The following is a 62,597-nucleotide window of genomic DNA, read 5'->3' as shown; positions in this document are numbered from 1 at the left end:
TAAATCGAGGTACACTTATTTATGATAAACTTTCCTTCCATTTTTGTTCCTTTAATGGGTCTAGTATTTCCGACAATTGCAATGGCTTTTTATTTCTTCATGTTCAAAACAAGTAAAATTCTGGGGTTTTTTATTCCACAATTATTATTCTTAAAGAGAAAAAGAGGGGCTAATGAATATTTAAAAAAAAAGATCAAAAGAACTACTGATCTATTATATAACAGAGTCTCGAAAAATAAGCAATATCTTTTCAGCCTTTATCATTTTTTTAGGTTCATTGGGGTTATTGTTGGTTGCAATTTCCAGTTATCTCGGTATGGGTCTTTTCCTTTTTTTCTCAAGAAATTAGTAATTTTCCATTTATTCCACAAGGGGCCGCGATGGCTTTTTATGGAATTGGGGGTCTCTTTATTAGTTTTTATTTGTGGTGGATTATTTTGTGGGATATTGGCAATGGTTTTAATATCTTCGATAAAAAAAAGAAAGAAGAAGTATGTTTTCTTTGTTGGGATTTCTTGGAAAAAATCGTCGTATTATTCTCAAAATACCTATGAACGAGATTAAATCTATCAGAATAATAACATGAGTTCAAGAACGAAGTGTTTTGACTTGTACTCTTACTTATGAGAGTATTGTTTATATGGAAACAATAGAACAAGGGTTTATTCCCTTGACTCGTATTAAAGATAAATTGATTCCACCAGAATTGCAAATAGAGCTGGTGAATTAGCTTCTTTTTAGGTGTACCGCTTCTGTATTGATGAAAATTGGACTTAACTAGAAATAAAATTGCACAAAAAGTTTCAGAATTGTCCTATTTATTTAGTGTACCGATTGAAATATTGTGAAAAAAAAAACTGTTTTTCAAAATATTTCAATTTTTATTTTTATAGATGGGACATTTTTTAATTTTGAAATTTGAATATTATAGTCATAACTTGAAGTGCTCCTTGGTGTATTTATAAAAAGAATCATTTTTTCTTTGAATCTTAGCAATTAATATCCTTTCGAAATAATATTTTTTTCTTCTTTGGATTGGAATTGACTGTGAATTCTTTCGATTTCTTATTTGATTTATGTATTCTTTTTTCCAAATTAAAGAAGGCAAAGACCAACTCCCGAAGTTTAAGTAAAAAAAATGATAAAATACAATCTAGATTTATCTAATGAAGCTTATACTTGATAGAAAATTTATTATCATATAGAGTTGACGAAAGAGATGAAGTTAAGTTCATTAAAGACGAAAAATGAAAAAAAAAGCATTTCCCTTCTATATTTTACATCTATAGTCTTTTGCCTTGGTGTATCTCTTTCACATTTAAGAAAAGTTTGGAATCTTGGTTTATTAATTGGTGAAATAGTACTCAATCCGAAATTTTCTTGAACGATATTAAAGAAAAGAGTATTCTAAACAAATTCATAGAATTAGAGGAACTATTTTTCATAGATGACATGTTAAAGGAATGTCCGAAAACATATATACAAAACCTTTGTACTAAAATTTATAAAGAAACAATCCAATTAATCAAAACGCACAATGAAGATTGTATGAATACGATTTTGCATTTCTCCACAAATATAATTTGTTTCGTTATTATAAGCGATTATTCTATTCTTGGTAATCAAGAACTTGTTCTTATTAACTCTTTGGTTCGAGAATTTATATATAATTTAAGTAACACAATAAAAGATTTTTCTATTCTTTTATTAACTAATTTATGTATATGATTCCATTCAACCCATGGGTGGGAACTAATTTTTGGCTTCGTTTATAAAGATTTTGGATTTGCTCAAATTATATCCGGTCTTGTGTTCACTTTTCTAGTCATTTTAGATACAATTTTAAAATATTGGATTTTCCTTTATTTAAATCGCATATCTCCATCACTTGTAGTGATTTATCATTCAATGAATGATTGACAGAAAAATCGATTTACTTCAATGAATTTCAAGTTTTTATCTAAAAAAGATAATTTTTATTTTTCCCCTCTTTAAAAAAAGTTAAATAAAAAAAAGGGGTTCCCACCTTGGATAGGGAACTATGCAAGTGACCTACCTAATCTTATTGTAGAAATTTTTAGCATCAATGATTAGACCATGCAAACTAGAAATGTTTTTTCTTGTATAAAGGAAGGGATTACCCGATCCATTTCTATATCGGTCATGATATATATAATAATTCAAGCACCCTTTTCAAATGCATATCCAATTTTTGCACAACAGGGTTATGAAAATCCCCGAGAAGAAATCGGTCGTATTGTCTGTGGCAATTGCCATTTAGATAATAAACTCGTGGATATTGAGGTTCCATAAGCAGTACTTCCTGATAATGTATTTGAAGTAGTTGTTTGAATTCCTTATGATAGGCAAGTGAAACAAGTTCTAGCTAATGATAAAAAGGGAACTTTGAATATGGGGGTTGTTCTTATTTTACCGGAAGGTTTTGAATTGGCACCCATCGATCCTATTTCGCCCGAGATTAAAGAGAAGATATGCAATCCGTCTTTTCAAAACTATCGCCCTACAAAAAAAAATATTCTTGTAGTAAGCCCTGTTCTGGTTAGAAATATAATGAAATCATGTTTCCTATTGTTTCCCCGAATCTCGCTAGTAAAATAGATATTCATTTCTTAAAATATCCTATATATGTGAAAAATGGAGTCTTTTACATGTGGGTTAGGTCGGTGTTGTCTAATGTGAAAAATGGTGTAGTTACCACCACTACACTATTGTGAGGTCTAAGCTACTTCCAATGTCTACCGTCCACTGTTATTATGGTTCCTTTTTTATGTGTTTGCTTCTTCTTTTTTTTTGCATTTCTTTGTGTTTTTTGCATTTATTTTAATCTTTTTCTTTTTTTACTACTAATTTTTCTCGTGTCTTCCTTTTTTACGCTTGCCTTTTTTATGTAACACCCGTCCGGATATTATGAATTTAAATAATAAAATAAAGAAGTAATAAATAAACCTCATTTATTGAAATGACATTTCCCAAAAACGCGGAAAAATTTAAAACTTTATTACATCATTCTAAAAATACCGCAATTCCATAATTATAAACTTCATTAAAATTCTCAAAGTCTAGTAATGTAAAATATTACAATTTATTTAAAATCGTAAAACATAAAAACTCTGATAAAAAGTCTCCTTCCAAGACTAGTTTCGCTCTGACTCTATGCCTTACTAGATCCACCTATAACATCATCTGCTCCCGTGTACCACGTACACGATCATCGCCAAACACGAGTAGATAATGTGAGCTAACAATTAAACATTTATATATAAAAACAAACACACACACACACACACACACACACACACACATATATATATATATAATACAATTACACCAAAGGAATTTCATCCTTTGATTTCATGTCACATGGTCACAACCATGTTACCCGTATTCTACATTTTTTTATGAGTACTTCAAAATGTCTTGCTACCACACCTACCAGCAACAATTGGTAGAGCACGTGTAGGAAACCTTGCTACGGACCACACACCGTAACGCCAAGTGGAATGCCACGTGCTTAACCCCTATCCCGAGCCACAACTCAAGAGATACGTTTTGAGCCACAACTCAAGGAACCCTAACAAGCCAACCTTTGAAGTATCACTGAAAACTTGTAGACCACGCACATCCAAAGGAAGCAAAGCACCTTTGCTTCACAATATCGCCTGGCATAGCCTACGAGGCGCTAGGCGCAACAGGCTTCCAAACCACCTGGCGGGGGACGCGTACCGCTAGGCGCCAAGCGCCTCAAAACACAAACACTACAGACATCACCTGGCGGGACTACCTTCACCGCCAGGCGCAAACATTGCAGGAGCCCTCTGGTTTGGCAACTATCGCTTGGGGGATCTGGTTTTGCTACCAATCGCTACATTAGTACCCTGTGAAGTTTTGGTTTTTCTGCACTTCATTTTAATGCTCCTCTCAGTCCCGTAATTGCACACCTTCAGAGTATCGAATCTACCAAGGGTTGTCTTATTACTAAGGATAATGATACTTTAACCCACTTTTTTTGACCCACATTTAACCCACCACTCTCATCACCCTTAGATCATCACATCACATCACTACAAAAAATTAAAATAGATAATCTAAGGGTGATGAGAGTGGTGGTTTAAAAGTGGGTCAAAAAAAATAGGTTAAAATATCATTTTCCTATTACTAATGTCCCTACACCCATATGGGTTCCCAATTCCATTATACCGTGAGTTAATTTACATAAGATCAATAGAACCACCAACCTTTCATTATCTTTAGATTATCCCAATTTCTCTAGTTCATACACTCATTCTTATTAATTACCACTAACCAGCTTCATACCATTTGTTCATTATTTAGTTATCTTTGCAATTCATGCCACGTTATTCAACCCTTAGACAAGTTGGTTACACTCTTGACTAATTAGGCACCTAATATTAATTCCAAATGCCTAAATCTTCCTTTTTAGTTCTTTTCTAGCCAATCTCATTCATTGATCCTAATTAGGCACTAGTTGTAAAGTACAAGAATCCCAATTCTCCCTATTCCATTTCATCGTCAAATTAATTCATTTCCAATTCTCCTTATAAAATTCTCCGAATCTAGTTTTCATTCGACAACTAAACGCTAGAATAACCAAAAATCAGAACTACACCTAACAGCTACGCAAAATCACTACCTCTACGGTGGCGCCTGGCGGCAGGCCCTGTGCCGCCAAGCAGTGCATGTATTCCTGGGCAATTTCCCTAAATTTTAGCACCTATGAAGAACCTCTTACACTTTCACGATGCTTGCCTCAACCTATCTTAGTTGTTTCTCATAAGAACATGATAGTAGTAACACAATTAATCGCGAATGAGTATTTTCCGTTGCAATTATAGTGTAGTTAACAACCATTACTCAGTTCATCAAAAACCCCCAATTCTTCCAACCCTACAAGGTGTTCATAGCGATTCTCTCAAATGAACTCCAATTGACAACGAAATTTCCCAATTTCTATAGGCCAATGTTCAATTTAAACATTAAGGATCCCTTCCCTTTCGTTTAGAATCCACTTAGAATACTCAAAACACCAAAAGGAACCAAAATTGGTTCGCATCGCCTGGCGGGTGTTTATCACCGCCAAGCCATACAACTAGAACCCAAATATCTGAAGAAAAAAAACATGTGTCGCCAGGCGGTTCCCCCTTCAGAAACCCATAAATTAACATAACAGCATGAGTCGCCTGGCGGCTATGCATAGCTTGTTAGGCGATTTCTGGAAATTTTCCAGAAACGCGAATCTCATGAATGGATAGGTTATATATATAATTTTCACAATGTAATAAGAGTAGAAGTGATGATGAAGTGAAGTTTAGATGTCCTTGTGTTAATTACTTGAATGAGAGAAAGTTGAATTCAACCGAAATTGGGAACATCTTATTTACGATGGTTTCCTTCGAAGTTATACAATATGGACATGATACGACGAATTAATAGACTTCTCAAATGTCTTCCAAACTAAACATGTTGTCGACTCCACCATTAAGATCGACTAGAAGAAGATAAATTAGAGAACATGATCCGCGATGTTGGTGTTGAAGCTTTGGCCCAAGTGCATGTGTGTGAGACTATGTCTATTGATGTGGACACTATTGTATGTCAGTTCAACTAAGTTCACAAGGTTGTCAATGATGTTAAGACTTATGAATTTGAAGGCGACCAATGGGTGGACGGATACGTGTTTCATAGAATTGTTGGTGTTGTTGAATGAAATGCTTTTAGATGGAAATACACTACCCACTTGTAATTATGATGCCAAGAAAATAAGTTTGATGACATCCAAGCATATGTCACCAAATGCTTTGAATGAGGGAAGGAAATATATTTTGTCCTCTATGATGTGGTGTAAGTGTAGTTTTTTGACTTGTAATTATAATAATAAAGTTATTTTTAATTCAAGTATCATTGGCAACTACTTGTGGTTTCCTTGAAGGACAATATTGTTATGTGATTTTCCTCTTTACACAAGTCTCCCTCCAAGCATCTTAGACAAGTAAAGATTGGTAAGAACCTCAATGTTATGAACTTTCTTTGTTCTATAAATGTATCCTAAAACATTTCCTTTTTCATAGTTCAATTGATGAACATAGCATGTTGTTAGGAAAATCAACTACTAAGGAAAAAACTCTTGCATGGTTGTTGATGAGCCATTGTTTTCTCCTATTTTCTAACCTTTTAGTACACGTCTTAATGGATGTCTAGTGCTTAATTTTCTACTGTTAGTGCAATTTCATATATTGGGCTTCACTAAGCCAGTAATTCAAACTTGTACTAATTTGTATTTTCTTGGTCTAATTTTGTTTCTTAATTAATTTAATGTTTTGGGCTTGCACACTTCATTTTAGGTTGAAGAGAAGAGTCCCATGTCAGGGCAACATATGCGCCAAATCAACTTGTTTTCCCATGTTAGTATTAGTAATGGGCCAACTCCTATTTTAGCCCAATGGCAGTTTTGTAATTTTGATTATGAGAATGAAATTTTTGTAATTAATTTGGTGCGGAGAGATGTGACCACATTTTCTTAGGGTTTTAGGGTGTTTTTGGAAAGCATTCTTCCATATTTTGCACTATCTCTCACATTAGAACAACACCCACTCTTGGGTTTTCAGGTTTTCTACTTCATTATACACATTGGAGTATAGGATTTTCATTTTTCTGCACTTTGCATACTGGCTCAGTTCCTTCTCTTCACTATGGTGATGAATTTTTGTTTACCTGCTTTGAAATTTTAATTCCATGGCTTGTTAATTCAGTGTATTGACTTCTTAAAAGAAATGCAATGAAGCTTTGAGGTTCTATTTGATATTTTTGTTTTTGTTCTCTCCTCATCTTGATTTTGTGTTGAATGGATAATCTTGTTCTACTTATGCTTAATTTACAAGTTTGGTATATGTGTGTTCTTGGTTGAGTTTCGTTCATGCTTAATGAATGTAGCTTGACTATCAAAGATTAATGGATGTATGCACTGCTTAATTGTGTATTGAAACAAGTTGTTAATCTTTGCTTAGTGGGTTTTGAATTAATGGATTGAGAGAGAGCAGAAACATATTTTCGTAACCCATGAAAAGTGGAATTGCATTCGAATTCAAGGAGTCAATACCGTTTTTACTGTTATTTCTTTTAACCTTTTGAACTGTGTTTTTGAATTCCCCCATACCCCCTATGTTGCATCTATGACCTTTCATTGAAAACATTGGTCACTAGGAGACAACCTTAGGATCACTTCCTAAGTACTATCTTTAAATTGTTTTATTTGGTTGAGTACGACCTCAATCAATTGTCCCTCCTGGTTTTGTATTTTGGTCTACAATATTATAATTGTTTGATTCATTTTCTTCCTCAATTATTTATAATTATGCTGATATATTGTAGTGTCATAAACAAACAAACTTATATGAGTGTGGTTACTATGTAATGCAATGGATGAAGTCTACATTGATGGAGGAAAGGGGATTTGATGATATTCATGTTGATCAAGGCTGGAACGTGTGCTCTCCACATAGTTACATAATTTAGAAAGTGTATTTTAAGTTTGTAATTCATGTTGTAGATCTGTAGCATTAACTATATGTATTTGGTCTTAGGTGGGCCTTTTAATCTGTTGAATGATTTTTCAACAAGTTAAAATGTCTCTTTTAATCTGCTGAATGATTTTTTAACAGGTTAAAAGGTTGGATGCAGTAGTCTTAAACTGCAACAAATTCAATAAGTTGATTTAGTTTTTAATCGACTGATTGCACTTAAGTCAAGTGAAATCAACCGATTGATTTGGAAATCAACCTGTTGAATTTCGTAATAGTTTGACTATAAAAGCTGTGATTTTTGAAAGAGAGGTCTATTGATTAGTTTTGAACGTGAAATTGCTCTGGAAACTTGTGGAAACTCTTTCCTTCTTGATCATACAACTTGCAGTAGTTGAAGATTGATCTTAGATCAATTCTTGGAGCTTTTGGCTTGGTTTGAGGCTTGGAGAAAGTGGTTTGTGGTAGGCTCGGTTGTGCTACCATTGAGGTTTGATCTTTCTCAAGCTTTGTGTGTGTGCCTGGTGGTTTTCCAGGTCTGTAAGAGGGTTCTTGCTGTGCTAGTTTGATTCTTATGTGATTCAAAAGTCTTTTGTGGTGTTTTTGCATATTTTGAAATTGTAAGGGTGGATACTTTGTAAATGTTTTGAAATAGTGCAAAGTCAAGCTCAGGTTGCCTTGACAAACTGGATGTAGCTCGGGTTTGAGTGAACCAGTATAAAAATCTCGTGGTCTCCCCTCTTCTCTAACCTTTCTCTCTTGCATTTTCATTTTAAAGTTTCATGTTCTTGCATGTTTTCATGACATTTGCAGTATTGAGCATGTTTGTATAATCATTTAGAACTGGTCTTGATCATTCTTGTGCATTGTTCCTCGTTTAAAACTCGAATTTGCATTTCTGCATTTTTCCCAGTATTTCAGTCAACTGTTTTTCTGTTTCAATCGATTGATTACACCAAAACAGAATTTGTTTAGTAAAATCAATTTGTTAACTCTGTTTTTGATCAACTGAAAGTATAATGTCCAACATCTTTTGCATCCTAACTTGGTGATCTAATTGATTCAATTAAAGGTGGCTTTTAGCTTGCAAAGATAAAATAAATTTTTAACTAGCCAATTCAACCCCCCCCCCCTCTTTCTTGGCTTTTCAACCATTTCAAAACTAACAAATTCTGGTTAAGCATTCTTCCCAACAGGTTTTTTATTTAAAAACATTCTTCAATGTTAATTAAATCTCAAAATAACAAGTAAAAATAGGATTAAACTTATACATAGTTTGAAGCCATAAGCACTAAACGGGCATTCAGTGTCAGCTTGCATCAAGTGTGGGTTACAAAGATTAAAGCCTAAGCTTTAGTAGCGCGTCTCTACGCATTTTGGGCCATGAACACCAGTGCATGTCTGCAGCAAATGGAAGCCTAACCTTTCTTAGCGTGAATACATCTAATAGTCAACACATTCACACAAGCCTAAAATGTGAACCAACCAGAAGGATGATTAACATCAAAAAGGCCATTAGTTCTTCTCTCAAAACGTGTATCCTAGTAAGACATCCTGCAACTAGGGTTTTGCTATAATTATCAAAATGGGCCACCCAGCTCGGTCCAACCCAACCTATCGCAAGTTGGCCACTTAGTGAGCCAACCCAACCCGACTCATTTATTTGCAAGCCAAGAAAATGCCAACCCGACCCAGCCCACCACAGGTTGGTGGGTTAAACGTGTTGGCTCACTCATTTAAAAAAAAATTATTATTTTTTTTAGTCCTAAAAAAATATAATTCTAATTAAAATGTAAACAAAGTTAAGGTATTGAGTGACTTTAAGTTACAAAATTAAAAAAAAAAACTAAAACACCACCACTGTACAAAAAAAATGCCATCAAACTTTATGATTCAAATGCAATTGCCGTAGATAAGTGAATTCAATTCAATCCAATGTAATATTCACGTAATTCCAGATTTGTCATCCAAACTTGAATACACCAATAATTTAATAAAATTATCCATTGTCATCTAAACCTGAATACACCATTAATTTGACAAAATTATCCATTATTATCCAAACCTTAATACACATTTTATCTAACAAAATAATCCACAACATTACGTGATGATGCACATCCAAAAATATACATACAACACACGAGTCACATCCAAATATAATCCAAAATACTATCCAACTATAACATTAGAGTCTTAAATGGATAAATCCACAACATTTTTATCTCTTGATGCATCTTCTTTGTCTCCATCTACAATAAAAAAGCATGTTAACTAACAATATTGAAATACTAAGTGATAAATAATTAAATTAATATCACAATAATAACAATAATGTTACCTGTAAGTTCAAAATCATGCAACCAATTTTGAGGTAAAATGAGTGCCTTAACATTCTCGGGAAGAATGAAAGAACGATATTTGGTTAGCACATCAGAAGCCATCTTAAACAACTTTGGATATCAATCTCAACGATCCTTCCAATAGCTCAATACATCCAACTTATCAAAAAACTTTGGATCAAGATTCCCTTTATTTAAATAAAGATCCAATTCAAACCTTCCAGTATCATTAACATGTTGGTTCAAATAATCAACATATTCCTAAGGCAGTATTGAAAAAAAAATGTTAATGTCATTCATAAATAAGAATTAAAATATAGATAAATTTGAAAATTAAAAACTTACATCAAATGCATCCATCATTGGCTCATCATTTAAAAAAGAAGCAAGTTGTGTTGAAGGGGAAACTAGAGAACTTGAAGTATTTGACTCATTTGAATTCAATTTGACATATTCTTCAAACAACTTATACATGTTATGCTCTAAAACACTAATCTTTTCTACACAGGTAGAAGGATTATTCTTTGAATAAGAAAATCAAATTTCTTCAAAGTTTATACGTGGATCAAGAATAGCCCCAATAGCAAGAATGTCACAATAGTGATCCAAATACTTACTAAACTTGTTCATCATACTCAATGACATATCTTTAATCGTCGAATCATCATTTTTTGCATTTTCCTATAACAAATGTAAGACCCGGGAAAATTAAATAAAATAAATATTTATTTAATATAAATATAATTGAAGGGATCTTTATAGTAATTAATGCGGAAAGTTATGGTAAGGAATAGTATTAGCTTAAAGGGTTAAAAGTACTTATTGGTGTGGAGAGGACTTGGATTCGAATCCTATATATGACATTAGGGTTACATTTAAATTATTTTTTTTTGTGCATGCATGAACACATGACATGGTATCATAATTATAAAGGTGCATAAAATCTCAATAAATATGAAATGGCTTGTTGGTTGTGTGCATGCTTGGTAAATGGGTGGATAAAGGTTTGAACCTTGGCTAGCGCGATATAGTCCTTTTCTAGTTTACCATTTTCTTGCTACAATGGAGAAACCCTAGCAGCCGTCAAGGAAAGCCAGAGATGTAAGGGTTGAGACGTTACATGGTATGAAACCACAAGTTAGTGTCCTTTAATGATAATTTTCGTTTTTAGTAATCAATGGAGTTAATTCTTAGGTTAAGAATCAATTAAAGAGAGTGCGTGTGTGGTTTGTGAGTTACAATTTGTAGGGACTACTGGGGAGGGTTTTCATAGAACACAAATGTGATAGAAGGAGACTTCTACAAAGGCGAGGAAGGGTCTTGAAGTTAGAGCAACTTTTGGTGCAAGAAAGAATCCTTAGATTGCCTTGGATCGGGATTTCCAAGTGAGGGGAGCTAAACCTAAATGTTTATTTATTACAAACTATCTTTTGTGACATGGATAAGCCTAGATGCATGTTTCTCCCTTCAATTGTCATTGTTTTTCGCGTTTTTTTTAGTCCCTGCCCATAAACCACTTGGCGGTGTCCATAGCCTGCCAAGCGACTCATACAACACAGGTCAAGTTTTTGGATTTTGCCAAAAACTGCCTTGGCATAATCAAGTCCTGCCAAGTGGCGTGGGCTCTATTTTTCTTTTCTATTATGTTCGTTTGGCATGATAGATATTGTAATTTGCGGGAATCCATGGGATGCATTGAGGGGTTGTTGTTGTTACAGTAAAGCCATGCTTGTGTTGCTATAGCCTTTCGCTTTATTTTAATTGTTAACCTTGTACCTTTTGGATGGGGCACCTGTGTTTTATGGGGGTTTTGGGGTGTAAGACTTCACATGGTTTCTACTATTGCATCAAGTTGGGTTCCGCATGAAACACTCATCTAAGATTTTGTCTCGCGGGTCGCTTTATGGTTCACGTAGGGAAGGTATCATGAGTTGAGTGGAGGAGGAGTGTTTTGTTTTGGTTTCTCTCTTTTTCCTCCTATTTTACGTTGCAATGCAGAGACATCCTCGAGGCAATAGCCTTTCCTTTTAATGTTAAAGTACTTATAGCATTGATAGGACGTTGTATTGTATTAGGCCGTTTTGTTTTATTGTATTTCAATTAGAAAACCAATGGCGTCTTTGGGCGCGATAGAGGAAAATTTTTCATTTTTCACGTTGTTGAAGCTTTGGTGTTTAAGGGTCATCGTGATTTGTATTGATTTTCTAAATATTGTTTGGCAATATTATAACATTAAATAATATTATTTGATTTTTAATAATTTAATTGAGTATTTATTAGTTAAAGAAATTAGTTAAACTTATTTTTATTTTATATATATATATATTTAACATTTACTTTTTTGTCTGATAAAATATAAAATTTAGGTCACTAGTATGAAAGTGGTTTTGATATTTAGGGTTAGTGTTTTAGTCAATTTATTATGTGTTAGCAGATGGAAAAGTTACAAGGGTGTGTTGTATTATGTATTGGTCGCATAAGTGATTGGGTATTTAGGTTGTTTTTTTCCTTCTTATGATTTGAAAGTGGAATAATTAATATATTTAATATAGGTATATATAAGAAAAATAAAATAATATAATTGGTAATTAGAAGTATTACCTTTTTATATAAAGTAGGATTCACGTAATTGGATAATTAAATATACTTTAAATTAAAATAAGATTCAGGCATAAGAATTAGGGTAGTCTTTAAATCCATCATGGTAGGAATATTATATTAAGGATAATACAATAATTTTTTACCTGTACGAACTCTCAGAAAAATTTTAAGAGGATCGTTTACGTACTATTGGAATATTATATTAGATATAATATAATATTAAATAATAGAAGTGTTATTTTAAAGTGTAAGATAATTTGAACTATTAAAATAATCATTGGATATTGGGAAATGCCTGACGGTGCAGAGTGAACCGCCAGGTGATAGCTACAAACAAGGAGTCTCTAGAGCGTGTGGCGCCTGACGGTGGGGGATGACCCCCAAGCGATCTGCAACACGATTTCGCTTGGTGACACTTAGGCTACGACAGGTGATAGTATGGTGGTAAGGAGCGTTTGTGATGCGTTTGGCATGGCTTAGCGTGTTGGTTCTGGTCTGGGTATATTTGATTGTGTCACGAGCGGGTAGGTTCGTGATTGGTGATGGAACGCGTGATTAATGAGTGAGGAGGTTCATATTAATGATACTCTCGTGTGATGATACAAATGGGGATGTTTGTATGTTCCGTGCTCACACTTTAGAGTTGGTGCGAGCGGGGAGGTTTGTAACTAGATAAATCACGCCTGTTGGACTATGACGGGGAGGTCCGTAGAGTTGGACTACGACGGGGAGGTTCGTAGAGTTGGACCACGAGCAAGCAGGTTTGTGGAAGCATTGGAATCCCTAAGACTAGGTTGAGTGGGTACTGATCTTGTATAGGTCAGGTTTATGAGATTGAGAGTTCTACCCGACTTGGGATGATGACTTTGAGTATGAAACTTGCTGAGACATTCCTTGAGTTGTGGCTTAGAATGACATTCCTTGAATTGTGGATTAGAATGGAGGCTAAACACGTGGCGATCCTGGATTGTGGCCCGGTGATATTTGGTAACCGTTGTGAGTATGCGAGTTATGGCTCGTATGGATGGTCTCCAATTGATTAGGCAATCACAGGCTATGGTCAATTATGTTACTAATCTTGTGTCGAGAGTATGAATTGTGGTTCGTATTGGAAACTCCACCTGGCATTACAGGATAATTTTGCACGTGTATCCACGAATTGTGGCTTGTAGAGGTGGAACCACGAGTTATGGCTCGTGTCAGCAAATGTTATCTCAAGGTCATTGTCAAAGTGTGTAGAAGTTGGATGAATATGGTGGAAGGTCATGATTTCTAGTGCATAATGAAAGGTTCTTAGAAGAGGGTTTGGGATAAATTATTATGCATTGACCGAGAGTTTTATATTATTTATGCATGTTTAATTATTTCTTCTCCTTATTTTATTTTATTTAAACGTGTAATATTCGGCATGAATGTTGCAACAAACATTCAATTATCCAAACTTGCATAAAGTAACGATTAGAAGTTGGATAAGAAGAACCTTAAATCAAATTAGTCATTACATAAAATGCCTTCAAGAACTCATACATTTTGTCATCCCTTTTCCACTCATCATTTGATGGACAATGAACATAATTTTTGTCACGGATAGCCAAACATCCAAAGACACGTCAATATCTAATTGCACTCTCAAGCATAAGATTGGTAGAATTCCATCTAGTAGCAACATCCATTCTCAACCCTACTTTGGTATTAATTCCCCTCACTTGAATAACACTTTCTTTAAATGCAATTTTTCTTGTCTCAGATCCTCTCACATACTTGATACTCTCTTTAATCTTATGCAAAGCATTAGAAGCCACCCTTAGTCCCTCTTGCACAATAATATTCAACACATGTGCACTGCACCTTACATGAAAGTAATCCCATTACATATCAAACTATTTTTCAATTTCAATTGCTCACTGATGAGTCATTATTTTCTTCTATTCTACTAGCCTTTGTGCACCCATTAGACAGTTGATTAGTGCTTAATTGTTCATCATTAGAGTGTTTTTCATCTGTTGGGCTTTATTGGGCCACTGTTCCGAATTTGGACTAATTTCACATTATTTGGCCTAATTTTTGTTTTTAATTATTTAGGTATTTGGGTGAAGCAATTTTGGAGCTTGGACATTAATATTTAGTTGAAGAAACTTTCCACATCATTGCCACATCATTTCCATGTCATTTCCACGTCAGCAAAGTCAATGGGTCAACATTTGAGGCCCAGAGTGGCATTTTTGTAATTCTGCGGCTCATAATGGCAGTTTTGTAATTCTGAGTGGCATGGGTGATATGACCACGAATTAGGTCTGCATGAGGAAGAGGCAGTCGCTCCATCATCTTCAACCTCTCTTCAAAACCTCCATTTTCGTTCTCCAAGCTTCCATGGACGTCCCCCTTGCGGTTTTTCACGTTTTTGGCTCATTTTTACCGTTTTCATGCATATTTGACAGCACCCATTGAGGGTTTTACGTTTGGAATTCATTTTCTCGCTTGGGCAGTTCGTTTTGTGGGTTTTATTGACTTGGAACAATACCCATTCATGGGGTTTTCGCATTTATATATGATAACACCGTTTTGCATTCCATTTAAGCTTTGAAATCTCAATTTTTGCTCTTAAATTGCGTTTTCAGATTTGATAAGTTAGGGTTCTTGGTTCTGATTTTTGTGATTTCAGTTTTGAAGTGTTTAATTACTCATTTCCATGTCTAGCTAAATTCGTGTATTGACTCCTTGATGAAAAATGCAATGAAGCTTTGAGGTTGTGCTTGTTTTGTGAAATCTGCCATGTTTTTGTTCTGAATTCGTGGAATGCATGTGGTGAATCTGTCAATGCCTAATTTACAGAGTACTTGCATGTGTTTTGTTTAAGATACGTTCATGCTTAATGTATGTAGCTTGGCTGTCACGAATTTAAGGATGTGTGCATTGCTTAATTGCATAATGAAGCTAGATTGTAATTTTCGCTTAGTGAATTATTATCTAGTGGATTGAGACAAGGCAGGGTTGGTGTTAATTTGGTGGCCTATGATAAGTGAAATTGCGTTTGAATCAGGGATGTCAATACGGTTTTAGTCACTGTAGCATTTAAATTAATCTATTGATTAGCATTCTGAATCTGTCTGCCAACCCCCCCTGTGTTTTATTGTTGTGTTGATCTGGAAAATTCGCTTTGAATGAAAATATTGGTCGTTGGGAGACGACTTGGTTCACTTTCATGTACTGCATTTAATATGTTTTAATTTGGTGGGGTACGACCTCTATCACTCACTCAAATTTTTGTGCAACACCTCATTGGTACTAGAATTGTCTGATGTGATAGAAAAAGTCTTCCTATCTATTCCGCAACCAAGCAACAAAGCAAAAAAAAAATTGCCAAATCATGACCAGTATATGGACATTCCATTTTACAAAAGGCAATAATCTTACTATTCAATCTGTAAGTTTTGAAATGGTTGAAATGCTAAGAAGGGGGGTTGAATTGGCTAGTTGAAAAATAGGATGAATTTTAAAAGCCTAAAACTGTTTTTAATTGAATCAAATCAACCACCAAGTATGGATGCAAACACTCATGGACTGGACATTTTCAATCGATCAAAAATAGAGTTAGTCAATTGATTTACTAAACAGATACAGTACTGATATAATCAATCAATTGAATCACAAAAACAGTCGACTAAAATACTGGGAAAAATGCAAAAATTGCAAATTTGTGATTTGAAGCAAGAACAGTATGAAAGATCAGTCAAGATAGATTCAAATGAGTTATACCAACATGAACAATGCTACAGATAATGCCAGATCACACAAGAATATCAAAAAGATGGTTCAACTCAAGATTCTTTAAACTTTAAAATGTAAAACAAGAAGAAGGGTTAGAGAAAAGAGCACTGCACAAGATTTTTATACTGGTTTACTAAAAACTAAGCTACAACCAGTTTTTCAAGGCAACCCAAGTATGACTTTGCACTATTTAAAAAGATTTACAAAGTTCACACCCTTACATTTTCAAAATATGAAAAAACACAAGAATCAAACCAGCACAACAAGATACCTCTTGCAGACTTGGAAAACCACTAGGCACAACCAAAAAGCTTGAGAAAGATCAAATCTCAGTGTTAGCACAGCCCTGCCTACCACAACAACCTTCTCCAAGCTTTAAACACCAAGCAAAATGCTCCAAGAATGATCCTAGATCAATCTTCACCAACTATAATCTGTATGATCACAAAAAAGAGAGAATTCCATAGTTTTCAGAATGATTTTGGGCTCAAAAATGATCTTGCTACCTGATGTGACCCCACCAAGCCCAATTGCACCTTCAAGCCCAAGCCCAAGCCCAAGCCCAAGCCCAAGCCATTAAAAGGCCCAATTACAAGATCAATGATGAAAAAGATTCAAAAGGGCCTCCCATTAGATGATCACAAAATCAATGGGCTTCTCACATTCTTTACATGGGCCAAAGAGATCACAAAGACTTGAAGAAGTGCATGTAAATCTAGTAGTGTAGATTTAAATTGGGCCATTGTTTGGGCTTTGCTTTCCAATAATACATAAGACATGAAAGGAACATAGGATGGGTTAAAATTGGGCTCGGCCCAATTCTCTTCATACATGGCCAAGATTTTCAAGACAAGGAGGCTCCTTTGCTTCATAGTTTGACTAAAGTTGGTCATCACATCTAAAGGCTAAGAATCCTTCTTGTTCTTCAAGCCAAGATCCAAGGGGCATGATCTTATCTCCTTCTCCTAGCTTGATCTAAGGGCCAAGATCAAGGCCCACTCCATCCAATGGCTCTCCTTTCTCATGTGTAAATGGCTTCATATAAAAGCCAAAATTTCACTCATTTGTAGACACTCTTGAAATTTTATGCAATAGATGCAACTTGAGTTGAGAGCACTCCTTCCTCTATTGCCTTTGAGAGTCACCACTTTCTAGAGATTTCCTCTCTCTACCTCTAGCCACCTTCCTTAGGCTAGCACAGATTAGGAAATCCTATCACCTCTTTCACCTTCCATTGCTTGCAAGTGCCTTCCAACTTGCCTCCATTCCTTCATCCATTTCCGCTGCCCATGGAGCTCTTCATGCACCTTTGGAGCTCCACCATAATGGTATCAAGAGCCATCAAACCATGGTCTCTCAAGGTTTGGTAAGGTTCTTTCCTAGTCTTGTGTTTCCTTCATTTTCCGTCTTGTTTTCATCATCATCTTCTTCTTTTTTGTTTTTCTTTCACTTCTACCGTTCAATGTCTATTATATTGTGTTTCTCCATTGATTCCATGCAACTATGAGACTACAAGAGTGTTCTACACTCTATTTGTAGATTTCCTTGCTTGCTATGGTTCACATCATTTACTAGCTTTCCTTTACATTTCAGCACCATTTTATTGCTTCCATTGTGTTTCTTGTCATTTTTATTCGGTGATTCTTTTTTCTTTTAAATTTCCACCATTCAAGTTGTGTTCTATGTCTTGTTCATGCTTTCTTTTCCATGTTTCTTCAATTTTCCACCGTTTACATTCATTTTCTGCACTTGCTTGAGTGAAACCGTGCCAAACTCCACTCCAAAACGCAATGAAGCTTCATGCTATGCGTGTGGTTGTTTGAGTCAGCTTTCCTCACTGTTTTAATGCCATTTCACCGATTGGTTTGTGCCTTATAGTGTCCTAAGATGTTCATCTTTATCTATGCTTGATTCTAGATCATAATCAAGCTCCAAATCGAATTGATTTGTCTATTGAACATCTTCCCCTTTCACTCTGCTTTTGCTTCTGTTTTCAACTTTTTTCCACTGCACACCTTCTGTTTGAGAAGTGTCACGAGTGACTCAGTGCACCAAATTTTAAGTTGATTGTTGCTTCGAAAAGCTAAGTCATAGACGAAAATTCTCCAACAAGAATCATTCAATTATGTTGAGAATTGAATTCTATACAAATTTTTGAAGTAGAGGCAACTTTCTGCGTTTTTTAGTGCCAGTTTGCTGCTGTTTTCACTTGTGTCCTGACGCACACTTTTCTTGTGTGATTTAACTGTAACGATTCATAGCACCGAATCCCTTTCTTATTTTTGCATAATTTTCTTAACATCTAGACGAAAAAGTATCAAAAAGAATCATTCAAATATGTCCAGTACAAAAAATATGAAAAATCTTCAAAATTAAGGCATCTGTCAGCGTTTTCTGGTGCTGTGTTTTCGGGAAAATCACTGTTTAGTGCGTTTTTGGTGTGTTTTGCTTCAAAATTTCAGTGCTCTTACTCTATACATTTGCTTGTTTATGTGTGTATTCCATATTGCCATCCATTGCTTTCATTTGGAGTGGATTACTTCCCTCACATTGGCATACATGCAATGAATACCATAAGCATTTTATGAGCACTGCAGTTTCTGTTTTTGGTTTTTACTCTATTCTAGTTCCATTCTAGGATTCCTTTTGTTGTGCTTTCCTTTATTTCAAGCCTTAATTTCTTGCTTGTCATTGTTTTTGGCTATTCAATTCAGTCTTGTCAAATCATTTCAATGTGGTTTAACTTTCTTAATTAGCTTTTCTTGTGTTATACATTTCAATTGGCAAGTAATGTTGGCTTCAATGCTCTTGATTGTGAATATTTTGTTTTCCAAATTGGTTGCTAGTCTAAGGTAGCATTTTAGGTGGTGGTTGAGAAGTAAAACTCTAGAGAGTGTGCTTGAATTCTTCCTCTCACCTTCACCATATTTTGGAAAGTTTTGAGCCATCAATTTCTTGCTTGAGTGAGAGCTAACCAATGCCTTTGGCATAGTTTGTTTGCTGTTTTTGTTCATTATTTTGGCCAGGTTTTGTTGCTGTTTGGTGTTGCATTTTGCATCCACAAGGGGTCCAAATATTCCTCCAATTGGTGTATACTTCAAAGCCATCAACTAAGGCTTCATTTGGCACCAAAGTGCTCTTGGGAGTGCATCACTTTGCTGTCCAAAATTGTGGTGTTCAAGTTGGCCTTGGGAGTAGCTTCCAACACCAATTTCAAGCATTTTTGTTGGCCATTGTGGCTTGTAATTGTTGCATCTTTTAGTTTACTAGTTTTTCTACAATTTGGTCACTTCTTTTGGTCAATTTGGAGCATCCTTTGTGCCTTATTTTCTACTCAAAGTTCTCTAAAAGTTTGGTGCTCTTGGGTTGCTCCTCTTTGCCTAAATTTTGTGTACCAATTTTAACTCTCTTTGAACTTGTATTTTGGCCTACTTAGGTGTCTTGGGGAACCACAAGGTGTTCAATCCCATCTCCTAAGTAGAACCTTTCTCCTCCATTAGTAATTCGCTTTTAGTTGTAAGTGTGTTGAAAGTTCTAAGTGCTTTCTCACCTTACATTAGGCCGCATAGCTTATATTCAAGTTTTCACGTTGTTTAGTGGCTTAAAATTTTGAGACCAAAGTCTCTACATATTTTTGGCCAATTAGGGGTCCGTCTTTAGTGTTTTATAGATTTATTTGTTCTTTGTTCTTTGTTCTTTGTTGACAACTAGTGTCTAGTGATTCTCATCATTTAGCACTTAGCCATTGTGTGAAATTCTTTCAAACTTGCCCAAGTGTGCCTTGGCTAGGATTGACTTTGGTTATTAAGTGGTCTTTTTCGACTCACCTCGCCTACCTGGAGGTTCATTTGTGTTCTTAAAACTTTTATTCACACTTTGTCTCAAGTGCTAGATCGTGTCAATCATGAGCACTAGAAGGGTTACACGTGCAAGGGTGCAAACCCAACAAAATTCACCACAACCAACACAACATAACACTAGTGCGGATGATGAGGGTGATGTTTCCCCTCGTATGCTTCACAAACTCACCAAAGAGGTGAGTGACATCAAGGCTCAAATGGCTGCCATGCAAGCCAATTTGCACTTCATATCTGAGCAATTAAGGAATCCTCCACACACTCACCGTGCTTCTCCTAGATCTTCTCGCCCCCCATCAAGACATCATCATGATCTTAGTGGCGAGGAGGAGGATTTACAACGCCCCTTTCCAAGGCAATCTCCTCACACTAGGAGACAAAGGCGTGTTCCTCCTCACCCCAAAGAAACTAGAATAGATTTGCCTCCTTTCCATGGAAAAGACAATGTTGAGGCATATCTAGATTGGGTGGCAAAAGTTGAACAACTGTTTGACAGCCACATGGTTGAGGAAGAGAGACGTGTCTCTCTTGCTTTCCTCAGCTTCCAAGGTCATGCCTTAAATTGGTGGACAGCCCTTGTCCTCCAAAAGCGAAAAAAAGGCCTTCCCGAGATTGAATATTGGTTTGATCTCAAAGAGGCACTCCATGCTCGTCATGTTCCTTCATACTACAAAAGAGGGCTTATGGATAAACTCCAAAGGCTCCAACAACGAACCATGTCTGTGGAGGAATATAGGCAAAAGATGGAGTTATACATCTTGAGGGCTGGGATAGATGAGGAAGAAGATCTAACCATTGCTAGGTTCTTGAGTGGTCTAAACTACAACATAAGAGATAGAGTTGAGTTGCTCCCATATCAAAATTTAAATGAACTTGTTCAAATGTGCATCAAAGTGGAGAAACAACTCTTGAGGAAACCTATTCGCAAGGATTCTTCACTCTCTTTTTCAAAATCTGATTTTCAAAAAAAAGATTTTTCTCATGTCAAGGAGACCGCTCATAGACACCCAGCAAAAGGTCAAGATAAGGGTGAGGCCTCTAAGCGAGGTATTGAGATCAAGTGCTTTAAGTGTTTAGGTAGAGGTCATGTGGCATCACAGTGTCCTACCAAGCGCACCATTGTGCTAAAGGGCCAAGACCTCTACAGCAGTCAAGAGGAGTCTTCTGAGGAATCTTTCTCTTCTAGTGACTCCCACAGTGACAAGTCCTCCAAAGATAAACATCATTCTTACCCTCAAGAAGGGTCTCTCTTAATGATTAGGAGGCTTCTCAATAACCAACCAACCCTTCCTCTCAATGATCAAAGAGAAAACATTTTTCACACTCGCTGTGACGTTTTAAACAATACTTGTTCTTTAATCATTGATAGTGGGTCTTGTTACAACTGTTGTAGCACAAGAATGGTTGAGAAGTTGAACTTGACTTTGTTACCCCATCCCAAACCTTACAAACTTCATTGGCTTAATGAAGCTGGGGATCTCGAAGTCAAGCATCAATTGTTGGTTAAGTTCTCTATTGGAAAGTACAAAGACAAAGTTTTATGTGATGTAATTCCAATGGAAGCTTGCCATATTCTCTTAGGTAGGCCGTGGCAATTTGACCGCAAAACCACCCACCATGGCCATACCAATGAGATCACCCTCCAACATCATTCGAAAACTTTTGTGTTACATCCCCTCACTCCTACTCAAGTTGCTAGTGACCAAGCTCAAATGAAAGCTAGGAGGGAGGAAGAGAGTTCCACCAACTCTACTAAATTATCCAAGGCTTCTAAGAAAAAGGTAGAGGAAGTCTCTCCTTCTAAGGATGTTCATCATGAAGTGCTTCTCACTCATAAAACTCTTTTACAAACTCTTCATGTTGAACACCCTTCCTACCTTTTGCTGTGTCATGCTGTCCTTACAAGTCTCCAACATCCTTCACTTAAGGACCTACCTCCTTCTGTCCGTGCTCTTCTCCATGAATTTGCGGATCTTTTCCCTAAGGATGGTCCCCAAGGCCTCCCACCTTTTAGAGGAATAGAGCACAAAATTGATTTTATCCCAGGGGCCAGTCTACCTAATAGACCAGCCTATAGGACAAATCCAATTGAGACTAAAGAGATAGAGACTCAAGTGATCGAGTTGTTAGATAAAGGATGGGTCCAAAAGAGTCTTAGTCCTTGTGCTGTTCCCGTGTTGTTGGTGCCCAAAAAAGATGGCAAATGGCGCATATGTTGTGATTGTAGGGCCATCAACAACATTACCATAAAGTATAGGCACCCCATCCCTAGACTAGATGATATGTTGGATGAATTGCATGGGGCCAAAATGTTTTCAAAAATAGACCTTAAAAGTGGTTATCACCAAATTCGAATTGCCAAAGGTGATGAGTGGAAAACCGCTTTCAAAACTAAATTTGGTCTATATGAATGGTTAGTCATGCCTTTTGGCCTAACCAATGCTCCTAGCACATTCATGCGACTAATGAATCATGTCCTACGGGATTGTTTGGGGAAGTTTGTGGTTGTTTATTTTGATGACATTTTAATTTATAGCCACAGCTTCAAAGTTCATCTAGGACACCTTAGGGTAGTCCTGTCTCTCCTTCGAGACCATCAACTCTATGCCAACATAGACAAGTGCACTTTCTGTGTAGAGAGTGTCATCTTTCTTGGGTTTGTGGTCAATAAAAGTGGGGTACATGTTGACCCCGACAAAATCAAAGCCATCCAAGAATGGCCTGTGCCAAAGAATGTAGGGGACATCCATAGCTTTCATGGGCTAGCTAGCTTCTATAGACGATTTGTACCCCACTTTTCCACAATTGCCTCACCCCTCAATGAACTTGTCAAGAAAGACACACCTTTTGTGTGGGGTGATAAGCAACAACAAGCCTTTGAGGATATTAAGGCTAAACTCACCCAAGCACCAGTTCTAGCTCTTCCAAACTTTGAGAAAACTTTTGAGCTAGAATGTGATGCTTCTGGGGTTGGAGTAGGTGCGGTTTTATTACAAGAAGGCCATCCAATTGCTTATTTCAGTGAAAAACTCAATGGCCCTTCTCGTAATTACCCCACCTATGACAAAGAGTTGTATGCTCTTGTGCGAGCTCTTCATACTTGGGAACACTATCTTGTGTCTAAAGAGTTTATAATTCACACTGATCATGAAACTCTCAAGTATTTGAAAAGCCAGCACAAGCTTAACAAGAGGCATGCAAAGTGGGTTGTGGCTGATCCAATACAAGAGGGAAATCCAATGTTGTGGCTGATGCACTTTCTAGAAGATATACTCTTTTAGCCAAACTTGGATCTCAAATTCTTGGATTTGACAATATATGTGAATTGTATAGTCAAGATCCCTTCTTTGCCCCTATTTATTCTAATTGTTTAAATAAGTCCCAAGGCGGCTTCTATGTCTCAAATGGATATCTTTTCAAAGAAGCCCGCCTATGTGTTCCATGTGGTTCTCATCGTAAACTTTTAATCATTGAGATGCATGAGGGGGGACTTATGGGACATTTTGGGGTCGCCAAAATGTTGGTCATGCTTAAAGAAAAATTCTTTTGGCCTCACATGAAACGTGATATTCAAAAACATTGCGCTAGTTGTTTGACTTGTTCGCATGCTAAGTCTAGCGCAATGCCTGCTGGGATGTATACTCCTTTGCCTGTGGCTTCCACCCCTTGGGAGGACATTAGCATGGACTTTGTCCTAGGGCTTCCAAGGACTTCTAGGGGTGTTGATTCGATTTTTGTGGTTGTGGACCGGTTTTCGAAAATGGCACATTTTATTCCATGCCACAAAGTCGATGATGCAAGCCACATTGCAAAGTTGTTCTTTAGAGAAGTGGTTCGTCTTCATGGCTTACCCAAAACAATTGTGTCTGATAGGGATACTAAGTTTCTTAGCCACTTTTGGAGGACCTTGTGGTCTAGGCTTGGAACTAAACTTTCTTTTTCTACTTCCTATCACCCTCAAACTGATGGGCAAACAGAGGTAGTCAATAGATCCCTCTCCACATTACTTAGGGTTGTGCTTAAGGGGAACCATAAATCTTGGGATGAGTATCTTCCCCACATTGAGTTTGCCTACAATAGAGTGGTCCATAGCACCACCAAACTCTCACCTTTTGAGGTTGTCTATGGCTTTAACCCTCTCACTCCTCTAGACTTGCTACCTCTTCCATCTTCTTTTGACTTTGTTCATAAAGAAGGGGTTTCTAAGTCTCAATTTATCAAAGATTTTCATGAGAAGGTTAAAAGTCAAATTCAAGCTCAAATGGAAAAGATTGCCAACTCTAAAAACAAGGGTAAGAGAGTTCGGTCATTCAATGAGGGTGACTTAGTTTGGCCTCATCTAAGGAAGGAAAGATTTCCTCAATTACGAAAATCCAAACTTAGTCTCCGTGGTGATGGTCCATTCCAAATCATAAAGAAGATCAACAATAATGCTTATCAATTAGATCTTCCGGCTGAATATGGTGTGCATCCTACTTTTAATATCACTGACTTAGTTCCTTTTACAGGTACTGTAGCTGATGAGGATGACAACCACGATTTGAGGGCAAATCCTCTTCAAGGGGGAGGGGATGATGTGACCCCACCAAGCCCAATTGCACCTTCAAGCCCAAGCCTAAGCCCATTAAAAGGCCCAATTACAAGATCAATGATGAAAAAGATTCAAAAGGGCCTCCCATTAGATGATCACAAAATCAATGGGCTTCTCACATTCTTTACATGGGCCAAAGAGATCACAAAGACTTGAAGAAGTGCATGTAAATCTAGTAGTGTAGATTTAAATTGGGCCATTGTTTGGGCTTTGCTTTCCAATAATACATAAGACATGAAAGGAACATAGGATGGGTTAAAATTGGGCTCGGCCCAATTCTCTTCATACATGGCCAAGATTTTCAAGACAAGGAGGCTCCTTTGCTTCATAGTTTGACTAAAGTTGGTCATCACATCTAAAGGCTAAGAATCCTTCTTGTTCTTCAAGCCAAGATCCAAGGGGCATGATCTTATCTCCTTCTCCTAGCTTGATCTAAGGGCCAAGATCAAGGCCCACTCCATCCAATGGCTCTCCTTTCTCATGTGTAAATGGCTTCATATAAAAGCCAAAATTTCACTCATTTGTAGACACTCTTGAAATTTTATGCAATAGATGCAACTTGAGTTGAGAGCACTCCTCCCTCTATTGCCTTTGAGAGTCACCACTTTCTAGAGATTTCCTCTCTCTACCTCTAGCCACCTTCCTTAGGCTAGCATAGATTAGGAAATCCTATCACCTCTTTCACCTTCCATTGCTTGCAAGTGCCTTCCAACTTGCCTCCATTCCTTCATCCATTTCCGCTGCCCATGGAGCTCTTCATGCACCTTTGGAGCTCCACCACTACCTCTCTTTCGAAAAATACAACTCTTATAGTCAAACTGTTACAAAATTCAACAAGTTGATTTTTCAAATCAATCGATTACAAAATAAATCAACTGATTGAATAAGTCCTAGTTAAGACTACTGCAGCAAACCTTTTAATCTATTAAAAATTCGTTCAACATATTAAAAGACACCATTTAACCTATTCAAAAAAATTTCAACAGATTAAAAGGCACAACTATGACTTTATACATCTAATTAATGCAAAATGGTCTATAATATGAATTATAATTTTCAAGCTTGTTTTCCATATGACTGATCCAGATAGAAGGCATGCATATAAGGCTAGATCAACATGAGTAACATTAAATCTCCATATCTTCATCAATGTAAGCATGGTTCTAAGGAAATGGCTTCAAGTACCTTCATCAAAGTTTCATCAAATCTTTAAGTACCAAATCATCTAAGCTACTTATGTCAACACAACCTCCAACTAGCATAAAAAAAATGAGCAGTCCAACAAATAAACCCTTCTTGATTTATAGAAGTCCAACAATCAGATGTCAAACAAATTCGGCTATAAGATTTACGCATTGCAACTTTCTCCCTTTCTTTATGTTCATGAAATTTCTTTGAAATGTTAGACACAATTGTATTCCTACTTAGAACTCTTACTACTGGATTTAGATATGCAAGTAATTCTTTAATCCACTTATATTCAACAAAATTATATGGAAGCCTATGTTGAATAATAGCCATTGAAATAAGATCATCTACAACTTTTTGGTCAATTTCCCTAGATCTTAATTTCCGAGCATGATCAATTATCATTTTCCCTACGTTATTGTCTTTTAATTTCTTTAGGACCGGACACTTTGACAAATGACGCAAAATTGTTGAGGTCCCTATTTTTGTACCATAAGCAACATATTTTGCACCACACCAATTGTATTTTGCCTTTTCTTTACCCTCTTTTATACCATTTTTTTTTGTAAAATGATCCCAAATTTTAGAAGTACCTACCCTAGGTCTCTTACTTTCTCTATCACAATACTTATCCTTATTCCCAATCTCTTCTACACTTGGTGGCAAACAATCATTCAAATTATCATGAACACATTAATCATCTACAATTTCTGAATTCATTTTGTTCTGAAATAATTGCACGTTATAATATCATCAAGCATTCATTCAAATCTAAAAGAATTGACTAATATATTATGAATTATGAACTAATATAGTAATATTTAACAAAGAAAAAACTCACTGTGATAAGTAACAACAACTCTTGAATGCACTTCTTGTATCAATAACTCTTCAACAACAATTTGCACTCTACAGGTGTCAATTTTGAGAAATGGTTGTCTCAGTCAAAAGCAATACATATTTGGAATTTTTACAAGCTAGGCAGTGATGGCAGCGAGAAAAGAATGTGATAGGATAGGTACATAGTTTCAATAAATAGGGAACTAAGTAAGGAAGAAGTGACAGATTTGACTCATAGTGGAGCCAACCTGGATTGGACGTCTTCCAATTATTTCTAAGTTTCCTAAACAATCTAAATGGAACAATTTTAGTATTATCATGTGTCAATACCTAAATAGTAACCAAAGATTAAGAATTCTTATATTGTTTGGTTTATCCCAAAGGCAAAAGGGCATCCCTGTTTTCATATTATCAATGGGTGATGATTCGGCATCATCAAACCACTACTTTATTGGACTTGAAATATACTAAATACTTCATTGGATTGGGCAAGTGAACAACATATACTAAATACTCCACAAAAGTCTTCTAAGATAGAGAAAGAGTTAAGTGTAACACCTTATAATCCCTTTGAAAACAACTTCAGTATAACTTGCACTTGAAATATATATTTTCTCAAGATTTTTCGATAACCTAATTGATGAGCATTCCTTTTATAAGTTCATATTTTGCCTCTTGAAAAATTACTACAGTTTAAACACTTATAAAAAACTCAAAGCTTGCCAACAAAAGTGTGAAGGTATGGGCAAGGAAATCAAGCAAAATTGGCCACGATGGCTTATTCACAATTCATAAAACAGTGTTTTTTAGCACGATATATGTCAAAGAAAGTCTTCAAAAATGATCTGGATATACGTCCACAAAACAACGTGCCAAGCTAATTAATTTAGCTTTGGACACATATAGAATGATATATTTATGTCACAAATTCAAAGAAAATTAAAGTGAACTATATGATTATGCAATTATTATTTTGGCCACTAAGAAAGGATAAATTCCATATCAAACAAACACATCCTAACTTGCACTTTTACTTTTACAGGAAACCAGTTCTATGCAAGCACATTTAAGAACAAACACTAGTGCAAAAAACACATTTTATGACAGGTAAAAAAGACTTACTATGACAAGTATTCTAGCATCATAGTTGCGGGAGTCATAAAAAGTGCGTTATTTCTATGATACCACAAAGACATGTCATAGTAACTCTGACTTACAAAATATTACAAGTCAACTTACTACTAAATACCTATCATAATAAGTGATTTTTTTAAAATTTTTTTAATTCTTTCAATTTTTCTCCATTCATATTAGTATTACCTGAATATAACAATATATAATTCTAAAATAAAAATTTTCATTGACTTACTTTATCCAATAAACATTATCCAAAAGAGACTTACTCTATCAAATTTTATATATATATATATATATATATATATATATATATATATATATATATATAAAGAATCCTAAAAAAAGACTAAACATTCTACACATCTCACTATGAGCAGACCATCCAAGGACATTCCAATATCTTCCCTATGTCATATGCCAATAGGAACAAGAAAATCACAACAACCAAAGGCTTTTATCCCAAGTTCTTTCTAGTGTCTAAAGTCCACTGCTATAATAATCTCAAAACGGTAACAAAAGTATAATGAGAAATTTCATTAAAAGTGTTTCATTTGATTGATAAAACTAAAAGATAATAACATCTTAAACAAATAATTATTATGCAACATATCATTTCAAAGCAAGCTTCCAGAAAGAATTTTCTTCCACCAAATTTGTCAAATTAACTTTCTCTTAAGTTAACTTTCCCCCTCCCAAATTTAAAAACTAGTTATAATTCCAAGTCGAGACGCACAATAAAGATTTCAAGGCAAAATTAGTGGTCCAGCATTCATTGTTGCTACTTAAGACATGTTAAACTATGTGTGTTCATAAATTAAATAAAAGGAATGGATACATATCGGGAGAATAATCAAACTTTCGCTTTAGGTGTCAATGTGCAAAACAATATGTGAAACACAACCAAAAAGGAGATGAAAATATTCAGCTGGAAGATTCCATCAGTTGAAATTAAACTAACCATACCCTGCACATCAACATAAATTTTTAATATCTTTTTAATTTATAGTTTTTAATTAGTAATATATTAAAGATTATGTTATCACTTGCATTTGACTTGCTATATGTGTTTGATGACCACTCATATGACTAAACTAGAATAATTATTGTATAATTTATTAGGCCCAACCGTCATTCCAAGACAATCATACCTTTATATCCTACAATTGCATTACTAAATTTCAACTCTAGTTATTGACTTGCATTTCTTGGACAAATATTTTTTTATCAGTGAAGCCACCAATCCATACAAACTCCAAGAAATTGGATTTCCCCAACTGTACCACCTCCACCATACTGGGATCCTCTATTACACCATGCCAAAAAGGAATAATATAATAAATTTGCTACCTTCTATGCTTACAATGCACTAAATTTGAAAGGAGGAAGAAACTTACTTTGTGTGGAACTATGAATCCTGAGAAGATATTCCAAACCAAATAAAAGCCATTAGAAATTATAGTGGAGATGTGGTTTGGGGTCATTGACACTGCCATCATTCCAGAGTAGGCGAAGTACAGGAAGGAAAAGTACATGAAGAATAGGCACCACCAAATTTTAGCCACACTCCACTAATAATCAATCATTGCATAAATTATAATTACTACAACCTACAATAAAAATATACATTAGAAGGAAGGAACTAATGCATAGGTAAATTACTCACACTTAATTAAGCAAAAAGAAGTAGTAATTTCAAATCCTAGCAATAATCACCTCAATTACCAAGTAAAGTATCTCTTAGTACTATGAATGATTTTGAGATCACTTATTTATTTTTTATTTACTTTCTATATCAAGTGTTGGGAATATTGTGATTTAGGATGATATTTATATTTATTTATGTCTATAGCAATACAAAAATAAAAGAGATGTATTTAAAAGGTGGAATTGCTTACTTGAGCAAAAGCATATGGAAAAGCTAAATACCTTTTAGCTGCTTTTTACCTATAAAAGATTGTCTACTAAACAACAACTACTGGTTATGCTAAATTAGAATTTTTAACACCAAGGAGAACAACAACATACATGGACCCCCATTGAATTGAAAAGATCTTGCTACCTTTCACTACAATAATTGATAGGGAAATTTCATGCTTAATTAAACAACAACAAAACAAATTAGTACTGTGAAGGAAAATAAAGTCTTTCGAACCAAGAGTTGGCGTACTCCATTCTTTAACGAGTGCTATAGTTCTACTGAGGCAAATGCCAAAGACCATATATTAGTAACCACTCTACTTCTTAACTCAAAATAGTTCTAATAATAAACAAAAAAAATTCAACTTTTAGACCTTAAGTGCTTTCTATCATATTACTTTCATAACATTTCTACTTTTACCTCAAAGGAACGATTTAAAATGGAAGAACGAAATCCAAGTGACCTCACATATATCTCTTGCCCTCCTTGCTTCATCAACAAAAGCTGCAATTTGTTGTGACAAAAAGGTTAGAAACATGGTTATCGAAGAGAGCAAAGTAAATTTTCTACATTGGTTTTTCTTTTCACCTTATCAAATGATTCATATATGACCATCAACACTTGGCAATCTGATTATTGCATGCCTTAATGGTTTCAATTCCACGATTTCCAAGACTACCTCAATGAACATCTGCAACCATTAATCAGTGCTAAACATCGAACATCCATTGTCAACAGCGGTCGCGACAAACTCTCCAATGGTCCAAACGAGAGGTTGAGTTTGGGAGAGCGGTATCGACAACCGAGAAGGCTAAATCACTCATCCAAACAAAATAAGCTCAAGCAACTAATCTAAAAAATTCTCAAGCAACTAAGTGGAGTAAAGAGAGAAAACATGATTGCCCAAATGGTAACAGAGTCACCAGTGCAACAATGGTAGGGCTTCGATCAAATGTGTTCTCACGGCAAAGGCTCCAATGGTCCAAAAGTGAGACTGAGTTTGGGAGAGGCTGGTGATGGCATGTTGAAGGCAGAGGTTGAAGACGACAACCGAAAAGGGAGACAACAACGTGTGGAGTCGACAGCATGTGGGAGGTGGAAGACGAGAAAGAGAAATGAGTGATTGTGTGGACTGATTGAGGAATGGAAGATCAGAGATCGTGCGTGGAATGCTTCTAAAATGGAAAAATGGTAAAATTAGGGATTTAGAAATATTATGATAGGTCTTTTTAAATATGTTATGTTTTTAACATAATTTTATTTTTGCTACCGCGTTCATTTATTATGTCATAATAAGTCTTTCTTTTTTATTCATTATGACAGATTCTCTTTCATCAGTCATAATAATGATTACTTTTATTATAAAAATGTCACCGGTCAATTTATTATGATAGGTAGACTATACCTGTCATAATAAGTCGTCATAGATTCCTCTTTTTCCACTACTGAAAGCATGCATGTATGTACATCAATATTTCGTTAACTTTTTAATCTAGCACTAGTTTATCTTCTAACATACCTTTCCTTTAATTTAGGAGTCAAATGTGAGCAAAACCTTCACTGAAAAAAGTGATAAAAGTAGCAAGGTTATACAGTTAAAAAAACTCTATCTCTTTTCAATCAACAACAACTAGATAAAAAAATTTAAAAGAAAACATTAATTTTAACAATTATAAAGAGAAAACAAGGAAGTGGCAGGAAATATTGCATTTTAAGTTGACCCACCACTACTTTAAAATCTTCCCACCCAAACCCACACACCATCGAACCACATCTGACTTCCCATAAATCTTCCCAAAGCTACTGTCATTTAGCTTATTCTACTGAAGCTATTTAAACTACAGTAGCCACCAAATATGCTTTCTTCTACAATCTCAACCTTCTTTTTTAATAAAAAATAAAAGCAACTGAGATAGAATAACAAATAACAACAACAATAAAACCAAGCCAAAGCTACAATAAGATGAGCTTAAAAAATGTATATCCTAGTATTCCTGAGCACACCTAACTGCGAAGGAGGAGGAGCTTGCTCGAATGGACAACGCAACGTCGTTGTCTTGGAAGCCTACACTATGTAGGAGCACAATCACCGGTCAGAGAAGTGATCATGTTGTCGGTCGAAGACTGAGAGCAGAGGTTGTGAAGAAGGACAAGAAATGAGCATTTGAAGGAGGAGAAGAGAGAAACTATCGTTTGAAAGGAGACACATTTAGGTTTTAGGGTTTCTATTTTTAATGTAATTTAAATTAAATAATTTAATATTTAGAATTGGGTAGGCTGGTGAGCCAATCCGACTCACCACGGGTTTAATCCCGGGTGAGCCAGGTTCTTAGTGGGTCGGGTCCATTTTTGGTCTGTACCGCAAATTTTAATTTTCTTTTCAATCCAACCCGACTCGAATCCATGGTAGGCCAGGTTGGCTCGCGAGGTATAACCTATTTTGATGGCTCTAGGTTTTGCTGCCCCTTATTCCTGAAACGCGTTTTCTGGGTCCTTCCTATTTCTATATACAAGGTTGCTTCTCCTTATATATAAAGAAGTAAGTCATCACATTAATACTTAACTTTGATGAAAATATATGAGTGATTCGCTTGAGCGTCTTCCCTCACCTTCGAAGTTCACATTCTCACGAGAGATTCAACCTAGGGTTGCCTTGTCCGAGAGTTTTCAAGTTTCTTTGTTGGAGCTTCGGGAAACCTATTTTTCAAGTCTTCCACTGGATAGATCCACGAGATTTAGAGGCTTCACCATGAAGTTCATCAATTTTCCATCGATTAGATCGAGCATCAGAAGCTCACCGTGAAGCGTAGTCCATCACTTTCAATGGTATCTTTTAATGTTTGTCTTCTTCTCTCTTTTTTCTTTGCCTAAGTTTTTTTCTATTCGACAAATTGGTTTGTAGTTGCTCATATTTCACTTGAGTTGCTTGTTCAAGAATGACCGAAACTACAAGTAACATTCTTGTTTGAGTGAAATTATGAGCAAACATTCCATGTACAATCTGCCCGAGTTCACTATGCAACATTGATTTGATTTGCTATGTACTTAATCCTTCTATAACTTTCTTTGTTATTAGTATAATTATTTTATCAAACAAACCTAAGCTTAATTATACTATTTAAAAATTTACTTAACTATACATTTTAAATTTTTATATGTCAGATAAGTAGCATTATATTTGTGGATCGACAAGTGAGTACATACATCTCTCATCTAAAAAATAACTTGTTCATCAAAGTACCTCCAAGACATCACTAAAATGTTTAAAGAAATTGCAAACTTGTTTGAAAAAATATTAGACGATCCTCTATAGTATATAAAGGCAGTTTATTTTTTCCCATTCTCATTTAGAGCTAACTATTTTGATATATAAAATTAGAAATAATTTTTGGAACTTGAAGAGTGAATACTTTTCTAAGTTTTCTTTTTCTTATCTTGGTCCTTACGAGTCAGATGATGACTCAACATTAAATTCTTATTTTGGAGAACGAACATGAAACTTCCAAGTTCAAATGGCACGCCTTACCTCTATCTAGGGATGGCAACGGGTCGGGTCGGGCACGGATAGTGCCTACCTGCAATTCGACTCGCCAAAAAAAAAAATCTACCCGTTTACCTGCCGAGTATCCGCTTAAAAAATACCCGCGGATATTTTTAAAACTCGCGGGTATCCGTGGATACCCGATACCCGCAAATATTTAAAAAATATATATTTTATAAATTTTTTAGTATAAATTTATAAAAATAAAATATAAATTAAATTATAATTATAATTAAATTTGACATAATAAAATATACTATTAATGTTAATTTTAATTAAATTTAACTTAATAAAATATAAATTAAATTTTAATTTTAATTTTAATTTTTTGCGGGTAACAGGTACCCGCGGGTACGGATAGTATGATACCCATACCCGACCTGTTTATAAGCGGGTATTAAAATACCCGCTACCCGTAGGTAATAAATATCCACGAATAGTAACTATTCGTCGCAAATTTTATTCGCAGATATCTGCGAGCGCGGGTATTTTTGTCATCCCTACCTCTATCCAACTAAATCTCTTCCACCTCTTACTTCTTCATTTTTTGTGTTCTTATATTTAGTTTTCTTGAATATTCAGTCACTTCCATGCATATATTTTATTCATATTTTGTATTATTTATTGCATTTTATTTATCTTAATTATGTTGTTAAGCAAACTATATTTAGTGTTTTCACTTTGTACGTCCATTTCATTCTATCATTCAAATTCTTAGCTTATTCTTGTGTTATTTTTTAGCTCCTTAACTTATATGAATAAAAGCTCATAGATTGACTTTTAATCCTAAATTAATTGGATATATGCCATATATATTCGGTTAAAGATCATTACAATTACAAATTTAGTGTAACCACAAATCAAGCCACAAATAGCATGGATGAACTAAGAGACATGCTGAAAAACGAAAGATCAACACGTTCCACTGATTAAATGAAACAGAAACATAATTGAATACAAAGGAAGAAACACTTATGTGATTGAAGATCCGCTAATATGGATTGGAACATGAAAGACGATGCAATATGGAAGGTGAAATGCAGGAAATCACGCCACTTGAAGATGAGTGAAAAACAGGAGTCGACACTCGAGCTAATTGCGAAAGATAAGACCCAAAGTAGAAGAACACACGGTCACTCTCCAGTTTACTAGAGTTTCGTTATCATTCATAATCTACAAATACACTGAAAGTGGCCTTCTTTTTATAGATGAGGTGTAGCTGATTTTAAAGAAAGTAAACAAGCTTAATCCCCTAATCCTACACCACTAACTAAGGAACTAAAAACTGAAGTGTGAAACACGTGCAAAGTGCGGAATGCATGAACACCTTCTAGAGAAGCTTGAGGATTACTTACAAGCCAAGTAAGCAATGACAACAACTATAAAAAGAATATGGTATTACTTACTACAAAAAATCGTAGGTAACGCACAATATTCATAGGTAAGACTGATTTATCTACGGATTACCTACAGACAAAAATTCATAGATAAGTTTGTCAAAGCTAAATTACTTACGAATATATATGTAGATAACCTATAGATATCTATAAGTAATTACATACATATTTATCTGTAGAAAACCTACGAATTTATTAGTAAGTAATTTTCTACGAATAAATTCGTATGCAATTACATACAGATTTATCCGTAATTACCTACTAATATATTTGTAAGTAATATTGATATACCCACTCGAGCTTTGATCATAATCCTTAACATATTAAAATTTATGAGAAAATTCAAAAAATACCAAATTAAATGCAAATAATTTTATATATATAATTAAGAGTAGAAAATAGTAAACATACAATGTTCATATCTAAAGTTAACAATAATGTCAAGAATCAAAAGATTTATCCAACCATCTTAATAAAAATACATTCAACCATATGATTATATGAAACAAAAGTTCTCAACATAGTAATAATAATAATATCTAAAGTTCTCTAACACTAAAATTCAGTATAACCATGAGGTCAATTATGTTGTTCTTCATCATCATATTGCTCTGGTTGATTGTCCTATACTTGATTTCCTTGTTAATGTGTATTTGATGGTTGAAACATGAGGAAAATATTAAAGGTCAATAATCATGGTTATAACATTCTAAATTAATATATTTAATTATAAAGATTTAAACATGGAGGGATTTAGTAAAACATAATATATACGTCCAAACAAGTATAGTACTAACACCTAGGAATCAAAGTGTTCGAAGTTTGAGATCTGGAGCAACTAATTATGTTTAATGAGTAAAACAAAACATAATTAAACGAACAATGAAATTTATTTAATTACTTGTTATATATTTGAGAATACAAAAGAGATGATTATATTTTATTGGTCTCGTGAAAGCCTCATGATCAACATAAAATCTCGTAAGTATTTAGGCCTTTAATGGGATCATTTCTTTGTTTTATCACCATATGAGTACATGCTAGCCTTGAACCTTTATTTATTTATTAAAGCCAAAAGTTAAGTTCAATGTACAATGTATTCTTAACATTGCACACATTTCTACACATTTTCATAATATCTATTTTCATAAGTAGAAAAATTATTAATGTAATACAAAATAAAAGTAGGTACTTTAAAAAACAACATTGTTATTGGCACATACAATATAAAAAACTTTAACATCCTATTTAAAAGTATAAAATCATTAAACAAAACATTTCATAGCTAAATATCTTAAAGCATAGAGATGAACTTATCATATTATAGTCATCCAAAAGATAAATTGAAACATCCAAAAGATAAATTGAAATACAAGTTTATACATGACACTCTAAAGATTTGGAGTTTTTCAAAATATATACACAGAGTCCTAAACACCATCTATACAATTGCATCATCTTCCTCTTTAACTGGTTCAACTGCAACCTCTTCATCTGCTCACACCAGTCAAGTGATTATTACAAAAGAAAACAAGACAAGACAAACAAGACATGGAGAAAAGGGTACACTAATGTACAAAAAGATTTAATCATTAAAGAGTACAATTACTTAAGTCATACATAATACATCATCTTATTTCACTCAAAGACCTAAAGCTATGATTCAATTATCCGAATACATGCATTGATATTGGACCCTGGTAAGTTGTGCACTTGTGGTGGCATTCAATGCTCTGCAGAGCGATAGACAAAGAGTTTTACTCTACCACACACAAGGTTAGTCCATTAATGCCTTTGACCAAGGTAAAACCCCTAGCATAAGACTTCTTGCTTCTCTCACCATATACCTTATCCTTCTCTACTTGAGAATTGGATAACTATTAGAGTGTCAGGATAAATTCCAACTGAATCCCTATATTAATCCATACACTACTACCAATCACCACTAATCCTCCTTGAATTAGTATCAATAATTCTTAATGTAATCTCATATACCAACCATTTCATAGAAAATCATTCACAGCAACCCAAAACTTCAACCATTGATCACATAAAAACTACTTAGACTATGATTCACTCGCTCAACAAAACCATCCTCTCACTAGGCAAAAAGTGCATAAATGTCCATGCGTCCAACGACTAGATGGCTCGGCCAACGAGTGTATCACTAGGCCTCAAGGAGGAAAATCCTTCTAAAATTTTCTCAGCGAAGGTGTTCTCGACCAACAACTACAAAGTCAGTGAACTCTTTAAATTTAGATTCGCTAGGCGAGTAAGTACTCAACCAACGACTCCCAAATTTTTGAGCCCTTCACTTCGAGTTCACTTAGCAGTAAATTCTTAACCAACGAGTCTGCTTAATTCTATAGAACATGATTCTGCATAATTTTGTGTTCCCAATTTAATCTAAGTAATATCAAAAAAACCTTCACAGATGCAAAACACATGTCAAACTCAAATTAACCACAAACATTAATGCCAATTATTCTTAATTACAAAACCAATTCAATTGTTATTCATAGGTAAAAACATTCTCAAGTTTAAAACATTAACTTCACACTAGTATGTATCCTTCCATAGATCAAACACACCACCAATGCATAATATCATCATACAATCTATCAATTCAATATTTATAACTTAAAAACACTAAATTTAGCTTCCCTTATATGTGAGACAATTCAGATAGCTAAAAGAGTACCAAACCTCCTTCAAGCTAATTGGATGCACAAACTCAACCTAGGTACAACACAAACATGATCAGGACATATCGTTAGAACCACTTATTAGTAGAGACTCACAAAAATGACTCAGACTTCACATGTAAGCTAGAATCACTCACATGCAACAGGAATAACAATTAACCATGAGAAAATAGCAGAAAACCAACTTACTCAATTGGGGAAACTAATCAAACAGAAGTGGAGAGTTCGCAACAAGGATCACCATAGTGGTCTCTAATTTTCAAAGAGATGAACACCAAAATGAGAAATCTAGAGAGAAGTTGGAGGGTTCTAGGAAGAAGATTGTTAGAGAGATGATATGTTTGTAAATAATGAAACTCGTTTATAAAGTTTTCATTTATAATTAAACTTTTTAATATTAAAATAATTGAATATCATTATTTCAAACACTTTATTAATCCTAAAATATCCTTATCTAGGTTCTTACAAAAATCAAGGTATTCCTTTTTGTCAAGGTAGTCCTTTTCCCTTACTTTGTGCAGTAAAACCACACTTCAATATATCAATCTAAATTATGGATATTTGACATAAATAAAATATGTTAGATTCGAGTCTTGAAGATTGGAAAAAGAATAGAAAGGAGGCATTTATTGACATGCACATACTGCATAACCAGAAACGTATCCTCAAAGGTTAACAACCTATCACATTATCCAATCAACTAATTCCAAAATGTACTTCCTTGTAGTATACACTTACAAAATTGTGGGTCCTTTCTGCTTGTTAGTATACTAAATGCTTTCCTATATCAGAGTTTGAACAAGAGATTCTAACTCTATCGTTATCAAACGAAACTGGGTTTGGCAAACCTTGAGATATTATTGCACATATCCAAATATCACTGCTCTATGTAGACATGGAGTTAATTTCAAACCAGAAAAGGGCTAGAAGATTCTAATGTAAATAAAAATGCACAACAAAAAGTATAGTACAATTCATTCATTTTAGTAAAGATCACAAAGCCTAGTCATTCCCAGATGTTCTAACTGAAGCATAGTGTTCAAGCTTAAGCTTCAGACTTAAATCCCTCTTTTGGTAATTGATTACACCAAAGGTTACATAGTGTTCCTAGTTTCAACTACAAGCCTCCATGGTGATTCTCATTTTTCAACAAGACTTTCTGATTATCTCTACACTTATATCTAGTAGTATGTAAAATACTTGATTTGTTAAATTTCCAATGAAAAATGAAAATGAAAATGCAATTAAACCAATGAAAATTTAAGATTACCTTCCTATGAAATTGATGAGTTTGACAAACTACCTTGGAGGTACTTTGATGAACAAGTATGCTAATCTCCGAATGAAATTGAATACCGAGTACACTATGTTTCTTTGACCAAGTACACAGCTTCTCCATACTACACAAGATTGAATACTGAGTACACTATGTTGCTAGATAGCATGTTAATCTTCTATTGATGTGTCAAGCGTAGTAGCTTCATGCTGACATTATATATGTTACATTCAATCTTCTATGCATAATTTAGTTTCTTTTTAATATCATTTTTTTATACTGACATAATCATTTTAGCGCTCTATACATGGTGTTGCATATTTGTATTAAGCTTCTTATATATTAATATGCTTTAATGTTTACTTATAACATATACAGGTATATATAAGTAGACATTACTGATAAAATATACTTTAGTATATTGTATTTTGTACACAAGATGAAAGTGTTAGTCATTAAAACATAATATTTTTATTTATTTTTTTGTGATAAAAGAAATAGATATGTTCAAGTCTTACTAAAGTTGAACTAGATTGTTGAAACTAGACCATCAAAAGTTAACTAATGAAAATAAACAGACCACATCTAATTTAGAATCCATAAAAATTTGAGAAAATTTAGATAAATGACTTAATAGCAGTCAAATGATTTGTTTTCTTTCACCCAAATTAACAAGGTCATTGAAGGTTTCAAAATTGAACCCTAGTCACCTTTAGAACAACGTATTACATTGGTTTGTCAACGAACCTGTATTTTATTTAGAGTGTGACTTAACTTTATTACTAAAAATAAAAAATACAATTTAAAAGAAGCTATGACAAGAAACAGAAGCTTTTGCAAGATTTAATTATATGTTTTTGCTATTAGATAGAGCTAAAAAGGTTAACAGCAATTTGAATATACATACAGAGAGACTCTTTATTTTGAATATCTAATCTAAAGAATGTATCTGATAACTTTGTTTTATTGAAAAACTAGAGGGAGAAAAAAATGTTGAGGTAGGTGTAAAATAATTACGAGTGTTGAGAATTAAACCAGTGGCAGAACGATCAAAATGCTAGTATGGTTAGAAAGAATGATGAAAATTATAATCATAGGGTAATTATCACATATCAGCTCGCACATTAGATTTATAAAATATAAATACCTGTTCTTTTCAGCAGCGTGGATTGAGTGCTTGTGTTTCCTTTTCCTAGTAGATAACCAAATCGAACTCTCAATCTTTTCAGCAGTTTTTCTTGCACGGCTAATAATACCGACTTGACTTGGTCTTTTTTCCAAAAAACTTGTTCAACAAATTATGGTTTTTCTGCTTCTTCTCTCAAGTGCATCTCAAGAAATGTCTATGTGAAATTAAATTTTGTTTAAAAATATTTTACAGAGCTTAACACACCTACTTAGTGTTTCTGTAAAAAGAAACAAATAGAAACAATAATCTAAAGAGATGTGTACAAATGTTGTTAGATTTGAAGAGCACTGTCTACAAATGGTGTTAGATTTTTAACAGGGTGCCAAAGACAGAACCTGCAACTTCTCCCTCCAGTTTAGGCACCAAATCTGTCTCACAAAACAACCAACACATGAAAGGTTGTAAAAAAAAATTCGATGCAAAATGAATCAATAGCTTAACCAACTACTTCTGAACTTGAATCAACTAAAAAATTCAATATGGCCTGCAAGTTCTCTGCATAACAGCTTTGTTTCACTGGCCAATTTTATGCTCTTTGCAATTGCTAATCCTGTCTTTTTGTGTGTAGATGCAGGCTTATATGATTTCACCTCTTCTTCTTCACGTCCCAACAGTAGAACTTCCCTTGCTGGAACCACATTTTCCCACCAAAACTCACGTAGAATCTCATGTATCAAGTTCCAGTACTCACGCTGCCTCAGCACGCGAAATATAGTGCTCCCATTTGGCATCCAGCAATACAAATCAACCCACTCACAATCCATTATCTCCATCTGCCCTTGCACTTGAGGCATGTAATAAAAAGGCATGCTTGACCAAGGCAAGCCAGCCTCAGGTTTGCCCTTGTTATAAGGGCACTTAACTTCTAACAATCCAACTTGTGGAGCGCACCCAAGAACCCCATCAGGGGACGCACCAAGCCAATCATAAGACTGCTTCGAATGAACAGCAAACCCCATTGAGCTCACTTCATTACCTGTGATCTTTTTATACTGTTCTATGGCTACTGCTTCATTGAGTGTTCCCCATTCCATGGCGCTATTCTTAGAAACTTCCATGATTTGTGCCTCTGATGCAAACACCTTCTCGTGCCACAGCTCACCGCGACGGCTCCCTTTCCAGAAGCCTAACGCAGTACTGAATGTGCTAGTAGTAAGCTTGTCCTTGCGAAGGGCAAACCATTCCTCTGACCGTTGGGGGACATTGGCTGCCGAAAGGTTGGAAGCCAATACTTGAAATTGAGAGGAGTGGACAATGATAGGGTCAACTGTAGAAGTAAATGGTGAGGCACATATGGAAAACTTTCTCAAAACTCTTTTTGCACACTTTCTCTTGGGATATGGTGATACAAATGTTCTCCGGAGAGCGCCACTGAATCTAATCATACTGTAACAAGTTGTTGCTGACATTGTCATATCCATTCATTCCAATTTTCTCAGGACGAGGTACCTGACAGAAATTAGGTGACAATAGGCCACAAGTGAGCAAAGTATGTGAAAACATATTTCTCTAGGATCAACTTTATTCGTAAACATTTGTAGAAGAAGAAAATAAAAAGTAAAAAAAAAAAAAAATTGAACTTCCCTAATAGTTAAAATCATCTGAAGTATCTCAAATTTTGGACAAGTTAATTGAGATAACCTCTGTAAAATTTGAAGTATATAATTTGATTTTAAACTGATTAGTGAAGTTTAAGTTTAATTCGTTTTATCTTTTCATTTTCTTCTCTAACATAACAGTTTACAGGTCCAAACAAAGCCCAAGCTCAAAATAGGAGCAACACAGTCGTCTGCTGGAAACACTATCTGCTGTTCTCAAACTCATACCAGCACTCTCAGACACACAACACAGCATAGCACAATAGAAATGCCAAAAATTGCAACATAACCCAAAGTCTACCCAACTTAATGGACTGTGTTTTTCCGAAATAAAAAACATGTTTGCTAAAGGTGTCCTCAAAACCAAAGCACAAAAAGGAAACATTGTTCTGATTTATAATTGAACAATTCAGATAGTTACACTCTCTAACCGACCTACCTGAACTGAGTCACACAAATCTCCTATTTCGTTTAAAATCCTCAACCATCGAAAGCATGGCCATGATAGTGAAGAAAACTTTACTTCAGACCTCACTCTAAGAAGCACAATCAGATAATGGAAAACCTAAAAAGGTCATAGACGGAACGAACAATAACGAAGATATATTTCTCACATGTAAACACACTCAACAATTCCAACCAGCTTTCGAAGATGCTAACGTAAACCTAATGCAAAACAAGAGTACCTGGGATCAATCGAAGTTACAAATCCTAGGAACGATTTGCATAGGAATAGAGTAGAGTTTATTTGAGTGAGTTCAGCTGCGAGCGACGATAGCCACTCGGATAAAATTAGATGAACGAATGATGTCTCACAACGAGTTACAATAACGATACGGTACTACACAAATAGCATCAGCTCAATGTTTTTTTCTCTTGGGTTTTACTCACCGCACTCCATGTTTTCTTCTTGCACCCCATTTTTTCCTTTCTATTTTATAACCCGTTCAATCCTCACTTTGTTCTTTATCGGTGTCTTTGTGAGCTCTTGCATTGGGAGCTTTTTCCTGCACCTCCGTAAGTTCTTCATACACTCCCATAATTTCTTCCTGGACCTCCATGTAAATAAAAATTTCAAATATACTCTCCTTTTATTTTGAGTTCTAGAATAGGTTGGAGGACACCTTTGGTTTTGTGACATGTGTTACAGATAAGAGATGTAGTTTTTTACGTGTTAAAGATAATAAATGTGCCAAAAAATTTCATTATTTATTTAATTTGTAAGGTAGAAGCTACTCATTAAAACTAATATATCAAAATAATATACGAGAGATTTGTGTAATTATTGAGACGTAACAGTGATGTTGAGAGATAATAAGATTAAAACATCCTTTAAAAATATATTTCATGCAGTAAGTCATACATTTAATTTTACCTTATATAAAAGATTGTATAAGTTTGTCATGAAATATATAAGGGTTAATTATGTTTTTCGTCCCTCAACTATTGTTAATTTTTTGTTTTAGTTCCTTACTTAACGTTTGCACTATTTTAGTCCTTGACCTTTTGAATTGGATGGAATTAGTCCTCAATTTTAAACTCCGTTAATTTCAATTGACACCTGTCAAACGGAATGGCACGTTACGATTTGGTTCTCAGTTGACTTAAATTTTTTTTGCATGTGGTTATATTTTTGGTAAAGTGTGAGGGTTTGTTTCGCGCCCTTCTCCACCACTGGCACTGCCACAGTGGTTCCTTCTTCTTCAAAGTCTCCACCTTCTATTTCTCTCTTTTACGCGAGGGTTTGCCTCCTCCGTGCTTACTTCCGCATGCTCTTTTTGCAGCCAAACGGCCTCCACGTTAGCCAGCGTCGTCTGCCACCAACGCCCTCGTTGGAGATTTCACAACCGAAGAACACCCTCCTCTTTTTACTGATTCTCTCATTGTGTGGTTATTGATTGTTGATAGTGAAGAGTGACGATGGGTTCATTAGTTATGGACTCTGTTTTTCTGGTGTTGTGTTGTGTTGGTGTTGGTGTTGGAATTTTAAATGGATGATGCGTGTTGGGTTCTATTGTATGATTGGGAGAATGGAAATTAAAAAATGGAGAAAGGCGTTAAGTAATTTCTTTTACCAACAATGTTGAATACCGAAAATTTCTGGCTTATGAAGGGCGTGATTGCATCTTTAATAGGTTGGTATCATCCATGCTATCAACAACCACACCTTTTCCTTTGCTAGCCACGTTGCAGCTTTGTCCCTCCTTTAAAGCTCAGCACCTGCCACAACACAAAACATGTATGAATCAAAAGAAGAACCACAGAAGCAATAGAACATTGGCTCCAATTTCTAAGAAATAAGTGGTGTTTCCTGCTTCAATGATCATTGCACATGCAAAACTTGGTCCAGGAAAAAAAGCCATTAATTGAAAGACTATGTATAGACGGACAACAACATTTTTTCTGAGAATTTAAATCTAGAAAGTTGCATAGACATTAGAAAAAAGGCTTCGTAGTGATCAGTTGATTTCACTAAAAAAAAAGACAATCCGCTACAGATTTTCATGTTCAGCTAAACACACACAATACAGCAAAAAAATAAAATAAATAAAATTAAAATGAGCAAAATAAAATCAAGTAGACCCATAACAGAAATTGGCAAAAGATTTAATTTTTAAAATTTAAACCTTGAAAGACTTTATATAATGTAGCGAAGTGTAATGAAGAAAGAGAATGGTAAGAATATGAAGAGACGTGAATAAATATGAACAGAAACACAGTATTCGTACCAGAGGTTGAATTGTTGTTGTTCTCTTTCCCGCAATAAATATTGGAGAAACGAAAGTGGATTGAGTAAAACAAGTAGAAGCAGATAAGAAGAAAGGAAAGTGGTGGAGGCAAAAAGTCAGAGGTAATCAAAGAGATTTGAAATGAGAAGGCATGTATGTCTGGCTCTGTCAAGTAAGAAGAATCTAACATGGGGTGGCCACGACAAGAAACACAAAGTTCAGTGCATAAGTGACACTATATCCTGAAAGAACAACCCCACATATCACACAAACTACCCAACCAAACCCAAAAGACCACCCTTCTAAAAGATAATTTGTTCCTCATCTTTGGCAGCCTCTTAAGCTACAAAACAAAAGCATTCACGAAATATGCAACAGTCCAAGTTGTCCATCTTTCACAAAAAATAAATAAATAAAGTTTGGAAAGAAATAATAATTGATTTGTGACTTTAAAGTGAGGCTTTTAAAGTGAATAATAATAATAATAATGAGCTTCTTTATTAGTAGTTCAGTTCCGGCTTCAAAGCATGTAATAAAGTAAAATCATGTTCTGTTAAAATGATGGCCCCTCACACCACACTCTCACCCTCTCTCTCCGTGTTTTCAGTGTCCCTGTGTCAATGTATGCATGCAGTGTCTAGCAGACGACGCTGGCTAACGTGGAGGTCGTGGTGGCTGGGAAAAGAGCACACAGAATTAAACACAGAGGAGGCAAACCCTCACGTAAAAGAGAGAAATCGAAGGAGGAGGCCCTCTACCAACGCCGGCGAGGCGCGCCTGTGGTGGTTGTTGTGGTGGTTGTATGTGATGGCCATAGACTTTGAAAAAGAAGGAACCATTGTGGCAGTGCCAGTGATGGAGAAGGGCGCGGAACAAACCCTCACACGTTACAAAAAAAAATAACTACATGACAAAAAAATTTAAGTCAACTGAGAACCAGATCTTAACGTGCTATTCCGTTTGACAAGTGTCAATTAAAATTAACGGAGTTTAAAATTGAGGACTAATTTTATTCAATTCAAAACGTCAAGGACTAAAATAGTGCAAACGTTAGGTGAGGGACTAAAACCAAAAATTAGCAATAGTTGAGGGACGAAAAACATAATTAACCCAATATATAATTAATGAGAATGATCATGTAAGATTATCGATCTTTAATCAATATTTTAGGTGTAAACTTAGCTCTACTCATGGTCTATCTTGTTCAATACAAGGAACGCATCTTCAATCACAAAAATGAACTGATTAAGATATTCTAAGTAATTTTTCAAACTTTCAAAGTGCACTTACAAGATTTAATATTCAAGGTTGTGATATGTTGTGAAAAAGCCTTATGCTTTGCTTTTAATGTGATATTTTTGTAAATTCTTTCCTTGAAGTTTGTCTTATTGTTTTATGTGTGTTAGTGCATATCTTTTTTGTGTGATCAATAGCTTATTTGAGTTGATATACTCTTATTAATCAAGAGTTGATTGGACTTATATCCTTTTGAGTGTGTTTAAGTGTTGATTAGTTGTTGCTTTTTGTCTTAAGTTTGTAATTGTTAAGCAAGTGCTTTGTACAAACCTTTTGAAGATAATAGAACCAATTATTCTAAGATTGAATAAGTAAGAGTAGATATAGAATCATTTGATATGAACCTTCTTATGCAATCATTCTATCTTTGCTTTGTGATGTAACCCAATCTTTTATCATTGTTAATTCCTAATTTAACTGCATTTAATTTTTCAAATAGAAAGTTTGTCTAAAGCAACTTAAAGAAAATAATTAATCACCTCTTAATTTACTTAAACCCTAAATCCTTTTCTAACACAATGGATTGTTTTATAGATGATCCTCTTTCAAAGCTTATTTACCACATGTATTGTGTAGGACTTGCACATCTTGGTTTATATTGGACTTGTCGTTCTCAGCCAAGATGATCCCCTAGTGCATCTGGACCAAATATATGATTGTTTCCTAAACTCCTTCCGTTTTTTCTATCACTTGGTGATCTTTAGATACAAGGTCTGATACATCTTAGCCAAGGTAACCTAATACATCTTAGTCAAAGAAACTAAGGGTGTGAGACGAGAACAGCTCAGAGAAGACTTGCTAGCTTCAACAAGGCAATAATAAGTGTGATTAACATTACGACAGTTACAACAAAGCTTTCATTAGCATTTATGAAGGGATATAAATGTTCCTAAAGGTAATAAATTATAGTTAGGTATATCAAGATGACTCAATATCACGCAAAAGGTATCTTAATCTTCATACTATCAATGTAATTATTATATACTTCTTGTCCCTGACTTGAGCGTTGAAGTACTTGCAAGTACCCCACCCTCACTCTCTTCAAGGAAAAGGTACTCCAAAAGTGTTGTAGGAGTTCATGAAGTAGGAGATCAAGACCTTTTAAAGACTACTCAATTACATATACGAACATTGGCACCCACCGTGGAGTCGAGGTGTACTTGGAAGGAATGGTATGAAGTAGGAAAATAATATATCAAGATGTAGCATTACAAGAGATGTGAGAATAAATGTGTCAGGAAATGCAGAAACAGTTAGAGGAGATCATACGAAAAAATACAATAGAGGTCAATACTCTGCGGGAGTATAATCAAAGAATGCAGAAACAGTAGGAGGAGGCATCCTGATGCACAAAGGTGTTGCACAGACAACAAACAGAGGAAGAAAGAGATACTACATGGAGAGAGGGGTCACGAGTGAACACAATGACTAATCAAACTTTTTGTGGAGTAGAAACATCAAGGCGACATCCCTTTGTAGATGGGGTAATCGATGTGGAACTCCTCTGGAAATGGAAAGGTCTCACCATGGACCGATATGATGGTGGCGCTGACCTAGATGAGCATGTGGATATTTTTGCCACACAAGTTAGGATGTATACAATTGATGATGCCATTTTTTGTTGTGTATTCCCAATGTCTCTCAAAGAATCGACTTTGATTTGGTTCACTCAACTCCCATCTCGTTTTATAGATTGCTTCAAAACATTGGTTACATGTTTCATAATCAAGTTTGCCACCAATAAACCTCATCACCTCACCTTTCTAGCTTTAGTCAACGTTCATCAAGAAAGGGGAGAATCCCTACAAGTGTACATGGAGCGCTTCGGCAAGGTCGCCCTGAATATATGCAACCTTAACCTCTAAGTGCATCATTCCCACAACTTCAATTTTTATCTAAGTTTGAGTTAGGAAGCTTCATATGACAAGATGATCCCTCTCATAACTTCAATTTTTTATCTAAGTTTGAGTCAGGAAGCTTACCGAGATGATCCCTCCCACAACTTCAACTTTTATCTAAGTTTGGGTCAGGAAGTTTCATATGCTGAGATAATCTCACTCATAACTTCATTTTTTGTCTAAGTTTGGGTTAGGAAGTTTCATGGGTCAAGATGATCCCTCCCATAACTTCAATTTTTTTTCTAAGTTTTGGTTAGGAAGCTTCATCTGCCAAGATGATCCCTCCCATAACTTCAATTTTTTATCTAAGTTTGGGTCAAGAAGCTTCATCTACTAAGATGATCCCTCCTATAACATCAATTTTTATCTATGTTTGGGTCAGGAAGCTTCATTTGCCGAGATAATCCTCTCATAACTTCAATTTTGTTTAAGTTTGGGTCAAGAAACTTCACTACTAAGATGATCCCTCCCATTACTTCAATTTTTATCTAAGTTTGGGTCAAGAAGCTTCATCTACCGAGATGATCCTTCCTATAACCTTGTATATAAATACCAAATTTTTTAGATTTCCAAGAGTTACGCTCAGAGAAGTTGGGATTTTTCTTTGTTCATAACATTGAGTTAATTCATAGTGTATTTTTTTCATTATTTTCAATGCTGAGATTTTTCTTCAGACTTTACACATTGATGATCAACTTGCTTGTATCCGAAATTTGTCTTAACACGTTTTCTAGTTGGCAACTTATCACCATGGTAGGTGATTGAAATCCACAAAGGACATCCATTTGATCTTGAGTACAAGCACACATAATCTCGACATAAGACTCTTGTTGCATTACGTGCAACAGCGAGCCTGGGGGCTAGTGCATTGTTTATGACCATGATCATCTGGATCACCACTATGACCATATTTGTTACTATTGCCTGAATCATCTCATTCACCATTATGTATTGTGCTACATAAGATCGAGATAATCTCGGCCAAGGTAATATCAACACCAAGGGGATTGGGCTCATCCTAGCCAAAAGCATAATAACTATATGTGTGTAAGGATCATGTCAGCTTTAAGATTACTAGCACCATGTCAACCTCGATAAAATGTCACAAGGCCCAATATATATCAGCCTACGGGGAATTGAGTATATCTCAACTTACACACCACTACCGATGTAGGGAATCAAGTATATCTTGGCCTGCACACCATTACCAATGCGAGGAATCGAGTATATGTCGACCTATGCAGCTATTGTACATTATGTTCATTAGATGGGTAGGGGCCATTGGATCTAAGGTCGATGGTATATCGATAAAGAACATTAGCCCTATTTTCAATTATCATCACAAGGGAATAAGACTCTTGTTACACTTTGTTTACTTTTAGACCACATTGAACTAGTCCACATATATAAAATTGTGGCCTAAACATTGAAATGACCACAAATATATAATTGTGGCTTAAAACTACTAAAGGCCACATTTTATAAATCATTGATTATTTAGGTAACTTTTTTTAAAGGTTGCCCATAAAAAATGTGGGCAAAATAATAAAATTGTGGCTTCTTCCTTGTGTTGTTTCCTTATCAGTTATACTATATATACACTATGAATATTTTTCATACTTATAGATTAGGCAACGTTGGCATGACAACAACTAGAAAACCATTGCGTAAAATAGGAATAAGCCATAATTTTTTTATTGTTGCTTATGTAGTGAGTTTTATTTGCCTTAAACCTAGAGAGCATACAAAAAAAAATGTCTATTTATTTTAAGCAATATGGTAGAAAATGTTGATAGTTATAGGCAATAATTGTTAAAATATGGATAGTTTAGACTCCATTTTTTAAATTGTGATAATTTAACTTTAAATATTTTTAAATTACCATCATGTGACATAATTAAATTATTGTAAGATGGATCAATTGTCTTATGGTGGAGGGTAGCTGAGCCAAGTCACAATCAAATCATGACATTTTGGTTGCTACAATCTTAAAAAGAAAGAGTTTCACTTTAATTATTAGTTATAGCTTTTGGCTTAATAGTAAACGCTCAATCCAACAATTGGTATCAGAGTTAAGGTTACGAGTTTGATTCCCAATGAGACAATTGTTCAGGGAGAGATTAAATAATTATGTTTTAAACATAAACATAATCATTGCCTAAAAGAATACACAACATTTTAAATTATGTTGCATAAAACTATGAAATAACATGTTGTCTATTATTTTCTTATAAGGCAATGGTTTTCAAAACATTTGTGGCCTTAGTAAAAAAACCATTGTCTTTTAGCAATGGTCACGGCTGTATACTCCATGGTTAGAAAACTATAGTAAAATTGTTGCCTAAATTTAAGACCACGGTTTTTTTACTTTAGGCAACATTTTTAGGTTGTTGTTTAAACTACAAAATTGTGTAGTATGCATTTTGTAGGGTCTGATATATTTCAGCCAAAATGGGTCCGGTATATCTCGACATAGGGGGTGAATACATCTCGACTACCATGGTTATTTGGCATTAAATGTTGAAGTTAAGTAGCCTATTTTGGAAGCCATGCACATCTCAGCCTGTAACATCCTTACTGGAAATTACTTAAATAAAATAAATAAATAATAATTGAAACTCAAACATCATAATTTTATTATTCCCAAATGCGGGAAAATTTGAAAATTCATACAACACTCTTAAAATTCAAATTAGAAAACTCCATAAAAACCATATTCGTTTACAAGTTCTAAAAAATGAACTAAATGAAAACTAAACTTGTATATAAATGCAATTCAAATCCCATGCGAGCCCTATCTCTGTCTCTAGGCATCACCAGCATCACTTGGAATATCATCTGCTCTCGTGTGACAAGTCACACGATCATCGCCAAACACAAACAAAAAGGGTGAGCCTATAAATAAATAACATAATAGTTAATAAAATCAAGATGCACCCAACTATTTTATTCTAGATAGTTCTTAGCCAAGACCTTAATACCCCAAGCCTTTTCAACCTGCAAGTCACACAAATAATTGACCATGGACTCAGGATATATGATGCTTCCACGAACCTGCTCGTTCGTGGTCTTATCTCTACGAAGCTCCCTACTCGTAGTCCAACTCTACGGACCTCCCCACTCGTAGTCTAACACACGTGATCCACCAGCTACGAACCTCCCTGTTCGCAACAGCTCTCTAGTATGAGCACGAAACATACGAACCTCCTCGCTCGTATCCCCACACGAGAGCATCATGTCATCACGTGTTCATCACCAGCCTTGATCCTACCCGCTCATGACACAACATCTCCTGATCCAAGTCTCACATCGCAACATAATAATGAAAGCAAGAAAAGTTCCTGGTTGCAGCGCTATCGCTTGCCGCTGCCTAAGCACCGCTAGGCGAAAATCCAGTACAGACCGCCTGGCGGATATCTTTCGCCGCCAGGCGCCAGGCCCAAAATACTTCAATGTTTTTCCCTCTATCGCCTGGTGGTTCGCCACTCCCCGCTAGGCGCCACGCGACCTAAGGATGCCCCTAGTACCCGTTTTGCCTAACGACTTCACTTGTGCCGCTAGGCGTTGTATCAATAGCATGCCAGCTACTGGTTTAGCACTCTATAACCTGATAGAATTCATTCCAAACTTATGCAAAGACACTAACTTGTACTCAATATTAGTGTCTAACTCTAAGTACATTACCAAGCACAATTGATTCAGTTAGATCTATTCACAGACATAATTCCATTCATCTAACTCAAACCTAAAGCTAGAATTTAAAATCAACACCCTCATTGACCATATGCCACTTATAACTTAGATAACCCTTCTCTATAGTCGTATTAAAGATTCCAGTAAGTTAAATGTCCTATTTTACCATTATTATCCTATCCTCAAACCTTTAATCCATATGATCAAAACTATAACATTCCATGTACAAAAGAACCAAAATTCTCAACCTTTCCATTCCAACTCGGCTACTTCTTTATCTCCATATTATTACATCATCAGGAAATGCTCAGGCCTCTCGTTATATCCATTTAATATGAGCACATCATTTTATTTCATACATTGACTTGTTCATAACATACCCCATTTTGATTTTTATCTCATTAGAACATGCATAATTTGATTCCAATTTCACTCCCAAAACCTCACTGCGAACCATCCAACTTAAATTCACGATACAACATCGATTCACTATGGTCGCCTGGCGGCCAACAGGGTGCCGCCAAGCGGTGCATCAGCACTTGGGAAAATCCCAGGTTTTTCAGCACCTGTGAGAACACCAATTTTCTTTCCCAACTCAATCAAGTGGTTCCAACAATTCAGAATTACACTATTTCCAATTCCCCTATATGAAAAAAATATTCATACTATTATACCAGTACAATTACTTTATGATTAACCTGATTCCCAAATTTTAGATTAATTCCCAATTTCACTCCCAAAACCTCACTGCGAACCATCCAACTTAAATTCACGATACAACATTGATTCACTACGGTCGCCTGGCGGCCAACAGGGTGTCGATAGGCGGTGCATCAGCACTTGGAAAAATCCCAGGTTTTTCAGCACCTGCGAGAACACCAATTTTTATTCCCAACTCAATCAAGTGGTTCCAACAATTTAGAATTACATTATTTCCAATTCCCCTATAAGAAAAAATATCCATACTATTATACCATTACAATTACTTCATGATTAACTTGATTCCCGAATTTTAGATTAATTCCCCAACCCTAACAAAATGTCATGCTTACATTTCCAAATTCACTCCTCAAGCATCACAATAATAATATTGACATAGTCTTACACATGCACACGACATAGAAAACTAACAGAACGGTCACAACCCCATAGCATCCACAAAACACCGTTAAAATAGAAGCAACCACCTCACGTCGCTTGGCAGATTCATCTCACTATCAAGTAGTTCAAAGCCAAAACCAAAAAATTGGGTTAAAAGTATACGTCGCTTGGTGGCTCATTCATCACCATCAGGCGGTTTCTGGGAAAAAACCCAAAAATTTACGAAGACAACGTAAACGATGGAATTTTCATGCAATTTAGGCCATGGCACACACAAAACAACAAGCACGAATATAATCAAATAAGAGCAGCTCCCCTTACCTGGAAATCCTTGCTCCAATTGAGTTCCTTGGCCTTTCTTTCCCCCTTCTTCATTCACCTTTGCTCTCCCTTTTCCACCTCTATTTTCATGGAATTAATTAAAAAACAAAATTTTAATGAAAGAGATTTAATGGTCCTTCAATGGTCATTACTAAAGGGTTTCTCAGCCTTCTGGCTTCTCACTGGCTAGGGTTTCTGACCCTTCCCATCCATGCTAAAAGGAGATTTGGCAAAAAGGAACCTATTTCGCGTAAGCCAAGGTTCGAACAGACAACCATCAAGCTCCAAAGCAAGTGCACAACCAATTCATGTTGCATGATAGTTCCTACACCTCTAGGAATATAATATCATGTACCAAGATAAAAATATATTACTAAAATAAGAAGCAATTAAATTAACACACAACTTCATACACAGGACTTGAGCTACTCAAAACTTAACCAAGTACTCTCAACCACTTGAGCTACTACTTTTCCACATTATAAAGACGAATAATTAATGTCATAAAGACTTTCCTTACCCGCATCTATTAAATAATTATTTATTTAATTATTTAAATTTCTGAGTCTTACACAACTAGCATGGATATTTGGCATTAAATGTTGAAGTTAAATGATCCATTTTGAAATCCATGCATATCTCTACTAGCATGGTTATTTTCCATTAACTTTTGAAAGTTGAAAGGCACATTTATCTTGGCCAGCGTGGTTGCTTTGCACTAAATTCTACAGAGGAAGGAACTGTATTAGGAGCCGAATACGTCTCAGCCTTAGTGCATTCCATCTGTAACCAACAAGTTGCTTCCCAATATATCTCGTTCTTTGGTGCATTCCAGCTTAAACAAGCAAGTTAATTACCAATATATCTCATCCTTGGTGTATTCCAGATTAATCAAAAGTTGTTTCCCAATATATATCGTCCCTAATGCATTTCAAAATAATCAAACATGTTGTTTCCCAATACACCTCAGCGTATGGAAATCTCAACCAAGTTAAAGTCGTTGCTTTCCAACACATCATGGCCTACCAAGCTTTCAACTTAATTAAGGGCACTATTTTCCAATACTTCTTGACCCAAGGTGATCACAACTCAATCCAAACCATCACTTTCCAATATGTCTCAGCCTAAGAGGATAACAACATAACAAGGAATGTCACATTCCAATACATCTTGGACTCACCTAAGTTTAATGTCAAGACTCTTGTTACATTGTGTTTAGTATGAGCATGGCGGGCTAGTGTATTGTGCAGGACTTGCACATCTTGATTTGTGTTGGACTTGCAATTCTCAGCCAAGATGGTCCCAATACATCTTGGCCAAATATATGATTGTTTCCTAAACTCCTTCCCTTTTTCCTTATTTCCGGTCAATAACTTGGTGATCTTTAGAAATAAGACCTGATACATCTTAGTCAATGTAACCTGATACATCTCAACCAAGGTAACCTAATACATCCCAGCCAAGGAAACTAAGGGTGTGAGATGAGAACATCTTAGACAAGGATCTGCTAGCTTCGACAAGAAAATAATACTTGTGATTAACGTTACAATAATTACAATAGAGCATTCATTAGCATTTGTGAAAGGATCTAAACGTTCCTAGAGGTAATTAATTAGAGTCAAGTATATAAAGGTGACTCAGTATCACCCAAAAGATATCTTAATTTTTATACTATTATTGTAATTATCATATACTTCTTGTCCCTTACTTGAGGGTCAGAGTACTTGCAGGTATCCCACCACCACTCGCTCCAAGGAAAAAGGTACTCTATGAGTGTTGTAGGAGTTTGTGAAATAGGAGATCAAAAGCTTTTGATGACTACTTAGTTCCATATACGAACACCACCGTTACACAACTTATATAGATCCAATATACAAAGTAGAATACATTTCTTATGTGCGTAAAAAATTATTTAAAAAATTATTCAACAAATCTTATTGGTCGAATTATAGGTATCCACAAATATTATTCAATCCAAAAAAATGTTAGAAAAAGAAAATTATTCAAAATAATTTCAATTGCCCACCAAAATAAATATGAAAAAACGTAAACAACCAAAAAAAAATGTGTAAGAATCGAAGACATTCTAAGAAAAATTATCCTTAACATTTCAAGAGTTGAAACCAAACAATTTAACTAAAATTCAAACCAACAATCATATTTCCAATAAAAGATATTCATGTTTTTCAATACGTGTTTCTCATAATATGTTTTTCTTCAATATCAACTATTTATGATTGTAACAAGCTTGAAACCAATTATTAAACCTATCAATACATTCACAAATTAAAGTTGTTATTTTAAGATTTCATTCCTAACATAAAATATTGAGATTAATTACAGTTCCACATTATTAATTTAAAATTATAATTATTTAAAATTAATAACAATCGTTCTTAAAAATATTTAAAAATTCTAAAAAAAAATAAATAAATTATTTTTAGTCATAAATAATATTTTTATAAAATATTAAAAATTAAAATATTAAAATGCAGAGTTATTAAATAAAAATAAAATAATTAAAGTAATTGAAAATATTGAATACTTTTAAATATTGAAGAAACATTAAAACACTTGAATTCATGAAAAAAATATGAATTATCTTTATTTGATAAAAACAAGCTAAAGCTAAAATAATTTAAAAATAAATAAATAACCATTGTTAAGAAAATTATTTTCTATAAAATTAAGTGAAATAATTTTTATAAACTTTAAATAATTAAGAATATTAAATATCTATATTTATTAAATAATTAAATTAATTAGAAATATTAATCAACGGCGGTGAAAAATCGGTTCGGATTACTAATTTCTCACCATACACAGTAATTAGTATATATTGGTAAATAAAACGGGAGATGAATTATTTGGATGAATAAAAACGAAAACATTATATTAGAAAAAAATGTAAAGTTTTAACTCTTTTTCTCTTTATTTATTCTTTTTCAAATTTTCAAACGACTTAGTTTTCAAACTCCACGCCATAACAAGAAGGTTTGAAAAAAATTAAACCGTAAAAAATATTGATTAAATTCCATGTCAAACGTCGATATCTATTTTTATATTTAGATATTTAGTTAGTGAAATTTAGAGTTTATATGATTTAGATTACTGTCTCCTTATAATCATCATTTCACAACTTGTCATTTTTTCTTACAATTCTACAAAAACCAAAAACCCAATAGGACGAGTAATTGTGGATATGACCTTCTCTTCCAACCACGTGCCTCCTCCAACTTACCACGTGATTTTCTTCTTATATTCTAACATAAGAACACTTTCTTGTCATTTTCATATGTTAAATTTATAAGTTGTGATTTTATTGACCTAATTATTAAACTAAGCATATAAAATGATTTGGTCTTGACCTCGAATCTAATTTCACAAATATTTCTAACACTTTTGATTACTCAAGAGAGGACTGAAATTCTTAAAGAGTCTTTAACATACTTAGACATAAATAAAGATATTAAAAACTCTTCACCTTTTACATAGAAAAAAATTATGTCAAGTTTAAAAAAAATAAAAAATAAGCCTTTTGAAATTGATAAATTAAAATAATAAAAAAATCTAAAGAACACTTATGTTGAACATTTTCTTTTTAAATATTTTAAGAATAAATATTTAAACAACCTAATTTAGGATAATTATCATAAGTTATATAGAGATATACACTACAAATTAAATCAAGACAAAATATATAAGCAAAAAGGTAGAAGTTTCATAGGTTTCCTTATGTTTATCAAATGTGCTATATGTATATTATTTTTTCATAGGTTTAAATATCTTTTTGGTCTTCATTTTCGTAGTGTTTATTGCGGATGATCCTCATTTTGACAGAATGTTTAAAATGATCCTCATTTTTACCGAATGTTTAAAAAGGTCCTCATTTTCACAATTCGTGTTTTATTTGGTCCTTTTTTGTGACGTTTAAATCATTAACGGAGCATTATACAAGTGGCACATAACACATCCTAATACAAATCGTGCCACTTGTACAATGCTTCGTTAATGATTTAAACGGCGTCACATAAAAGGACCAAATAAAACACGAATTGCGAAAATGATGATCATTTTAAACATTCGGTAAAAATGAGAATCATTTTAAACATTCTGTCAAAATGATGACCATCTACAACAAACACTATGAAAATGAGGACCAAAAAGGTATTTAAGCCTTTTTCATATAAATGAGGAGGTTAATTCTTGGCTTAGAATTTGGAAGGTGTCATTCTTCTTGCTAGATATTTAGTGATATAGAAGTCAATTTTGAATACACTACTTTCATATAATTTGTAGAAAATTGGATTCCTATATATGTTTAGTGTGTATAGATTGTGTATGTGGTTTCAAGATCTTCTTTAACACTTGTTCTTTAAGTATACAATTGTTGCTCATTTTTGGAATTGGTTGTAAGGTATGCTAATTGTGTGATCAATCATACATTTTATTTATTTATTTGGATGTGCTAGTGACTAATGGAAGCACAAAGGTTTGTGATATCCATTGGTTTATCATTCATGTGGTGTGTGGTATCTAGAAAATGATAGATAAATACAAGTTTGACAATCTTTTATTGTCTATTTTTTCAAGAATTTGATTATGGTAGGGTTCGTATATGGTTAAAAAATTTTATGAAGAAAGTGTGGGCACAACTTTATGGCATGTCTTCTCAAGTGCAAAAGTAATCCTTGTTCGAGTATTGAATCAGTTTTTGAATGTTGATTTCTGTCTAAGCATATTTTGTGTTTACTATTCTGCTTGTTGATTTATGATTTTGCACCAATTTTGCTTTTTCTGTCTTATTTTAATTTAATACAATAGTTGGTTTCTCAATCATGAATTTTGCTGGTGATTTTTATAGCGATCTTTATTTTTCACCATTTGATTAGTATCAATAATTTTAGTTTCCTTACTTTATGGACTATGAGACTTCTGATTAGTAGTTTTCATTAGTGCAACATGGTAAAACAACATCATTCCATGCATAGTTAAGTTTTGTGCATTTGTTCTGCATTCCATTTTGAATTTGCTAAGTGTAAAGCATTTTGGCCTAGCAGTTTAATCATCCAAACAGAGGTGTTGAATTCTTTGGTCAAAAAAATTATTGTATTCATATTCTGTTTTCTGTTGCCATATGACTTCATGCATATTTTCATCTAATTTTAGTAATATTCGTGGTTCCCATCCAACCATTTTCTTTTAGAGTACTTTAGATCATCTTTGCATACACATTTCATCTCAATCTATTTAATTTAGATTCTCATGCATACCATTAATTTTGTGCTGTTGTTTTTGAACTTTAAATGCATATTAATCAAGGGGGTGTGCACTGCATTTATAGTTAGCTATGCATAAGCATCCAAAATTAGCATTCAGATTATACAACCCTGCATCTTTGCATCATTCTAATATTGCATTCTAGATTTAGGTTGAAAGAGTGATTTTAGGTTCAATATACCCCTTGCATGATTAATCAACATCTTTTACATCCTTGCATCATTCTAAAATTTCTCACAACATTGCATTGGCATTTTTCATAGTTATGCCTCATGCATTGCATCTTTGCTTTCATTTCAATGTTATAAACTTGCATAAATCCTTTTAAATAGCATTTCAAAGTTATTTATATCATTTTTAGATTTTCACCAAAAATAATGTCATGTTTTCTTACTGCCATATAGGTTTAACTAGGTAAATTTCAGTTCTACATATGTGCTTGCATTTCTTATTCTTAAATATCATTGTGCATTTATCTTCGACCCTGCATCTACATTAACATCTTAAGAACTCAGAATTTTTTTTAGACATCAACGTTTAGCTGCATAATACATTCTTGTAATATAATTTACAATAGTTGCTTGCATTCATACATATAAGCTCATAGTTAAATTCTTCTAGATATTAAAACCAAATTACATTTACTTTTCTTTTGATTCTTTATTTGTTTCCCCCATTACATTCCATTTAAGCAAGGTTAAATATACAAGCTAAAGTATTTAATACGCACTATTTCCTTGGATTCGATACTCAAGGTTTCCCTATACTGAATTAGGGAAATTTTGGAATTGTTTGCTAAATTCTAGTACGATATAGGATTTAACAATGCGTATATCTTATACATGAAAAATATCAATCTCTAGACATATTCAAATCATTTAAGGTTGAAGTTGAGAATCAACTTGGCAAAAGAATTAAGATTGTTAGATTTGACCGTGGTGGAGAATACTATGGTAGATGCGACAGTTCAGGACAACAATGTTTAAGACCTTTTGCCAAGTACATAGAGGAATGTGGAATCGTTCCACAATAACCATGTCGAGGTCACCTAGCATGAATGGTGTGGCTGAAAGACAAAACAAAACGCTTAAGGTCCTAGTCTGTGGGCTAGCCCACTTGTTTTTTTGTTTTTTAATTTCTCTCTATAAAGCTTTGAATGTCCTACAAAATTAAGCAGAGACTTTCAGAAGTTGAATAATAAATTGATAATGCAACATTTTTATCATATTCATATCCATAATTTGACATGCATGATGAATTCTTGAGATATTAGCACATTTAGAGATATAAAGCATTAGTCTTCTTCATTTATACAAGAATTTGGAAAGTAATCGACATACACAAAAGCAAGATTGTTTTTAAAACGAACCTCGGATTGAACCGCCTTGTCCCATCTCAAGCTCGCACATGTCGCGGGCCAATGCAGATTAGGCCTATATGGGTTGACAGGCCCGAAATCTCAGCATGTCACGCATTTTTTGTGGGCTTGCAAGTCAACCCATGCGGTCCATTCCGCTTGTCATCCCTAGACATTAATGCGTAACATGATTCTATTTAGAGAATAACCTTGTACACTTGTACTAAAGACATCATAAAAGATTGCACATCATTTTTATTAAGCTTTATGTTCTACCAACAAATGTCACTTTTAATAAATTCTCTTTATCTCTCCCTAACATAAAAAAGCACAAATATTCTTTATTCACGAGCTACCATTGACTCTTTTTTTTATGAATTTTTTATTTATTTTATTTACTCCTAATATACAAACAAAGAAAGTTGAAAAAGAAATGCTCAAATCTCAATAGAGAAGATTTCCATTAAAGAACTCTCCTTAAAGAGATGAAATGAAGTGATGGTTTTACAAACAAAATCTCTCTCAAACTAGAAAGCTTAGGTAGAGGATCTAGTGTTTAGTGTTTATCTCAAGGTCTTTGTGTCCAACCTTATTTTGACATATAAAGTACAAATATTATCTCATTAGATGGATAGCTTTGCATGTGGTTAATTAGACGTGTCATTTTGTAAACATCTCTAAGATGACTATTGGATCTTGTGCTTAACTTTTGTTCTTTTTTATAATTAGGTAGCCAAGTGTCAATCCATTTTGGATTCTTTCATAGAGTTAATAACTTAGCATATATAGAGTTCTTAAGACACATCCAAACATGCTTTTGTTTATAGATGATTGTTTAAAATGGATCGTCAATACACAACATATTTCTTCTATCAAAATCCTTCAAATTGGTTTGTGTCTATCAAAACCCTTCATATATATATATATATATATATATATATATATATATATATATATATATATATATATATATATATATACATTTCATTTTATTAACTTCGTAGACATTCTTAAATTATTATTAGTATATACATATATAAAAGCTTTGGAATGACAAATTAATTCAAGCCAACAAAATATTTTCAACATCAATCTAAATTGAATATAAAACACTTTTGGCGGTATAAGGCAATTACATGTTATTTTTCCAATCCCATGAATACTTTAATTGCATGAATGGTGGTGATTAGGGAAAGCAAAATCTTGAAGCAGTTTGCTAAGTCCTGTTTTGATATTATTTCTGCAATTGTCATTTAGTATTTGTTTAATATAACACGACAATGCCAACTATGGCTGCTACAAATCCAGTGGACCAACGACACTTCTCCCCAACAACCAATGACCGTAGGATTAGGGTCGCATCCTGTTCTTTAAGGTGCTTTTCTTCGACGTTCATGGGTACCATATTCCAAATGCATGTGCCTCCACTTTTCTTATTTCACTATATACTTTATACTATAATTGTCTACTTAACCTACTTTCATCATATCTAAGACTTTTCCCCCAATGCCAATTTTCTTACATTTTCTTTCCCAAAATTGTTATAGATTGCGTTTAAACTTGAAACACAACTCCTTTTAGTCTTTATTCACTCTTGAAATTAGCCCTCTAACTAGGAATCATGATGGGATGATTTTCTTATATAAGAGTACTTGAATTATTTACGCTCATTAATGGAGAGACATGATTGTATTGTATATAATTATTTAATTCCATCTAATCAAATTCAATAAACTTAGTTACATTTAAATTTGGAATGACATAAAAATAGTGAATACATTTTTTTATAAAATTCGTTCTCTATATTATTAAAGCCACGCAATCTAACTTCTTTGAATAATTACTGAAATCGTCATCATAAAATAGGTATTCAGTTCATAGTATTTTTACCAAAACTGTATAACAATATATGGTTGAGTCGTATTCAATTTATGTGAATCTAAGTTTTATCCAAAACAACAGTTTTAAAATATGAAAACGATAATAAAAATTATATTTTTTTCATATTTATAATAATAATAATAATAATAATAATAATAATATAAATATAATAAAATTCTTTCCTATTCATCTTATCTTCATAAAAAAATTGTACTTTTTTTTTTGTTTTACTTGCTTTTATTTATTAAAATATATGACTAACCAACAAACCTAAATAGTATGATTAAGAGTATTTAAAAATTTTAAAATTTTCAATTAAGTTACTCTATTGATACTTTTTGTTATCTGACATGATTTTTATCTGTCCTGTTATTTTACTTTATTTTCTTTGTATGTTAAAAGATGTAAGGTTTCCTGGTTAGTATAAAATAATGAATAATAAATATTATTTTTCTGTATTACATTAATATTAAAATTATTTTATATTAATTACAAAATATCGAAATTAATCTTTTAATGTATCGAAATAAGTAAGAAAAATAATATTATTCAATTAAAAAATTAAATTATAAAAATTAATTGAAAAATATAAAATATTTATTACTTAGTAAATAAAAAAATATTAGTAACATAATTAAAAGTAATCAAACTTATAAGAAATTTAAAATTTACTTAAGTTTATATATATTAAATTCAATAAATATTTTCAACAAAAATTTAATCGATCATTTACTATTAAAAAAACTCATATTTTCTACAAATTTTTTTTTAAATTTTCTTTTTATAGGAAATACTTATAAATTTTATTATGAAAAAAATTTTACAGAAAATTGTTATCAATATTTTTTCAAAATATTTTATATAAAGTATTTTTCACAACAAATTTTATAAAAAATACTTACGAATTTTATAATTTTATAAAAAATAATTATTACAAAAAATTACCTGTCAATTAACATTCTTAAAAGATAACATAAACAAATTTTTTTTATAAATTATTTTAACAAATTTACAAAAAAAATCTCATATAATATAATTGTTTACTGTCATATCGAAAACTATTGTTAGATTAAAAGTAATTATTGGAAAACTTGAAAAAGTCTTACTTAGAAGATACTATCAAACAACAAGCTTTTATTATACATAGACGATACTTATTAAACAAAAAGCTTGTACGATACAAGGGAGTTTGAGGTTATAAATAGTTGCAAAGGTTATTTGTGGTGGATGAAGATGATAAAATGATGAGCGAAGGATGTCGCCATGATGAGGATAGTTAGGGATCTGACTGGTGAGTTGAGTCAGCAACATTTGGTTGGTTCCAGAAATATCACGTGTGAGTGTGGTACCGATCGAAAATTGTGTGGTTGGTCCCACGTGGGTGAGCTGCGTGACACGCGTCAACATCAACCCAAACACATGCTGCCTCGCTTCCAAGATAAGTTCGCAACTAACCACGCTGCCAAATCATCTTCACTTATGTGTCTATCTTGTGACATGGATAAAGATCTACCATCTTTCTTTTTTTTTTTTTCTT

The 62,597-nt window shown here is 34.1% G+C and overlaps 2 protein-coding genes across 3 annotated transcripts; one reads left to right on the top strand and one right to left on the bottom strand.

Moving 5' to 3' along the window:
- The first annotated feature begins 16,860 nt into the window (after positions 1-16,860).
- LOC146887569 (uncharacterized) lies at positions 16,861-23,405 on the top strand. The gene is made up of 3 exons (XM_085670285.1): positions 16,861-22,375; positions 22,661-23,197; positions 23,297-23,405. Exons 1-3 carry the CDS (start codon positions 20,172-20,174, stop codon positions 23,403-23,405), a joined length of 2,850 nt encoding a protein of 949 aa, XP_085526411.1. The 5' UTR covers positions 16,861-20,171.
- A 16,757-nt stretch (positions 23,406-40,162) lies between these two features.
- On the bottom strand, positions 40,163-42,356 carry LOC114179387 (Restriction endonuclease, type II-like superfamily protein). 2 transcript variants are annotated; one of them, XM_028065714.2, is made up of 2 exons: positions 42,191-42,356; positions 40,163-41,355 (listed from the first exon to the last, which is right to left on the bottom strand). In XM_028065714.2, the coding sequence occupies exon 2, from the start codon at positions 41,325-41,327 to the stop codon at positions 40,368-40,370; it is 960 nt and encodes a 319-aa protein (XP_027921515.1). In that variant the 5' UTR covers positions 41,328-41,355; positions 42,191-42,356; the 3' UTR covers positions 40,163-40,367. The 2 variants fall into 2 exon arrangements, with proteins under 2 accessions (XP_027921515.1, XP_027921516.1); XM_028065715.2 differs by lacking the exon at positions 42,191-42,356 and adding an exon at positions 41,944-42,184.
- Between the last annotated feature and the right edge of the window lie 20,241 nt (positions 42,357-62,597).

Source organism: Vigna unguiculata, chromosome 3 (assembly GCF_037176805.1).
Source record: "Vigna unguiculata cultivar grain cowpea cultivar isolate G323 ecotype 2 chromosome 3, ASM3717680v1, whole genome shotgun sequence".
NCBI lineage: Eukaryota > Viridiplantae > Streptophyta > Magnoliopsida > Fabales > Fabaceae > Vigna > Vigna unguiculata.
Note: the sequence above shows the minus strand (reverse complement) of the source record. Positions and strands in the feature narration are given on the sequence as shown.

Coding starts and splice junctions, on each gene's coding strand:
- LOC114179387 (XM_028065714.2), bottom strand. CDS start 41,327: ATGGATATGACAATGTCAGCAACAACTTGTTACAGTATGATTAGATTC.
- LOC146887569 (XM_085670285.1), top strand. CDS start 20,172: ATGAGCACTAGAAGGGTTACACGTGCAAGGGTGCAAACCCAACAAAAT. Junction 22,376..22,660: donor ATCAACAACATTACCATAAA/GTATAGGCACCC, acceptor TTTAATTTATAG/CCACAGCTTCAAAGTTCATC. Junction 23,198..23,296: donor CCCACCTATGACAAAGAGTT/GTATGCTCTTGT, acceptor GTATTTGAAAAG/CCAGCACAAGCTTAACAAGA.